The sequence below is a fragment of the Vigna unguiculata genome, chromosome 11 (genome assembly GCF_037176805.1).
Source record: "Vigna unguiculata cultivar grain cowpea cultivar isolate G323 ecotype 2 chromosome 11, ASM3717680v1, whole genome shotgun sequence".
Taxonomy (NCBI): Eukaryota; Viridiplantae; Streptophyta; class Magnoliopsida; order Fabales; family Fabaceae; genus Vigna; species Vigna unguiculata.
The window spans coordinates 43,862,991-43,935,079 of NC_140802.1; the positions used below are offsets into that span (position 1 = coordinate 43,862,991).

Here is a 72,089-nt window from a genome sequence, read left to right on the forward strand (position 1 = left end):
TCTGCAAGATCAGAAGTCAATTATAATATTATTTTTTAAGAATTTGTATTTTTAAGAGTACATAATGGAATTGCTTCCTTAATTGATGAAGCATTTCTCATAAAAAGTCATATTTTTTCATAAAGAGTCACATCTCTTCATGAATATGAACGATTTTTTTCATCTCTTATAAATAAGATAAAAAAATGCATTTTCAGCAACAATGAAATCTATGAACTTGTGTCTTACCATTACACCATACACAAATTCAACAATCACATCCATTCTAGCTTGATGCTTCAACAGGAATGGACGCAAGTGACTAGAATACAATTGTCTTGCACCCTGTTCAACAAGTTTTATACGTTTTGTTAATTTTATTATGTTTGATAGCGAAGAAATTTATTCGAAAACAAGTAAAAAAGGAGTAAAAGAACAGAATCAAAGAAACTTCCCTTCAAAATTTAAAATAACAATACAAGAACAAAGCAACCAAGTTAAGGTTATTAAGACAGAAAATTCAGAAAGCATAGCAGGAAGAGAATAAGTTGAGCAGTTTGGTTAAACTTCTTACATTGAGAGTGGGAAGTTGTAGCCAAAGAAGAAATGCAAACTTTGCATGGTAATAGAATGGAATCCTAATTAAATATGGCAAACAATCCTTGTTAGATCATAATACCTCAAGTAAAACGTGAAAGCAAACAAACAAATCATAACTGAAATCTTTATTGTTATTGGTAAAGTCCTTCACAAGGTCATAAATTGCAGGAAACTGGGATCACAAGACAAATAAATACAATAGGGACATAACTTTGTTATCGATGGAAATCGGAAATAGACAGAGGTAAGTTTCCGTGAAAAAAATAGTTAAAAACCAGAAGAGTAAATTGAAAACAACAAAACCTATGGAAAACTTGTTCATACCAGGAAAATATTTTTTCGGTAAACATTTCTGCAGCACTAAAAGATCCATAAGCTGAAAAACACGAGAGAGATTAGTGTTAGTGTTAATACATTCAGACAAGTCCATCAAAGTAAAACTTCTACAGTAGCACATCAAAATTAACAGGAGTTGTTACTCTTATCATACTAACTAGAGAACTCTTTCAAACGTTTTAATCCAAATCCATTACTAATCATCCAAAAATATGAACGATATATAACTTCATACTATGATACCAAAATTTGCATAAGTCTAACAAGGTGAAATAAAATAAAATTACAGCAGAACAGTCCTCTTGAGTCTTAATCCGTGATCTCGATACATGTATTCTACAGATCTTTAAAGCTGCAATGTAGCATGCATCACTAATAGTCTAATACCAATCAAATCAATATAGAATAATATAACAACAGAAAATGAATTGATCGATTTAACTATCTTCAACAAGGAAATGTAGGTTGAAGAATAATTAGAACCTGCCCAATACAATAGCCATCTCTGTTGCTGATATGGATCATTGTCCTCAATAGCTTTAAACGTGGAATACACGGGAAGCGCAAGCCCTATAGAACAGCTGCAACGAGTAACCCAATATCATTGAAGTTGGTGTTGAGTACGAAAAATATGATTTTTAGTGAAGTTTAGAAGAATTAAGAAAATATGATTGAAGGGAAACGATGCATACCATGCTGTGCGGAGAAAGAGGTTGGGAGCAACAGGGGAAAGGAACGGTCTCAAGCCAAGCTGCATCGATCTCAGAACAGAATCAGAAAAAGCTTGAATTGGTGTGATGGCGAAGAAACAGAGAATGACGAGTAACAATTCTCTGGTAAAGGTAAAGATAAAGATAAAAGTAAAGGCATGAAATGAAAGAGGGAAACTTTAGGCTAGGGATTTCAATAATCATAAGCAAAAGGTTTTTTAACACCAGAATACTTCATAATCTATTTTTTAAGAAATATTTTGATTATTAAAAAAAGTTAATTTATATATTTGTAAAAGAAAAATTAAAAGGTAAAATAATAGTGATAAAGTATATGTAAATAAATACTCACCCCAAGTTATTATTCTCTTCTTTGTTTAGTAGGGTTGTGGTAATTGATAGAAAAAATGGGGATAGATAATTTCATCCTTTATTTTAAAATTTTCAGTAGTTTTTTATAAGCTAAATTATTCAGAGCATCTTTTTATCATTTATATTCTTTTTTAGTTTATTATCCATTGATATTCATTTGATGTGACGAATCAAAGTTGACTTTCCAAATTATTATTAATTGAATCAACCTTGATTTTTTCATTCAATAATTGTGATTAAGTAATACTTTTTTCTTTAATAACGTACACCCCCATTACAGTAAATTGCACATCCTCTTCCTTTTTAACATAATGTTGAATAAGTCATTAATACATTAGAGATGTTTGGATAAATATATTAGCTTGCAAGATGTAATTGATGCCTTATATTGTAGAATATTATTATAATTTGTTAAGTAGCTTTTGTTAGTTATGTTATAGTTAATTTAGTTTTCTGTTATTAGTTGTATAAAACTTACAACCCTTTATATAGGGTTCTCCTCCTTTCTCTTGAATATACAATCACCTCAGAATATTACCATTCTATTTTTCTTCTTCTCTCTCAAGTCTTACATGGTATCTAGAGCTCATTGATCTTTTTTCATGGCTTCCGAAACTACATCCACTCAAACATCCCACCCTTCCCAATCACCCATGAATACTTTCACCTTCGTTCCTCATCTCTTCACAACTCCAGTCTCCCTCAAACTCACTGAAGATAATTTCCTGATATGGAAACAGCAAATTCTCGCCACCATCCAAGGCTTAGAATTCTTGCACTTTCTTGAAGGTGATAACATTCCATCCCAGTTTTCCATAGACCCCGATACTGCCACCGCAACCCTTAATCCCCACTTTCTACATCACCAACGTCAAGACCATCTTCTTGTAGCATGGCTACTAGCCTCTATGTCTCCCACAATGCTCAACCAAATGGTGGGCCTTACCACAGCTGCTCAGATTTGGAAGAAACTGAATACATACTACGCAAGTCATTCCAGAGCCAGAGTCAAGAAGCTCAAATTGCAACTCAAAACACCCAAACGTGAACGTGATGTTCCTGCATACCTTCTTGATATAAAGAAATCAGTAAATGCCCTTTCAGCTAATGGCTCGTCCATTACAGATGAAGATCACATTGAGGCTATATTGGATGGCCTCCCAGAAGAGTACGACCCATTTATCACTTTTGTTTTGTCCCGCATTGATCCCTACACCGTCGATGAGATTGAAGCGCTTCTCCTAGCCCAAGAAGAACGTCTGGAAAAACACAAACAACTGAATCCTGCTTTACAAACCAATGTTACTTCCTCTCAGATCAATGTCACCTCTTCTTCTTGGAATAATCCTTCGCAACGTGGTCGCTCAAATAATCGTGGTGGACGTTTTCGATCAAGATCTTCATCTCAAACGCGTGGTGGTCGATCTTTTCAAAACAATCAACCTCGTTCATCCAATTCAAGAAACGTTCAATGTCAAATCTGCTTAAAAATGGGTCACGGTGCCCCTGATTGCTGGTACAGGCTTACTCCAGATTATCAACCTCAACCACAAGTCCACAATGCTCAAGCCTCTCCACCTGTTTGCGAAAGTCTTGATCAGCTTTCCTCCGCTTCCACGGTCGCTGACTCACTATGGTATCCAGATAGCGGTGCCTCACACCATGTCACAAGTGATCCATCCATCTTTTCATCTCAAAACTCCTATACTAGTAATGCACGCATATTATTAGGCAATGGTTCAGGTTTGCCTATTTCTCACACTGGCTCTGCCATTATGTCCTCTGATAATCACCATGCACGATTTATTTTGAAAAACCTGTTACATGTCCCTAACATTACAAAGAATCTTATAAGTGTATCTCAATTTGCACGCGATAACAATGTGTTTTTCGAATTTTATCCTGACTTCTGTAATGTTAAACAACAGGACTCCAAAATGATTCTACTTCAAGGAAGAATTAAAGACGGGATATACGTCTTTCCTCCTCTTCAGTCAACTACCTCACGCACCATGCTACCCACCATGAATTCCACTATAAAAAGCTCTAATACTTTTGCTCTATGGCATACAAGAATGGGACATGCTTCCCACAATACTATCAAACATATTCTTCACTCTTGTAATCTGCATATTAACAATGTTTCTGAATTTTGCAATGCATGTGCAGTTTCTAAAATTCATCAACAACCCTTCCCCTCTTCCACCACTATCTATACTACTCCTCTTGAACTTGTTTTTGTAGACATATGGGGGCCTTCGCATGTTAATTCAATTTCGGGTGACAGATACTATATCTCTTTTCTTGATGCTTTCTCAAAATACACTTGGATTTATCTCTTACATTCTAAATCTCAAGCTTTTACAATGTTTTTAAGATTCAAAATCTTTATTGAAAATCAATTGAATCTAAAGATCAAAGCCATACAAAGTGACAATGCTAAAGAGTTTCAGGTTTTTGATAAGTTTCTTGCAGCTGCTGGCATCGTTCACCGTTATACATGTCCACACACTCATCAACAAAATGGCTCTATTGAGCGCAAACATCGACATGTTGTTGAAACTGGTCTTAGTTTACTTGCATATGCTGGTCTCCCTCTTAAATATTGAAATTATGCTTTTCTCAGTGCTACACACATTATCAATCATCTTCCAACACGTATTTTGAATAATAACACACCACATCATACTTTATTTCACACAAATTCTGATTACAACATGTTTCGCATATTTGGTTGTTTATGCTTTCCTTTACTTCGCCCTTTTCAAAACCACAAATTCAATTTCAAATCATCTGGTTGCCTATTTCTTGGTTATAGCTCTAATAGAAAAGGATACATATGTTTACATCCCTCAGGAAAAATCTACATCTCACGTAATGTTTTGTTTAATGAGCAAATGTTTCCTTATAAGACTACACCCAATCCCTTTGAACCTTTTGAGTGTTCGCAACCCGCTACCTCTCTACCACCTTCGCTAATTGTTCTTCCCTCAGAAAAATCTCTTACCCCTCCGCCTCACCCTGACCATTCCAACAACTCCTGTTTATCTTCCACTCCTTTTTCCTCTCCAAACACCATTACTGAGCCAAACACCATTACTGAGCCCAACACAAACACCTCCCTTGATACCTCTAATCCTTCTTCGGCCTCTGCACCTTTTCAAATAGATGACAGTAATGTTCCCTCACCTCCCCCACCTTCAAACATCCATCCAATGAAAACCCGTGCGAAATCTGGTATTTTCAAACCCAAAAGCTTTCAAACCATTGTCACCAATCCTGTGCCTACTTCTGTCAAAGCTGCTCTCACAGACTCCAATTGGTATCAAGCTATGAAAGTTGAATTTGATGCTTTATGTGCTAACCATACTTGGACTCTTGTTGATCCCCCACCCGGTTCACATGTTATTGGTTGTAAGTGGATTTTCAAAAATAAATATAATAAAGATGGCTCTCTGGAAAGACGCAAGGCACGTCTAGTGGCTCAAGGCTTTAATCAGGTTGAAGGTTTGGACTTCACTGAGACTTTCAGTCCTGTAGTCAAACCAACTACTATTCGTATTGTTCTTTCTTTGGCAGTTTCCGCAAAGTGGCCAATTCATCAACTTGATATCAACAATGCTTTCTTGCATGGTGATTTGCAAGAAATTGTATACACGAGTCAACCACCAGGATTTGCATCCAATACTTCGCAGGTCTGTCTTCTGCGTAAAGCTTTGTATGGCCTTAAACAGGCCCCACGTGCGTGGTATCATAAGCTCAACACAACACTTACTCAGATGGGTTTTTCATCCTCTATCAGTGATGCTTCATTATTTACACGCTTTCATAAAGATTCTATATTACTAATTTTAATCTATGTTGATGATATTTTGATCACAAGAAACAATGCCACACACATCAAATCTTTGATTTCAACTCTTCACAGTCAGTTTGCTTTGAAAGACCTTGGTTTGCTCAGTTTTTTCCTTGGCATTGAAGCACATTGGTCACCCACAGGGGCTCTTCATCTAACTCAAACAAAATATATTCAACAGATTCTAGATAAAGCAAAAATGCTTGACGCCAAACCACAACCGTCGCCAATGATTTCTTCTTTAAAACTTCTTGCTGATGCTTCAACAGCCTTCTCCGATCCCACTCTGTATAGACAAATCGTCGGAGCTCTTCAATATCTTACGTTCACCAGACCTGACATCACCTTCTCTGTTAATAAGGTGTGCCAGTTTATGCACAATCCACAACTACATCATTGACAAGCTGTGAAAAGAATTCTTCGATATATAGCAGGCACTCAGTCCCATGGCATTCGTTTCTCTCCATCCTCTTCAAAATCCTTACAGGCTTTCACTGACGCAGATTGGGGTTTTGACCCAGACGACCGTAAGTCAACATCAGGTTACTGTGTTTATTTCGGCAACAACATTGTCTCGTGGTCATCCAAGAAGCAAAAAGTGGTCTCTCGCAGCTCGACCGAAGCAGAATATCGAAGCCTTGCATCCGCAATGACCGATATCTCATGGATACAGTCCCTGTTACATGAACTTCATGTTGTTGTTCCCACTCCGATCATACACTGTGATAACCTTGGAGCTGTTCTCCTCACAGCCAATCCAATAATGCACTCACGAACAAAGCACTTTGAATTAGATCTTCATTTCATACTTGATAAAGTGAAACACAAACAAGTCTTTGTTCGTCATATCCCAGCGCGGTTCCAAATTGCTGACGCTTTTACTAAACCCATTTCTGGATCTGCTTTTCATGACTTTCGTCAGAAACTCACAGTGGTTACTGTCTATCCACCATGAGTTTCCGGGGGGATGTTAAGTAGCTTTTGTTAGTTCTGTTATAGTTAGTTTAGTTTTCTGTTATTAGTTGTATAAAACTTACAACCCTTTATATAGGGTTCTTCTCCTTTCTCTTGAATATACAATCACCTCAGAATATTACCATTCTATTTTTCTTCTTCTCTCTCAAGTCTTACATAATTGAAGATTTATTAAAGTTAATTTATTTTTCTTATACGCGTCTTGTCCAAGTCTTGTAGGGAATTAAAAGAGATTTTATGTGATTTATGAGTTGATAAAAATATATTTTGTTCTACATTAATAGCTATATAATGGACTTAAACTCTATAATATTTTGTATTTAATTATTCATATTCTTCTTATATTCTTAAAGTAGAATATTATAAGGTTTGATTGAAATTTTTTGTTTTAGAAAATGCGAGTATATTTAAATCAAAGACATGAGAAATTGGTTTCTATGTGTTGTAAAAAAACATAGTAATATTATTTAATTGTCATTAAATAATTGTTGTGATTTTTTTTTTCTTGATATACTATGCGCTTGTAACTTGATTTGATATTTCACGTCATAAAATATTAATTGCTAAAATTACAATATTATTTACAAGTGTCGTCAAATGTCACGAAGAAATTTTGATGAAAGGTTTAATTTGGACTTGTAACAAACTCACAAGACAAATATTTGCTAAATGTTTCACTAATCAAATTAATTTGTTCAATAACAATAACTACTCTCTTTCCTTAATCCTAATCTTTGTGATATTTAGCTTTTTCTTAAATAATTATTACTATGATATAACGAAAGAGAGAGAAATACTTAAACCAATATGCAATTTAGGGTAAACATCTTAGTCTCAAAGGTCTTTGGTATTTGATGGCATGTTTAGTATAAGTAATTCATAAAATCAATGTTATTGACCCTAAAAAACATAAACAAAAACCTTAAATTGTCTTCTTACATTTAACAGCGTGCTTCATGGATTGAATCTTGCAATAATTCAGATACATATGCCAAACAGTTATTTATTATTCAAGATTTATTCTTTTCAACAAAACAAAGAAATGTATCCTAAAATAAACTTTATGAATAATGTATTTGTACGTGTCTGTTTCACAGGGATGTGATTGTGAAACGATAACCAACTAATATTTAACACTTCTGCAGAGAAACATCGATTTTTAATGAGTGCGTATAAATTAATCACTGTTTTTATGGAAAAATTGACCAAAATAGAAAGATTAAAGTGAAGTTTTTATAACATGAACCAAAAGGAATTGTAATAACATAAAAGATAAAAATATTGTATTGAAGATCTGGTGTGTCACCACGTGGCTGCGATAACAAATTAGAAAATAAGTTTATCATAAACGAAATACATAATCTTATTTCACTTTATATAAATATTATTTTGTCGCATTACTTTTTCAATTTTGTTATGATTTATTTTTAATATGTTTTTTTTATAGAATTCGCACTTTAATAATTTTAATTTTAATTGTTCAAAATTTTAAAAGTAGTTTTGTTAAAAATGTTACAAGCTGGCTGCTCGTGATTATATAATCATACCATGAGTTTTAACATTTCCACTATATAGTTAATAAGACATAATAATATTCAATCATTATACCAACTTATATTGAATGTATAATTATTATATTTAGAAAATAAAAAATTCTAAACTTAAATAAATTGATATAGAATGATTTAATTTAATTAAAGGTCGTAAAAATATAATTATGTTAATACTTTTAGGGAGAGTTGGATCACAAGTAACGACTCAAACAATTATATTTGTGGTTTAAGTTTAATATAATTTATACGATTCTATTTTTTATACATGATGATGGTTATGTGTCACTATAAAACCCACTAGAGCTCTTCCATAATTTACTATCAACTATCACACATTTATGAATGACAATATTGATCAAGTTCTATTCCAAAATAAATATTATATTTATTCTTATTTGATAGGTTTATATATAGAGAGGAAAATTTGTTGAGAGACTGAGAGGAAAATTTATCCACATAAGAGATTATTATTATTTTTAACTCAAAAACTCAAAACAATAAACTTATTTGACCTTATATATTGCTAAGCTTTTTTTATTCTACATAATATGTAACATAGACTTACGCTTATATTTTTCTTATATTCTTACATTTAAAGATATAATATTTTTGTCTCATTTCTATGTTTTCGTGAAAAGATATATTCATCCATACAAACATATAAATTATTTTTACTTTTTTAAATATTAATTAAATAATTATTTTGAAAAAAATAAAAATCACATCATAAAAAAATGGTATAATCAACTATTCAATATAAAAAATGCACATTTTTCAATATTAAATATCAATATAAATTTATAATTTTATAAATACAAAAATATATCACATAACATTTGGATAACCGTAAAATAATCATAGAAAAGTATGTATAAAAATAAGTTACCAACCTAACAATAAGTATAAAAAAAATATGGAATCAGATATTTTTCATGTTTGTTTAAAAAAACAGTACAAAGGAATATTTAAACATGACAATAATATTTATTTTGATTATTAAATTTTGATAATTCTTTTAATAATACGGTCTCTTAAATGGTTTTAGAATATTAAAAATAAGAAAATAAAAAAAGTAAAAAATTATTTAAAAAATACTACATAAAATTGAAAAAATCATTTTCCTTAAGCACAATTATTTGAAGAATTTAATTTTCTTAGCCGCCACCCGCTTCTGGCCGGCTTTGGTTTATATAAGCACAATACCCTTCATCGTTTCCCTAATCTCTTAACATAATTATCAACAATATCGCCCAAAAAACCATTTTAACACGCTTCTCTGTCCCACATTGCTTAAGTGAAGACGATGAGTGAATCAAAGGTAGTAGAAAGTGAAGAACCTCATCAAACTCCAAAGAAGTTCAAACTCAACAACTATGCTTTGGCCTGTGCTATCTTGGCCTCCACCACTTCGATCTTGCTTGGCTATGGTCAGTCACATCCATTTCTATTTCAACACAATATAATACTCAATCATTACACAAATTTATACACTCTGATGTTATAGATATCGGTGTGATGAGTGGAGCAGCCATATACATAAAAAGAGACATGAAAGTGTCGGATGTGAAAATCGAGATCCTCGTCGGAATCTTCAACCTCTACTCTTTAATCGGCTCCTGCCTCGCCGGAAGAACCTCCGACTGGATAGGTCGTCGCTACACTATTGTTCTCGCCGGCGCAATTTTCTTCGTCGGAGCCATTCTCATGGGCTTCTCTCCCAACTACGCCTTTCTCATGTTCGGCCGTTTCGTCGCCGGCGTCGGCATGGGCTACGCTCTCATGGTTGCTCCCGTTTACACAGCCGAACTTGCCCCACCCTCTTCTCGTGGCTTCCTCACTTCCTTCACTGATGTTTGTTTGTTCGTTTGTTGCTTTATATATATTTTTTTCTTCAGCAAAGAAATTGCGTATGCATGTGAAGTGAAACACGCTAATCCAATCCATGCAAAATGCAGGTGTTTATCAATGTGGGGATATTGCTCGGGTACATATCCAACTACGCATTTTCAAAGATGAGACTGGAGTTAGGTTGGCGAATGATGCTTGGAATCGGCGCAATTCCTTCGATGGTTTTAACGGTGGGGGTGTTGGCGATGCCTGAGTCTCCACGGTGGCTTGTGATGAGGGGTCGTTTGGGAGAGGCGAAAAAAGTGCTTAACAAAACCTCCGACAGGAAGGAAGAAGCTGGACAGAGACTAGCCGACATCAAAGAAGCCGCGGGAATCCCGGAGAACGAAGACAACGAGGTGGTCGAGGTGAGCAAGAGAAACACAGGTGAGGGTGTGTGGAAAGAGTTGTTCTTTTCTTCAGCACCTGCAATACGTCACATGTTAATGGCTACCCTAGGGATTCACTTCTTCCAACAAGCGTCGGGCGTAGACGCCGTCGTTTTGTACAGCCCCACGATCTTCGAGAAGGCTGGGATCACCAGTGACACGTATAAGCTTCTTGCGACAGTGGGTGTCGGATTTGTGAAGACCATGTTCATCTTGGTTGCTACCTTCATGCTGGACCGTGTCGGACGGCGGCCATTGCTGCTGTCTAGTTTCGGAGGCATGCTGCTCTCGCTTCTCACACTTGCTATCTCTCTCACTGTGATTCATCATTCACACAGAAAGCTGATATGGGTCATTGGATTGAGCATAACCATGGTGTTATCCTATGTTGCCTTCTTCTCCATTGGTGCGGGACCCGTGACCTGGGTCTACAGCTCTGAAATATTTCCGTTGCGGTTGCGGGCACAGGGTATGGCCGTCGGAGTTGTGGTGAACAGAACCACAAGCGGGGTTCTCTCGATCACTTTCTTGTCTTTATCTAAAGCGATTACCATTGGTGGGGCTTTCTATCTTTATTCTGGTATTGCTGCATGTGGTTGGGTCTTCATTTACACCGTACTTCCCGAAACACGAGGTAAAACGCTTGAAGAAATGCACATGTGTTTTGGTAAATTTTGGGTCAAATCCAGCACTACCAAAACAGAAGAAAATTTGATGGGTGCAGGAAGAAAGAGCCGAAGATAGATGAGAAGATGATGAAGAACCAAAGTCTGTTATGGAATACAGATATGCGAACTAAGCTTAAACAAATTTTTTCTTTCTGCACTTCCGTGATCGCTACCCGATCCTATGGAAATGACTAAAATACCCTATTGGTTGTAACACGCAACCCTGCTATGCTATCAAGTACACTTATTTTTCATCTTCGTTCGTTGACTTAAAAAGCTTATTTTAAAATATATTTTATGTGTTTCAAAAAGTTTATTTCAGAAATCTTATTTTGAAAATCATATTTTAGAACGCATTTGATATATTTTGAAAAGTTTATTTTGGAAACGTGTTCTAAAACTCTCGTTCCACAAGTATCATATAAGTTTTAAAAGGACTTCTTTCAGAATTTATATTTTAGAAAACTTGATCTATAATGCAATTCATATGTTCCAAGAAACTTTTTCTAGAAAATTTGTTTTAGAAATCCTAATCTAAAAAAGTTTTTCTGAAAACTCTAAAATACTTGTTTAACAAAGGTAACCGGTAGTAACTTTTCTAAAATGATTATTTTATTAATGATGGAGATGTGGGATGAAAAAAGCGCAATCCAAAGAAATATTAAACCTCCAGCTGTGGATCATTCCAAAACGGGCTTGTGAGGATTGGTTAATGATTGGAGATACAGTTTCTTTCTGCACCTCCATAAGTTAATTCTTGCACCCCTTAGGTAATAGACTTTTCATTTTACCCCTTTTTGAATTGTGTAATTAAAAAAATATTTTCAGATTATGCAATCTAAAAAATTTTCAAATTATGAAAAATGATTTTTTTTTTTGGATTGTTTAATTCGAAAGTTAGAAATGATTTCCAAATTATAAAATTTGAAACTAATTTTTTCCTAAAAAATGGCTTTTAAATTATAAAACCCAAAAGTCATTTGGCTTCTAAATCACATAATTTGAAAGTCATTTTTAACTTTCAGATTATTTAATTTAAAATCTTTCTAAAAAAATTTGGCTTCCAGATTACTTAAAGTTTTTTTTTTTAAATTATACAATTCAAAATCAGAACAAAAATTTACTTCATCAAAAAAATTATTCGTTATCATAATTACATAAATATGATTTTCTTTCTAGAATATACACGTTATCGTAAAAAAAAGGACAAACTTTATAAATTAATCTTCTACATGACATTAAAAAGATTTTAAAAAAATGAAAGAATTAAAAATTGTCCTTAATTAATGTCTTCGACATTTTTCTACGATTATGAAAGGTTTGTTTGGTTCTTCGTTAGTGGGCGATTTATCAAATATCACTCAGAAAGATTATGACAAGATGGAAAAGCAAAAACAAATGATATCCACAACTTTAAAATTGCTAACAGTGCAAAGCCACAACCTTCTTCATGTAAATCATGATTACGTTAATATAATGATAAATCTTATTAACTGAAATGAGGTGTATAAAATTAAATATTAACGAATGATAGGATAATAAATAATATAATTTATGATAAATTCGATAAAACTAATTTTATTTTATTTTCAATTACATATATTTAAGACCACTCCTTCCTTCTTTTCCAACATCTTCACTATGATGTCCAATGCTTTTTCTGCCACATTTTTTTTCCACAGGGAAAAGCAAACATGAACATAGGTTTAACCGTACGAAACAAAAGGCGAAGAAAGCCACACCACAAGATCAATAGAAGTTGGACTCAAATTGATTACTCACATCACTGTTACGTGAATTGGACTATTGGGCCTTTGGTCCCCCAAACAAATAGAGGATCCAAGTGTTTGCTTTTTATATTTTCTTTCTCCGGTTCAATAACGACAACGTAAATAGATGTAACTTATTTTATCGATCAATTTTATAAGGTTAAGTGAGATTTAAAGTTTATTTTTTAAAGTCTATCATAATAAAATTTGTTGTTTGTTTGATTTATTAAGTTATTTATTAAAATTTATTATTTGTTGAGTTTATTGTGTCACTTATTCATTAATGTCTAATCTTACGTCAATTACTGATAAAATAAGTTAAACTTAGTAAGATTAAGTTACTTAAATATACTTTTTTTTAACATAAATAAAAAATAAATTTCTCATTACATATTTAAAAAAGACAAATTATTTGGTAATCATGTCACGTTATTGTTGTTGAGAATAGTAAACAGAGGAAAGGTACTGTTGTATCAGCATGTCCCTACCAAAGTTTTGGAACTTAGTTTGGGTTTCCAATGGCGATAACACCTATATGGTTGATGGTGATATATTAATAAACCCAATTCAGAAAAAAAAAAAAAAGTTAATCTTCACATGCGCATGCCTCAGCATGAGTTCTTAAGGTATTGAAGATCGACAAGTGTGTTGTGGAACAACCATACAGATTTTTGAGGAACTTGTTCATTTTCGATCGTTCTTCTTATTTATAATCACTTTCTTGACTCTAATCAATTAATTAAACAACTTATTATTTTAATTGTTTAAGCCTCTTCCAATTTTGTGGTGCCACTCGTGTTGGAATCTTCAATTTTGCCAGATATTTCAAAGCATTCAATGTGTTGACTATAGTATTTGAAAGATTAAGATCGATGATTAAAATGCATAAACCAAATTCAACTTTTATAAAATTTAATTAAATGCTAAAAGTGTTTTATCCTACGTACCCATTTGGAACAATTAAACTAATCAGATCGAAATGAATAAAATAAACTACTTTAACCTTCTTCTAAACGGCTTTAAGGATGTGAATTATTTAAATTATTATTATCACTTAACGTTTCATCTCAGAACATGTTTTTTAATATGATAAACAATTTAGTTAATTATCTTTTGAATAATTCAGTTTTTTTATACATTCCGTATCAATTTTTTTAACTTGAAGTATCTAAAATAAGCAAGTTGACGTGACTGTTTTTAAGTTTTGTTGTCCCTATCGTGGCATTGATGTTATGCATTGTTTCGCTGAAAGAAGAAAACAACGAGATATACTAGTTGAGATCTTGATTCTTGTGACAAATTTTATGTTATTTATTAGTACAAGCTGGTCATAATTAATTACTAGCTTAAGTTAAGTGACTCGTTTTAGACTAGCTTTGAAGTAGCCGTTGTTAATTTAGTTAGTTTATTCAATTATTCTTCATTTTCTTAATCATTGCTGTTAATTTATACTACAGCACAGTTACTGAAGAAATTAAAAACATTAATGGTCAAAGGTTAGGTCAGTGATGAGCTCTTATTTTATACAAACTAACACTAAAAAGTAGTAAACACATTAACTAGTTTCTTGAGTAATACGCGTGGCTTTGTTACTATTCTTTACCATGTGATGAAAATTAAATTAAAGCGATAACAATGTCTAAGAAGATGATATTTTATATGGAATGTATCAAAATTTGAATACTCTGATCTAAAAGATAACCTTGATTTTAATAATAGATGTTTTATTTTTCTTGTATGTTCGGATCCGATCTAAGTTTGTTTGACAATTATTATTAGTGTTCCGATACATCCAATAAGTATCACATTGTTTAGGAGTCAAAGTCAAACACAATATATATACTTTTATCTTTCTTTACCCTTTGAAGCGTTTTGTTAGGACAAAATCATGACCGAATTTCACACTGTTTCAAAATAAACAATACTTCAGAAACGCGATTATTGTTCAAAATGATAAATGTCTTTAAAAAAAAAACCTCAAAATTAAAAAATTAAAGGCAAGCCAAGTTTTGGTCACGTCCCATTAAAAATAATTCCAATCAAGAATATTGTACATGTATATCATTAGTTATAAATTTGCTTTGAACCTATAATAATGCATGTGAGTGAGTGTGTATATTTATCTCTAGAATTGTCAAAAAATACGTACAATAATACATCTACTAATTGCTGGTTGATGGGTCGGTTTCAATGAACAATCAATGAGAGGGGACCCTATGTTGCTTAAATGTCACTTTTTTACAAATTTCAAAACATGTGCAGATCATGTTGACTAATTAATATCCACCTTTTCATTAATTAACACAAATTTTTTAGCATTATAGATGGAATTTGGAATTTTTTTTCAAATTTTTTTAATTATATTTTATTATTTTAAGTATTTTCAATTTTAGTCACTTATTCGGAAAACGAGTCAGTACTTATTTCTCTTGATAATGACCTGTGAGAGTAAAATAGTATATGATGTTTACTATTTGTGTATATGTTGTTTTTGGTGGTGACTATCTAAACCTAAAGTTAGATTGTTCCTATGGTTGATCACTTAACACGACAGTAAAAATAATGTTCGTCATATGTTAATGTTTTTGTTTTTGTTTTTCTTTCTAAATATAGATTTTAAAATCGGTCAAAGTAGGGTATTTCACGTAAACTCTGGAACTTGTTGAATGTGTGTCACATACAACCTGCAAATATTATTAATGAATTTACTAAAAAAAACAAGTTGTTTGTGCTCAACTTGTTCTTTGTCGTGATTTGTTCATGTTGCAGTGATGTTCCGTTGAGTCACTGACATTGAAGACAATAGCATGATATGTGTTTTATTGGATTTTCCAACTTTTATCATAAAAATGTCACTTTTATAAAAACTCACGTAGCACGTGGATTGACAGTAAAAACAAATTAGCAAATATAACTAAATTCGAAATAATCTTAAAAGTTATTTTGAGTCCAATTTTTTTAATATATTTTAAAATTAGTGATCATCATAGTATTTTGAAGATATACTATAGAAATAACTCTAAATGTTGAATTATGGATTGGAATAGATTTTTAAGGTTTTTGTTTTTACTGATCATGATTTATATCCAATTATCATTGATTTCTGTCTTTAATTTATAAATTCAATTATTCATTCCATAAGTAGCAGCAGGAATAATATTTTTTTAATAGTCTAGGTTAACTCATTAATTAGCATTTATATGAGGAAATCTTTACCAAATTATAAGTGTGATTATTGGGATCCATCATATTATGTCATTATCTCCATTGATTATCATTTATCTGTGGATGGATATATTTACTTAACAAGTGACATCATTAGAATTTTCATATTAATTGATTACCTTAGAGATTCTCTATTTCCTTTATTAGTAGACGCCTTAAGTCATCACAGGTGTATGCATAGGAATGGACTAAAAAGTCTACAACCACACTATCATAACCTATTTTAAAATTATTAACATATAATATATTCGTTCATCATGTACCTAATTAAATTTAAGACTTAATTCCAAACTAAAAATGTAAAATTCAAGAATATTTTAAACAAATAAATCATATATATAATTTCTTTAATAAAAACTGTAATCTTTTATATAATTTTTGTAGCAAAAATTATAAATATAATTTCTATGACACAAATAAACATTTTCATAGATAAATATCATAAACTTTCTTATATAGTTTTTCTAATAAAATTTTTAAATCTTTTAATATAATTTGTTTAGACAAAATTGTTATAAAATCTTTACTATTGAGTTGAGATCACAACTCTCAAAACAATTTCTTTTTTTATCATATTTTTATTTTCATATTACTTTACACGAGACCTTAAAAAATATCCATTCAATAAAATGTTAAGGAGATCTGAATTCAATTATATAAAACATTAATATCATCTTTAATTCAAAATCTTAATGTAATGAGCTTATCAGTTTTTATTATTATATAATATTTTACTTTTTTATTTTTAATCAATATAAAATTTATAAAATTTAAACTGACACTTGAATTTCTAATATTAATTTCATAGGATAGCGATCTATGCTTTCATGTTGTCAATTTTAATAATTAGTTTCCACATTTCTTCTTGTCTGCATATATGATTATTCTCTCCGCTCCAAAAGCACTGAAAATAGTCTACAAAATTTTGGATTTAAGGTCTGACACTAGTTCAAAGTTCTTCATGATGATGCCTTCAATAACCTCCACACTTTCTCTCTCTGCTTCTCGAAAGACCATTGTGTGACATGCAAACTCAAACATTTGGCTTCACTTTGTTTTTTCTACACTTCATAATCCTTATGAAACCAATATCTGTATTCACGATTTTTCCTCTGCAAACAGAATGTGTACAATTTCTGAAACGGGGCATGGTAACAATGTATCATCCATGATGACTTCTGAACAACCATACCTCGTCTAGGGTTGACATCATTGTCTAGGGTTGACATTATTGATGTTTGGTACGATTCGATTCATGCATCAAATACAACCCATTACATTGTTTTCTTTAATTACGTTTTTGGATCATTGAGTTCTAGAGTGAAAATCAACGAAATTTGGACCTAATTTTTTTTTAAAAGAAATGATAATTTAGTTATTTTTGTAAATTTTTTAAAATAATTATAAACCATTTTAATTAACAACTTCAGTTATAATAAAAAAAAATTAGTTTGTATCAAAAAATTTAACAAAAATATCAAATTGCATTAATTTTTCACAAATCAAGATGAAATAGTATCGATTTTCACAAATCAATACCAAATTAAATGGAATAAAGAATTGAACAACATTTTTTGACCAAAAAACACGATAAACAAAATGAGTAATTAATTTTTTTTTAGTTACACTCTCCGGGAGAATAATAGAGCTGTCAAAATGTGTAATCTGGTTCGACCTACCACGGGTTGATCACTTAGTGAGCCAACCCAACCCAGTTCACTAATTAGCAAGTCAAAAAAATTCTAACCCGACCCGGCCCACCGCGGGTTGGTGGGTTAAACGGGTTGTCCCACGGGCTCACTTAATAAAAAAATACAATTTTTTTTATTTTTTTTAGTCAAAACTAGATTATAATTCTAATTAAAATCTAAATAAACTTTTATACAATCCAAATACAAACAAAAATCACAAAAATACAAATTATCTATGTGTTGATTAAAAAAAATAACCTAACATGACCTAAATGCAAAATCCAACTTAACAAAAAAAATACTTGTGTGACTCTTTATTTGCGGGTTGGTGAGCCAAACCGGCTCGCCACAAATTCAATTCAGATGAGCCGGATTCTAGGTGAGCCGGATTCTAGGTGAGCCGGGTCAAAAATTAACCTGTATTGAAATTTGTAAAAAATTTCAATCCAACTCGATCCATTCCGTGATGAGCCAGGTTGACTCGCGAATTTTAATCCATTTTGATAGCTTAGCGAATAGTTCACTCCACCATTCCAACATAAAGCTGAAGAGTAGACCAACCTGGATCCACGATAAGGATTCTGAAAACAACGACAATTCATAACTAAATGCATTATGAGAGATGCTCATTGCTAGCCACCGCGGGAACCTTGCAACCCATGTTACACATTTCTGGGAAAACCTTTCTGTTTTCACCCCAAACTTCATTTTCATCTCAAATTATTCACTAACCTATGTGTCACGCTGTTCTCTTTCTCCATGCTCTTTCTATTTTTAAATCATTTCGGAATAAGAAATACACAAATGAAAGGAACTTGCTAAGGATTTGTGTCATTGTTGATGGACCAGCCATATCCAAAACCTTTTTAATTGCATCTTCTGTACATGCGTGCGTGTCTGTTTTGTCAGCATAGGTAACACCACACAGCAGAAATAGAAAATCATCAATCAACACCAACATAAGGTTTTGCAGCCTTGTGCCAGAAAAAACCTGATTATATATGTAGTTTTATTAAGAAATAGGTTTTAAGTTTACGATTTATATATTTTAAATTAGTATTGTTTTTAAATGATATGATATATATATATATATACCTAGAAAATGACGTGGGACTTCACATAGGTTTGGAACACCAACTTAGTTTAATGATTTTTCTCTCCGTCATCTGTGAAGAAAAAGTTGCACGTTCAGCTGGAATCATTGAGTTGGTACAATTAGTGCTCATCGTTAAAAAATTAAGCAATTTTATACTTTCAATTCAAGGAGAGAAAAATACTGATAACCACTCCTTATTGAAGTTGGTGCCCGTATAATATAATGGATGATCTGTTTGACAGATTAAAATATGCTATGATAATATTTCAATATATATATATATATATATATATATATATATATATATATATATGAATTTAGATTTAGTTTAACTTTACAAAATCGTGTTTATTTTTGTTTTTAACTGTGTTTGATTCACCCATTAACACAAAAACATTCGATTTTGCATGTCTGACAAGATGGTCGATCTTGAAGTAATTAAAGATAATGATTGTTAAGCTTATTTATTTTAAAAGGAAAAAAATGGAAAGCATAAAATATTGCCAAGGTGAAGAAAACGCACAGTGTGGAAAAATCAAGTTTTGGAAGTCTTACTTTTTATAAGCATTGCAATACAGACATAATTGCAGTGCAGTTCATCGTTTTACAACTTTTCTTTTTTCCTATAAATGTGGTCTTGGATGTATTCACATGCGATAGCGACTACGATGAAAATTTAAAACTTTGAAAAGACCACACAAGAAAATATATGCGTACCACACATGGCTGAAATGTTCAGTGTTTTACTTTAAAAAATTATACTTTTTGACACTTTTTCAAACAAACAAAAAATGGAGAATTCATTTTAGTAATATAATAACATATATTAGTATTTTTAAGTTTAAAATTAAATTGAGAAATAAGTTTAGTATGTACCATAAAAGGAACCACAGTGTTAGGTATTCAAGTATGAGTCTAAGTCCTACGTTGATTAAAAATAAGAAAGTAGAACACTATATAAAAATAAAAGATTCATAAATTTATTGTGTTAAAGTTTTGTGTTGAGAATGATGTCAATGTCTTATGTGGTTAAATTCAGATTCATTGATATTGTATCTTTTCAATAAAACTTTTTTTATAGACTTAACAAGTGATATCAGAATCAAGTTCGTGTGGTTACCAACTTAAACCAGACTCTGTACCGAAAGTCTTGATACTCGAAAGATCCGACACAAAGCAAATTAAAGTTATTGATTAAAAGGACAATTGCACCACAGTTACATGTTCATTTATCAACATAATCTTATGGAGATATAAAGCTAACACATTTTTAACTTACATAATTACAAAGTATATACCCATCCTCACGAGTCACCTTGAAAGGAATAAAGAGAAAACTGGTATTTAAAAATTAAACTGTCATTACCATTAACTTTCCTATTTCTTACATTCTTCGTTGTTTTTCGTCATTTTAATAGTAAAAAGTTCGTATTTGATTTTACACCTATAGTTATTTTATTTATATATGAAAAGCACATCAATTGTTACATTTTATATGTATTCATTATTAGACAATTTTGACTAAATGAATAGGCTATGCTTAGACGAAAGAGATATTTGAGACGTGTAATAGAGTACAAGTTAAAGAGGAGAAAAAAAAAATAGCAATAATTAGTAATATCATAATGGGAATATATTAACCATTCGTGGAACATAAACTAGGATGAGTCAAAGAATCTATCGTCATTGTTTAATACGTATAAAATTCATATTAGTTTGGCTTTGAATATTTGAGCTGTTGATTTGTCTAAAGTATTAGGAATTAATTAGGAATCTATGTACAGTGTGATGTTTGGCGGCTTAAGATTTTATGATAAGTAATTCATGTTAGTTCGTAAAAACGTATGAATGTTGACAAAAATAAAAACCTCTATTGTATTGTGTGTATGCAACATAAACATATGGTTCAGGCTTCAAAGGATTGCACCATACTTATAATATAATTAATGAAGAAAAAACCAAAACATTACAAAAACCATGTTGGTTTTTTAGCTTGTTTAAGATTGTCTACCTTTTAGTTTATCGAATTATTTAATGTTTTAACCTCAACTGTATTGAAATAGTATAGTATATCATACATTTGAGATTCCAGATATTGGTCTAGTTAAAAAAAAAAAAAAACATTTCTGTAAAATTTTCTTAAAGTATAAAATTATTAAATGTATTGGATCATTTAGTATGATGTAATTGATTATATTTCTTTGAAATAAGTGTCTATCATCATTTTATAATTATCTAGGTTTTATCTTATTATAATTATAAAAGACACATATCACATGTTATTACATTATTACAAGAAAATATTTCATTAATAATCAATTTTAGTGATTCAAAGTTGTTAGTCACTAATCAATTTAGATACCAATTTATAAATAAAAAACTATTGATTATTAAAATAGTCACTATTATGAATAAAAAAATATAATTGGTTTCTAAAATTTAGCTACTAAAGAAAATTACTCACTAAACATTAACTACCAAGATTTTTGTTAACAAAAGAATTGGTTTCTAAATTAGTCTCTAATTAATTAGTGATAAATTTAACAACCAATTAGATTAGTAACCAATATTTTTTATTTTTATAAATTAATATCTAAATTGGTCACTTTATACAATATAATTTACGAAATTAATTAAATTTATTATATATATATGTATATATATATATATATATATATATATATATATATATATATATATATATATATATATATGCATAAAGCTTCGTTAAAACATCACGAGGGAAAGAAAAATATTTAACCTTGCATTAACCTCAACTCCTAAAAAAATGTGAGATTATTAAGATCATCAAAACATTATTTAAACAATATTTAAAGTAAAAAACTTATTTTTAGCAAATATATCTATATTATAATTCAGTAGCATCTCAATTAAACTATATTATTTTTGTATGTTATATTATTTTTTTTATTCTTATTATTCTTCTTCTTCAATTATTTGTAATATTTATTGTTTGAATTATCCAAGAACAGCTAAAATCCTGAAAAGATGTCTAACATTCTTTTATTATTCAACAACATATTTATTGATTGTTCTTCCTTCCCGCTGTGTTGGCATTGATACGTGTCTGGTTGGTTGGTAAATGATAACCAGTTAATGATTAACATGTTGTGCCTATAAATATTAACAAGGGCACACTTGCTATGTAACATTAATGTTCACAAAAATCATATAATAGTGTAAAGTTTGTTAGATAGTTTTGTTTCTTAGGTATAATTAGTTATTGTTTCGAAGATATTTTCAGTATAAATATTGTAAATCTACATTGTCAATAATATAACTACAAATATCCAGAGAAAATTTGTCTAACACTGATAAAATCAATTTACAGTATATATCTTATAAAATTATTAATTTAGATTTAAAATTTATTTTTTAATTATAATATTATTTATTAAACTTATCGTTCTATTTGATATTAAATCATTAAGAAATATTGAATTAAATATAAAATTAATTTTTAACATAGTTTACGAAAAATCTTAATATTTTTTTCTATTTATTTATAGGTTACTTCCTAAACCAAAAAGTAGTTTGATCCCGACCCACAATTTTATTAAAATGGGTATTGAGGTGGCCGTGGAGATAAAGATAAGGGTAAATAATATATAAATGTGGACCATTATATAATTGTTAAAAGATATGCATGCTCAAAGACCAAGGAAACCTATTATTCTTCAACTTATACAAATCTGAGATCACTTTGGACCTTCTTTCAAATGTTTTGACTTGAGTGACTTACCATGTGATCCATGACATCAAATTATTCCGGATCATTTTGCAAATTTCAATCATCACTTTTAGGATAATGTTGACAAAATAAATTAAAATCTAATTATAAATGTATCTTTATTGCGAATTTTCAATGTTTTTTTATTTATTTAAATGTTATGATGCTGTTTCAATGATAAGACGCTCATTACTGGAGTTAAAAGCAGTCAAATTTGTACAAATTCATAAAGTTCATGTTTGTAATATTGAATAAAAAACAATTATTTATTGATAAGTATAAGTTGGTAATGGTATTATTATTATTATACTTTATTTTTTCTGTTGACTAATAATTCACTATTTTGAAAACTTCTATTATGCTTGGGACATACCATACTTGGAAGGTATGTAAAAAACAATAAGTAATACTATTTTTTCTATAATTTATATATCAAGATTTTTTCAATTTAAGAAAGAATTGGAAGTTTTCTTCATGTCTTAAAGCCGTAAAAATGTATTTTATATATTAAAATTATAACTTATTATTTCAGTTATATAAAACTAATTTTTATCTTTTATATACCCAAATTAAAATAGAATTAGAGAAATGAATAATCAAACAAAGTGCGTCTTTTGTGTACACAAGAAAGAAAGAAAAAAAAGAAAAGAACAATAATTGAAGTTTTAAGTGGAGCGCCGTAACCAAAGCAAGTTGCAATTTGTTGTTGTTTGATACTTCACAAGTAGACTTTCGAAGTCTTCGGTGGGGCCCATCTTATATACGAATCTCACCGTCATTGTTGACCCATAGAAGTCATAATACCAGTAAATTAACAGATTTATTATTTCTTTTATTACTTTTCTAATGTTATTTTACAATATTTAGATATTTTTAATAACTAATTCCTTCAAAAGAATTACAGATTTAAAAATTAGTTAAGTAAATTATTTTAAATACTAACTATAGAAAAAGATAACCTATTTTTGATCTGTCCATTCTTTACACAATCTTATAATATGAACTTTTAAAATTAAAATGTAGTTATATCATACACTTTTAAATATATTAAACTTTATATGGATTTTAAAAATATAAAGAATTAGTTTTCAATGAAATGAAATATTATGATAATTTTTAGTTTGATTCATAGTTTTAGAAATAATTTAAAATAATCAATAGAATAAATATAAATAACAAATCACACGTTAGCCAAAATAAATTTATTAAAATAAGATGTGTCAAATAAACAACTCAAATATTATTATACAACGCATTAAAATGTCAAAAAAAAATTATCAAAATTTAGTTAAAAATAAATAAATTTATTTTTAAAATTAAATATTAAATTGAGTCAAAATATAAAAAATATTCATTCTAATTTTTATTAAAAATTAAGAAATTAAAAACATATATAACTCAAACAGTACCATGAGTAACATTATCATCACAAATTTGATGAAAAAATTATATTAATTTATCTTTTTTAGGAAAAAAATTGGATTAAACAAAATTTAGAAAATAAATCATCATAATGCGATATATTTAAATATTCTAATTAAAGGGTATTCCTGATCAGTTTTTAACAAGACATAAGTAAAATGATGTAAATTTCCATACCTTTTATTTCATTTAATGTCTTTAAATTTTAATTAATAAATTAACTTGAATTGATCGTTGTAGAAATTGATAAAAAATAATTAATTAAAACTCAAATAAAAAAGTTATGCAAGGTGAAAACTTTATTATTTAATGCCCATTCCATTTATATTTAAATGCATGCCGATTGCTATCAAAATTGTTTACCAATTGAAAAGAAATTGTTCCAACGAAAAGGGTTGACTCATGAAACAATGAATTTGTTATCTTATATGAATAGTTACTTTTTATTTATAATTATCTTATCTTATCTTATCCCTTTAGGATTCACATAAGACTAGTTTTAATACGAGTCAGCATTTTCCTAATTTTTGTCATTTTTCTTTATTTTCTTGATTTTTGACATTATTGCTTTGATTTGATTTTTCCTAAGTGGGTAAGTTTTGATATAATTTTTGTCACCATTAGTGAATCTCGATATAGGAGGTGAGTGATTATAGTATATCCTAATTTCGTGCATGATACCAGATCTTAAAATCACATAAATAGGTTACATTATAAATAGATTACATTATAGATACGAAAACTCAATTTGGTAAATATCCTAGTATTAGGAAATTATAAGAAGCATGTATTGAAATAATATATAAGCACCCAAAAAGGCCCGAATAAAATAAGCAATGTATCCAAGTGGCAAAACAAAAAAATTTAATGTTTAAAAGAGAGAAAAATACCTATAATGTGAAAGAGAGTAATTGTTTTTTTAACAAACGGTTAAATTTTTTTTGTTACAAATTGTTTTTGATATTTGTGATTTTGACAATTATTTTAACCACTAAAAAATTTATTTTGACGACTAAAAACTAACACAAAAATCATATTTTTTTAGTGTATTTACAATAAAAAAACATTTAATATGTGAATACTAATTCATTTATATAATATACTTTTAAGATAAATGGTTGAATTATTCCCAAAAGAATAAATTCTTGTTTATGATGTTTATTCAAACAAATATTTTACATAAATAATAAATATGTCTTAAGATGGATAATATATTGTCAATAATTAAAAATATGCATATTTCAATGCAAATAATTATTGGTTTTACAATGTGAATAAGTTAGACCGAAACTTCAAAACATAGGTCAAATTATAACTATCCTTTAAAAATATTAATTAATATAACTTACTCAATTAAGGCCTTTCAATATAATGCCATGATAAAAGTCAATTTTTTAACACATAATTATTATATAAATAAATATTATTTAATTATAAGTTAGGAATAAATTTGTTTGTTTAGACGATAATATTATAAATGCATACGAATATCAATATTTATATTTTTATTGAAAAAAATAATAATAATGAAAATTCTAAGTCAAAACAAAGTTTAAGATGTTAAAACTAAATGATTTATGAGTAAACATTTTAGAAAATATTACTTAAAAGTTAACTCATTTGTTAAGTAATTCTTTAGTACCATGATATATGTCTTTGATCTCGGAATGTATGTATCAAAGAATGACTTATCAAAATATAGATACACATTTATTATAATTAAAATAAATACAGACGCGATAGCCCATATGTACGTATTTTTTAAATATGTATGATATTATATTAGTAGGTGATAATATTGTAATAATGTTATTAAGTTAATATATAAAATAAAATTATATTTATTAAAAATAAAGTGAAATATATAAGAAAAAATGAGAGAATAACAGTTGATAAATAAAGAAAAAAAGAATAAGCAGAGATAGATAATTTTATAAAAAAATTTATAAAAATTATTGATATTTTAATAAATAATTATAATTTAAAGGGTAAATTTGATATTTTGAAATATAGACAAAAAAAAAGAATCATCTTTATCTTTATATATTGTTATAAATGTTCACATCTCATTGACAAAAGACCTAATTTATTTTTTCAACTATACCATACTCTTTAATATTTTCAAATATAACATAACTTGATATTTTCAAACATAAATATTTTAAAAAATAACATAACTTCACCACCACTAAGATATGTCATGTTTATCTTACAAATATTTTATATACATAATTTAAACAAACTATATAAATAAATTTGGAAAAGTGTCACATTAATAATAAAGGATACATATAATTCTCTTTTATCCAAATTTATCAAATTAAAAAATATACTTGCTTTTAAGTATTATTATTTATATCTTTCTCTTAATAACATAAGAATCGGAGACTTTAAATAAATAATTATATTTGAATGACTACGTGAAAACAAATAAAATAACAAAAATACAAATGAATGAAAAAGAGACGGCATATATCATGTTATTAATAAATAATAAAAATGTAAAAGAATAAAATGACTTAAATGAATAAAGAGACAAATACGAAATAAACTCAATATAGATTAAAGGATAAGACAGTATCTAATTGAGCAAAGATTAAATGGTGTCAACGTGTAATTAAAAATAATTTATATAGCATAACTATAAATTAATAAAGAGATTCATACAAAGCTAAATAAACTAAATATTAAATGATATGAATATAAATGAATAGAGAATACTAAATATAAATAAATTAAATAACATAAATATAAATTAATAAATAAGACCAGTAAATAATTAAGGATATATCAAATGATATATTCATAATTAATAAATATGTTAAACAATTATAAACTAATTAAGTAAGACAAGAATGAATCAATATATTACTATAATATATTAAATAATAGAAAAAAAGGAGAAAGTAAAACAATATTTAATTTAAAATAAGTATAAAGTTAATGAAATACACAGTTATGATTGTATACATTAGATGAAAGGATATTTTTTTTATCTTTTCTAATCTTATCTTATCTCTAATATTTAAGATAAGATTAGATTTTTTTTTAAAGATTCTTTTATTTAATTTATATATATATATAATATACTATTTTTATTATTTTTAATAGTTATCTTTTATTTATGTTTTTAGTTGTTTTTTTTAATTTGTTTTTTCTCCTTCCTTATTATATTATTATTATTATTAATTTACTTAATCGTAAAACTATTTTATTATTTCTTTTATGTTCTAACTTTTAAATAAAATACGAAATAATTTTAAAATATAAATTTAATCATAAGAATTCAAATGCAATATTTTATAATTTGTAAAGACAAAATAAATATTATAATTACCTACAAATATAATTTTATAATTCTAATTAATAATTATTAAATTAAAAACCATAAAAAATTAAAATAGTATCAAAATAGAACTAATATTTTTTAAATATAAGTTATTTTCTAATTAAAAAATGTAATAAATAACTACAATGAAAATCAGTTTTCAATGATTGCTAAAATGTATTCAGTAGTACACACTAAAAAATGGATAATATTTATAATTATATATAAAGAAATTAATTTAATGTTTTTTCTTTTTCTTTTTTTAATTTTATCTTCTTAATTACTATTTTATAAATTTAAATAATTATTCATAATAAAAAAGTTATTTCTAATTTTATTATTTTAATTGCTATTTTTTTAATTTGAATAATTACTTGTTATAAAAAAAATTATTTACTTTTTATTACTTTAATAACTATTAATATTATTTACAACATTTTTTATTTTAATAATTACAATTTATTTTACCTATAATTATATTTATAAATATTACTATTTTTTATTTTGTCAACTTTTTTATTATTTTTAAAATTTAAATAATTTATAAATATTTAAAAATTAAGTACAAGTGGATATGTTTATTGTGTTAATAAAACACGCTATTATAATTTGAACTTTGTCGAGACAGTAGATTGGGGTTTATAAAGGTAGGTTTTAGTAAAATGAGTTATATTAATGAACATTTTAAACGATAGTGGTAATTGAAATAAGTTCTAATGTCTCAGTGTAACTGATTCGTCTAACCAAAGAGGTGTTCGTGAAGTTTAAGGAATATAGTGATAAAAAGGAGTAACTTTTACAACATATAGTAATCTAAAGAGAAATATAATATTTGTTGATTTCATTTTCTTTTGATTGTCGTAGCAAAGAAATACTATTGAAGTGGAACATTCAAATTTTTTCTGCTTTTACTTCCATAGTTACTTCCCCTCGTACTCATAACTTACGAAGACATAATAATAATATTTTGACAATTAAATTTTAATAATTTTTTAATAATATAAATTAAAATATTTTAAATAATTTTAAAAGATAAAAAAAAGAAACCATCTAAAAAATGTTATATTGTAAAAAAAGTTATCAAAATTTAACTTTTAAAAAATAATTTTCCTGAAAACAACTTCTTTTACTGTTTCACCACTTCACATGATGCAATATATAATACATAAACTAAGATTTAAGAGAAAAACTAGTGGTGACTGAGGCTTACAGAGCTTATCCGTGTACACTTATGGAGCTTACATAAATCATTTTCAGAAAGGAAATAAATACAATATCATAAATATTTTCAGAAAGGAAATAAATAAAATATACGGCACAGTGGCAACGATTTGTTTGTTAATTAGATCAAGAAAAATGATTATTTACAGAATAAATTTAAACAATTTTTTCTGATAATTTGAGATAATATTTTTAAATATTTTTAATATTTTTATCATTTTATATTTTAAAATTATTTAAAAATGTCATCTCAATTTATAAAAAAAATTCAAAATATCATTTTTTTTTTTATGTCAAAAGAGAGATTTGAGGATTCAACTTCCCAGCATGTGCGACTCTTTAGTCTACCATGACGAATGCATCTCCATGCCAATTTCTTCTATTTAAGCACACTCTCACAACCTTACACTCCACTGCTTAGTTTCTCTCTTCACTTATCCTCCTCATGCTTCCATCTAAATCATCCAAAAATTAAATACATGCTACCAATTTAGCACGCTTTTCTCTATATAATCTCTCTCTCTTCCTCTCAGATTTTCCCTCTTCAACCGAGTCAACAACATGACTGAGGGAAAGGGAATTGAAGCTGGGAAAACTGTGGGGGATTTCAATCCTTCCAAGAAGCCCAAAAGAAACAAGTATGCTTTTGGTTGCGCTATTTTAGCCTCCATGACATCCATTTTACTTGGCTATGGTGAGTCTTATTTTCTCTATTATCAAACACATCTGAAACATCAAATTGTTAACTGTATCGGAGAAATTAATATAGTTTGTTCGGAGGGAAACCGGGTGTAACGTGTGCCGACACTATAATTGTACTGTAAAACTTATCCAGTTAAGTGGGAAAAGTGAAAAAGGAAGAAGACTTTTGCTGAGAAAACAAATACAGTTTGGTGGGAGAGATTTTGCGAGATTCTTTAACAAAAGGGAATCTCCCAATACAAAAAAATTGGAAATTTGTAAATGCTGTAGTTACGATGAATGACTATGCTGTTATTGTTACAGATATCGGAGTGATGAGTGGTGCAGCCATATACATAAAGAGGGACCTAAAGATAACGGACGTGCAAATCGAGATACTCATGGGAATCATCAACCTCTACTCTCTCATTGGCTCATGCTTGGCCGGCAGAACCTCCGACTGGATAGGGCGGCGATACACCATTGTATTCGCCGGCACCATCTTCTTCGCCGGAGCAATTCTGATGGGCTTCTCCCCCAATTATGCCTTTTTAATGTTCGGCCGTTTCGTGGCCGGCATCGGCATCGGGTACGCCCTCATGATCGCCCCTGTCTACACCGCCGAAGTTTCTCCGGCCTCCACCCGTGGCTTCCTCACTTCCTTTCCCGAGGTCGGTCACCTTTATTTGCTGAATCAAAATCTGTTTTTTTTTTTTAATTTTTTATATTTATTTACTGAAACGTGATTTTGCAGGTTTTTATCAATGGAGGGATATTGCTCGGATACATATCCAACTTTGCATTTTCAAAGTTGTCATTGAAGTTGGGATGGCGAATGATGCTTGGAATCGGTGTGGTTCCCTCGATACTCCTGACATTGGGAGTGTTGGCGATGCCGGAATCTCCACGGTGGCTGGTGATGAGGGGGCGTTTGGGAGAGGCAACGAAAGTGCTGAACAAAACCTCCGACAGCAAGGAAGAAGCTCAACTGAGGCTGGCCGAGATCAAACAAGCCGCAGGGATCCCAGAGAGTTGCAACGACGACGTCGTTGAGGTGACGAAAAAAAGCTCCGGCGAGGGCGTGTGGAAAGAGTTGTTCCTCCATCCAACGCCGGCGATTCGTCACATCGTAATTGCGGCGCTGGGGATTCACTTCTTCCAACAAGCGTCGGGTGTGGACGCCGTCGTTTTATACAGCCCCACAATCTTCGAGAAGGCCGGGATTCACGACGACACCCAAAAGCTTCTTGCGACGGTGGCCGTTGGATTCGTGAAGACGATGTTCATCTTGGTGGCTACTTTCATGTTGGACCGGGTGGGTCGGCGTCCCCTGTTATTGTCTAGTGTGGGGGGCATGGTGCTCTCGCTTGTGACTCTTGCAATCAGCCTTACGATCATTGATCAGTCGAAGAGTAAACAGATGTGGGCCATTGGATTGAGTATAACGATGGTGTTAACCTACGTGGCGACGTTTTCCATCGGTTCGGGACCCATCACGTGGGTGTACAGCTCCGAGATCTTTCCGTTGAGGTTGCGGGCGCAGGGTGCGGCTGCGGGTGTGGTGGTGAACCGAACCACAAGTGGGGTTATTTCAATGACTTTCTTGTCCCTCACTAAAGCCATCACCATTGGTGGGGCTTTCTTCCTCTATTTTGCCATTGCTGCAATTGGGTGGATATTCTTCTACACTGTGCTTCCTGAGACACGGGGAAAAACCCTTGAAGACATGGAAGGTTCTTTCGGCACTTTCAGAGCCAAATCCAACACCACCACCAACGATGGAAATGCCAAGGTGCCACAGGTTCAGATGGGGACCAATCTCCAGGCTTAAACGGCATCGTGTAATAATCTAGTGCTTGTGCTTTATTTTCTTTTAGAGTAGTTTTTGAAATCAAAATGGGATTCCAAAGAGACCCTGTGTATGAAAGAAATACAATAACTTTGAATGGATCAAAAAGGTTGTTCAAAATAGTTGAGGCGCTCTGCTTTCAACTATTTTTCAAAATCTTATAAGATATCAGTTAGAGATTATTTAATAATGATATTTTAAGAGATTTTATGACTAACAATATCATTTTTTATACAAATAAACTCATGCATTAAATGGTAGAAAAGAGAAGAAGAAATGAGAATATAGAAGGTAATGTTTCAATGTGAGAAGTAGGGACAATAAAAATGTTAAAAAGAAAGAAAAGAAATACTAATTTAGAAGAAAAAAAGAAAGGAAAGAAAATGACACTTAAATTTTGTACAAAGACGTTTTTATCCTTGTGCAAATATTTTGTCGTATGATTGGAAATATAAAGTATTATGTCAACATATATTAGATTATATATTGTTTACTAGTTATTTATTTGGATATATTGTTATTCAATACCCTTTTCCGCCCAAAATTTATAATGAGGGAATAAATGTAGGTTATCGTCTATTTTTCCCCATACAGTTCTCCCTATACTTGATTCTCCTTCTCTTTATTCCTCGTACTGAAAAAAATAAAATAAAAGAGCAGAATTTAAAAAATGCAATTTGAAAAAAATATCGTGTTTTGTTAAGTAGAAAAGACTCCTATAATCATAAGATTTTTTTTTATGAACCATGTTAAACCGATACGTTTAGTTCTTTTTCATCATAATCAATCTCATTCTGAATTTATGATAAAGTTATACACGTATTTACATCTCTCTTTTTTTATGTATTTATTTATCTGTCTAAAATTTAATTATATTCAATTACCATGGTTCACTGATAATGAAATTATTTAAACAATTAAAATACCCCTTTTATAATACAATTTTGAAGTAATATATTAGTGAGACTTTTAAAAAATATATCTTATTCATCTTTATTTATCTATCTCGAGACTTCTAACTCAATGTGAATCTAGCCAATTACTATAAGAGTGCGTTATTTGTCATATTTAAATATTTAGTTATTTTGATCTCAATTCAAAACTTAATTGTGATATATATATATATATATATATATATATATATATATATATATATATATATATATATATATATATATATATATATATATATATATATATATATATATATATATTGTAAAGAAGTCTAAGAGAAAGAGGCGATTGTATCTTGAAATTAATGTAATTAGTTAAATTACATAACATGAATATTAAAAAGTAAATGGACTCTGTCCCTCCACAATATAATTAATCTCTTCTTCGTTTTCTTATGCAAAAGGAGCCCAAGAAGGTGGGCCTAAGGAAACCCTACAACAGGGCCCACCAATGGATGGGAAAGTAATTGTATTGTTTCATCAAGTTCTTTCTACTTCTTCTAAAAATACCTTTTCCATCCAAAATGTAGAACCAACGAATTAAGGTGGGTTAGAACCATGTCGTAATCACTTAAAATTTTGGTTTTTAGTTATTGAGGGTCACATCTTCTTCCTAAGCTCTCTTGTATCTAGCTTGACTTTGGACTCTTAAGTGGTATTGGGTTGGAAATGTTGGGCCTAACCCAATATAATTATGAACGATCACTTTATAACTTATTTGTCAAACCATTCCTAATTCAAAACTAATGGTTAGAGATCATATATCTTGGTCAACATTCATACTTTATATATATATATATATATATATATATATATATATATATATATATATATATATTTATTTATTTATTTATTTATTTGTGTTTTAATTCAATGTAAAACTTGTTTTTTTGTGTCACATCAAAGTCTGACATAGAATAATTTAGCTTCTTCTTCTTTTTTTTTTCTTTTTTTTTTTTTACATATGATGCATTATGTTGGTCTTTTATGAGTTTAAACGAAACGTAAAAATGACTCTTTTTAGACTAATAATTGATTTGGTTTGTTTCAATTTTTTTTATGATTAAACTAAAGGTATATTTTTTTAAATCAGAATAAAATAACAATACGACATCTCTTATCATAACATTCGACCGATTAAAATCTTAAAATATAATTAAAAATAAAATAACAATATCCACACAGTACATAAAAGAAAACAAAAACAAGTGGCACACAAAGTGACAACTATTTGTTTAGGTAAAGAGAGAGTGTTGGGGATTTTACTCCCACCATGTGACACTCTTTCTGTTTATGGTGAGGGATGCATTTGCATGGCAATATGGTCTATTTAAGCACCTCCTTCAACCTTTCTTTTCACATAGCAACTCCTTAATTTTTCTCTCTTCACCTCATGTTACCCAAAAAATAAACACATGTTACCAATTTAACACGCTTTTCTCTCATCTCCCTCCTCTCCTCTCACATTTTCCCTTCAACCAAGTCAACAACATGGCAGAGGAGGGAAAGGGAGTTGAAACTCATAAAGCACTTGATGATTTCGATCCTCCCAAGAAGCCCAAAACAAACTTCTATGCTTTTGGCTGCGCTATATTGGCCTCCACTACATGCATTTTACTTGGTTATGGTCAGTCTTCTTATCTATATCCATGTTATTTCTTAACGCTGTAACATGTGCAGAGACCAGAATTGTCCTGTAACACTTATAATATCCAGTTGAGTATGAAAAGGGAAAAGGGGAAGAAGACTTCGTGAGAAAACAAATAGAAAAAATAAAAGAATGTTTGCAAGATTCTTTATTTAGAGAAAGGGAATCTCCTGATATAACCAAATTATAAATGTGTAAATTGTGGTGTATGTGTAGTTACGATGAATGTTGTTATTGTTACAGATATTGGGGTGATGACCGGTGCAGCCATATACATAAAGAAGGACCTAAAGGTGTCGGATGTGAAAATAGAGATACTCTTGGGAATCATCAACCTCTACTCTCTCATAGGCTCATGCTTGGCCGGCAGAACCTCCGACTGGATAGGCCGCCGATACACCATTGTCTTCGCCGGCACCATCTTCTTCGCCGGAGCAATTCTCATGGGTTTCTCCCCCAACTATGCGTTTCTCATGTTCGGCCGTTTCGTCGCCGGAATCGGCATCGGCTACGCCCTCATGATCGGCCCCGTCTACTCCGCCGAGGTCTCCCCAGCCTCCTATCGTGGCTTCCTCACTTCCTTCACCGATGTAATCATTTTTTTTTTCCTGAATATAATTCAATCAAACTTTGATTTCGTTATGTATGTATGTTCATTTGTTTATTTACAAAAACATGATTTTGCAGGCTTTTATTAATGGAGGGATATTACTCGGATACATATCAAACTTCGCATTTTCAAAGATGACATTGAAGTTGGGATGGCGAATGATGCTCGGGGTGGGTGCAATTCCTTCGGCACTCATAACACTGGGAGTGTTGGCGATGCCGGAATCTCCACGGTGGCTGGTGATGAACGGGCGTTTGGGAGAGGCAGCGAAAGTGCTTAACAAAACCTCCGACAGCAAGGAAGAAGCTCAACTGAGGCTGGCCGAGATCAAACAAGCCGCAGGGATCCCAGAGAGCTGCAACGACGACGTCGTTCAGGTAACCAAACAAAGCACGGGCAAGGACGTGTGGAAAGAGCTGTTCCTTTATCCAACGCCGGCGGTTCGTCACATCGTGATTGCAGCGCTCGGGATTTACTGCTTCCAACAAGCGTCGGGCGTAGACGCCATCGTTTTATACAGTCCGAGAATCTTCCAGAATGCTGGGATGACCGATGACACACACACGCTTCTTGCAACCGTGGCCGTTGGATTCGTGAAGACCTTGTTCATCGTACTTTCTTCTTTGGTGTTGGACCGCGTGGGTCGTCGTCCCATGTTGTTGTCTAGTGTTGCGGGCATGATGGTGTCGCTTCTCACTCTGGGAATAGGCTTTACCATCATTGAGCGGTCTGAGAGTAAACCGATGTGGGGCATTGGATTGAGCATAGCGATGGTGTTAGCCTTCGTGGCCACGTTTTCCATCGGTGCTGGACCCATCACGTGGGTTTACAGCGCTGAGGTTTTTCCGTTGCGGTTGCGGGCGCAGGGTGTGGCCGCCGGTGTGGTGGTGAATAGAGTGAGTAGTGGGGTTGTGACAATGACGTTTTTGTCCCTCACGAAAGCCATTACTTTTGGTGGAACTTTCTTCCTCTACTCTGGTGTTGCAGTGATTGGGTGGTTGTTCTTCTACTTTGCGCTTCCCGAGACACGTGGTAAAACGCTTGAAGAAATGGAAGGGTCTTTCGGTCATTTCGGAGGTAAATCTAACTCCAAAAACAAGGGAGTAGAAAATGGAAATGGCAGAGTGCCACAGGTTCAGCTGGGGACCAATCTCAGCACTTAATGACAATTACGACGTCGTGTTATGATCTAGTGATTGTGTGTGTGTGTGTGTTTTTTTTCTTTTTAGAGTATAGTTTTTAAATAAAAAATTAGATTCCAAAGTGACTTGTGTATGAAATACAATAACTTTTATAAATAACAAAAGGTTGAAAAGCAATTGAGGTTTTCTCTCTTACACCTAATTTCATGATCTTGTTTGAGATATTAGTTTCTCAGTTATATACAGTTATTTTCATGATTATTTTTTGTATATTTTAAGAATTTTATGGCTAACAATATTATGTTTTGATAAAAACTCCGCCATAAAATGACAGCAAGTGAGAAAGCGATGAAAAACACAACTTTGTAAGACAACTACCTGACACATTTGCTTGAATATGAGAAGAAAAGGAAGAAAAGTTATATGACAGGAAAAAGCGGGAAAAGAAAAAAAACTATTTTAAGGAAATGACACTTAAATTTGACATTAAGACAATTTTATATTTATACTAATATTTTGTCGTATTATGGAAATATAATATATCTTGTTGAATGACATTGGATATGTATTTTTTTAATTATCTATTTGGATTGAACAAAAAAAACCCAATATTTCAACAACTTTCAAAACTTTTTTTCCATTACTTGAATGATCAATGCAAAAGTCTCTCAAGTCTTAATTAGGTGAACTTTTTTCTGCTTTTAAGAATACCCATTTTTTTCTCCACAAAATTTATAATCGAGGAATAAAGGGGTTGGATAATTTATTTAAGGAATATGCTTTTCCTATACTTGTTTCTCTTCTTTTTTCGTCATATTAAAAAGAGGAATAAGACTTTGAAAAAGAACCTCGTTTGTGTGAAGTTTAAATCGTAAAGAAACTCGTAAAAAATTCTAAATTAAAATTAATCTCTTCATTTTTGTACAAGGCATCCCTCAGAAAAGAAAAAAAAAAGGAAGAAAAATTATGCATGAGCTACTGGTTTAGGCACGTTTGACTGAGTGTAATAATGGATGTACGTAAAGGAGCGTATTGAAAAGGAAAACCCTACTAGAGGGTCCACCATGGATAGTGAAAGTGAGGTACGTAACGCCACTAGCTCCAACAACATCCAAGAGATAACTCTATTATTTTTCTTACAATTTGTTTTTCTTCTTTTCTATTTATTGTGTTTGAAAATCCTTGTTTATCTTCACAAAAAATGTGGTCGATCTTTCTCCTGTGCAAAGTTAGGTTACAATAACCTCACGTTTCCTTTTCGTTTTATGTAACTTTTTCTTTCATTATGAAGTCAGTCTCATAAAACGATTCATGGGGTCTTCTGTGACATATACCAGAGGTCCTTTTTCAATTGAAAACGTTTACTTATACCATTTTATGAACCCTACTTTTGAATCGCATTTTTAAAAGGATGGTAAATATAAGGTGAAACATGAACAATAATTTATCACCTCAAAGAAAAAAAAAGTTTTCATAGTTTAGTTTCTAGGTTTCTCATACGAATTTGCCGACACAAACTAAAAGGACTTGAAACTCGTGCGCAATCATGGCCAACTGTGAGTGAAGACGAAAATAGCTGGAAAATACATAGAAACAAAAAAACTAGACAGTGTTTTCATGTGTTCGTTCCTTGTAAACCATTACATAGATCCTACTTTGTCTGTGAGTGCCTTAACAGTAAAAAGATCCACTACTGCGACAAAAGATGCTGAAGTTGTAGCTGTAGGGTGCACCGATTCCTTAATAATTTGCAAGCACTATGAGAAGCATAGCATGTGAAAGTTTGTCTTCAGAACCAGATGCACTCGCGATACTGTATCTATCTTCTCAGAGGAGACATAATTCCTATGGTACTGGATTCCATAGATCAATAAGTTTATTTTGAAAATAATAAATACGATAGATGATAAATATGTGATTTATAAATATTAAAAAATATATAATAATCCTTAAAAAATATTATAAATATAAGATTGTTATTGTGTAAATCCAAATTAAAACTATATTGTTAAAGTTGTTAATATAAAAAATATAAATTTTTGTCGTCATAAAAGTGCTACTACAGGAAAACACTTAAATAATGATTAATTTTAATAACAAAAAATATGTTAGAGATCTATTTCCTAATTAGAGACCAATTATTTTGGTAGTCAAAACCTTGATAGCTAATGTTTAGTGAACAATTTTGAAACTAATTATTTTGGTAATCAAAACTTTGGTAACTAATGTTAGTGACCAATTTAGAAATAAATTTATAATAAAAACTATTTTAATTATCAATTTAGAGACCAATTATATTTTGTTGAGACTATTTTAGTTGTCAGATATTTTTAATTTTTAGATTGGTACCTAAATTGATCAATATATATTGACTAATTATTTGTTGTCACTAAAATTGATCATTATTAAAATATTTTCTTGTAATATACTACGACTTATAAATTAGATACTTCAATGATAAGTATCAATAAGGTATCCTCAAGTATCAGACATGAATATGTGTCAGATACAAATACGTAATCCAAATTAAAGTATCGGTGCATCATAGCATAATTTTAATACTAGAAAATGGATTTAAATTTATCTTAATTTATTAAAATTAAAATATAAAGGTAGTTGTGTTATTTATATATGGATATACTCTAATTTAGATTTAGATTTTAGTTTTAGTATATAGTGTATGTTTCTTATGACCAACCCTGCTGCCATATCAACATATGCATATGGTATACTCAATAACAAGTTTAACGTAATTGACCTACAAATATACATATAAACCAAGTTTAACGTGGGATATTAAATTTAAAATTATGAATATGACTTTTTCAGTTGTGGAATGTAAATGCAGATTTGTGAACACCAAATACAAAAGATGGTCTAAATTTGAAAAAGTGAAGTGTTTTGTAGTATACCTAATGAATGTGAAAGCCGTGAAAATTCCTAAAAAGGACAAAGCTTGAAAACTTGTATATTATTATGCTCCACATGCAGGTAGTGCATTATTGTCTAGGGCATGGGAAGAAGTGGACCACTTTTCTATCAACACTTATTGCATCAATTGGACTCTCTTCACAATAATCAGAAACAGACCCTAACTTCCTGTCACAATGTAACTTGCTTTCTGCATTTAATGCTCCTGCAGTAATGATTCCAATATATATAGAGAGAGATTTTGACTTTTTAAGTTTAAATAATATTGATTGAATGAGTGGTTGTATTTGAAATATTATCTATTTTTAGATAAGTATGTTTTTTTATAATAAAATTTAAGTACAGGTAATGGAAGTGTGTCTATAAATAGATGAAATAAAAATGTCTTCAAAACATTCTTATATTTTATCAGATTTTCATAATTTTACATATAGGAAGTTTTTTTTTTTCTAAATATATTTTTTTTTGTTAACTTTCAATAAATTTTAGAATTAGTCTATTTCGAAACTTTGGACCAATTTAGTCTTTTATCTTTCTAAATACATGAATTTAGTTTTTTTAATCAATTTTTGTTAAATTTATTTGACATTTTAAACACGTTTAATAATAATATTTGTCTTAACATTAAAGTAAAAATGTGTCAAACAGTATAAATAACTCAAATACAATCTTGAAATGCGGACAAAATATCAAATAAACCTAACAAAATCTTCACGTATTTCGAAAGATAAAGGACTAAGTTAATTTAAAATTTTGAAATAGACTAATTGCAAAATTCACTGAAAGTTAAGGGACCAAAAACATATTTAATTTTTTTTTTTTAATTTAAGAAACTTATAGTTATATCATTACAGTTAACAATAATTTTAGTGATAAAAAATTGTTAGTCATTATGATAATTAACAATTTTTTATAATTAAAATTAATTTTGTTTATGAGAATTTTGTAGTGTATCTTTTCAATATTGATGTAACTTTTGCCTTTCTGGCAGTTTGAAAATCATGAATTAAACACGAATAGTGGATCTATAATTGTTGAAGCAAATATACTCCACATGACATTGTAATTTGTAAATATAATTGTCCTACACCACACCATCTCCAGAAAGTCGTTATATGACATTATCAAGTTAATAGGGTGATCCCCACATAAATAGATTCTTAACTTTTTCATAGTCACAAATTGGAACAAAAACAATGTTAAAAATTAAAGTCTAACTAGAAATCCCTATATTATATACGAATTAATAATAAATACAAAAAAGGAAAGTATTTTTTTTCTTGATTTTTTATATAAATATATTCATGATCAATGATATGAAATCTTTTGGCCATGTCTCATGAAAGAACTGGTTTAATTATATTAATTCGTGCAAGATACAAAAGAGTCTTCCATAAATACATAAATAGTGGTAGGTGCGTTGGTTGGCCCAAAAATGAAAAAGAAAATGAAAGAAACTTGAGTATGAACATTCATACACACGTTGACGATACGATAGAAAAATTAAAACACACACTTATCACATAATTATTATGGATTATAATTGGGTGGCAGAATGTGACAGAGACGGTTTTGGTTGTCCCAATTGTGGTTTATTACGTTCATATAGCTAATTACTACATAATAATATACAAGCTGATAAAAAATAATATAATAATAAGGTTTTTTAAAGATACTAATTAATTGTAGTACAACAAGACAAAACCTTGAATAATAACTTATACTTATGTTGATTCATAAGAGAAATAAAGTTTCTACATTTTATTTGATTTTTTTATCAAACAAAAGATAAATTAATTAAAGATAAAGAGAGGATTTGAGTGTTTTCTAACTCTTTTATAAAGTAATGTCATGCATGCGTACATATTTTTCTGTAGTATCAATATTTGTAAAAAATGTTCAGAGACACGTATTTGAAAGATAATCTGGATACAAATTTTATTTGATTCTTGATGCAAAGTAAACATGTTATATATTAGTTAAATTATAATTACAAACTTCAAATGCAATTAAAAACATTAACTATTGTAGCAGATAAAGTAAAATGCTATTTTACTCTTAATCTATGCATTTCCATTCAGATTTATCAAAGTTTATTCAAATTTAAATTTTCTTTCTACAAATTCTTATTTAAAAATCTTAACAAAAAACTTGCAAACACCGAAAAATACCAATAATTATCAAAACTGCACGTCTTGCTCATTGTGATGAACAACACAACATTTTACATTAGCTAGCTTCAACTAGATAAAATACATTCATTGTGAATTTAACACTACACCAAGTCGATGTTTCCATTCCCGTTGAGTTGTGCAGCTCTTCCAAGAACATAAACATTAACAAGGAGGTTTTTTCTGCCTAACACATTATTGTACATAAAACAAGGCACAAAAACCTAAACACAAGGAGAAAGTCCGCATACGGAACATGATCATCTCTACTGAGATTGACGTTTATTGCAGAAGCTAGCGAAGTTCCTTCACATGGTGGCTTGTGAAGGTTGGGGAATCCACAATAGATGTTTTACGAGGAAGAAATGGCACACTGGATCCTGCCCAGCTTTAATTCCAAGTTGCCTAAATATAATGTGGTTTGGATCCCAATCTGATGTGTCCAAATGACAGATTCCAAGAGCTTCAACTTTGTTTTCTCCATTCTCACTACCCAACAAGACCTTGAACGCCTTGCTCTCTGTGTCTACAGAGTGACAGTAGTAAATGGCATAAGGGTAAGGTAGGGGATGACAAGCCACCCATTTGGGAGCATTGATATCTTCTGATACTTCCAAAACGGTGAACTTTTGGAGAGGGACACCAGAGAGTGTGGGAATGGTGGTTGTGAGAAGATCGAGCTTGGTCTCTGAACCAATGGTGGTGCTAACGAATTCCAGCATGGACTCTAGAGAGGTGGCACAAATCTTGGTCTCTCCTCTCATGGGTTCTGCTTCACATTGTTCAAGTGTTCCTCTCATGGCAACGGCTTCAGGAGAATCTTCTGGGATCGAGAAGAGTTGAAGAACACTGGGAAGTTGTGAGGTTGAGAAAGGAATAGAATCAGCTTCCTTTCTGGGGAGAAAGTCAGAAACCTCTCTATTGGGAAATTGTAGTGTCATCACATTCCCAACATGAAGATCATTCAAAGCGAAAAATCCTACCTTGAAAGCCTCTGTATGATCCACTCTGGAAGACACTTTCATGTCAATTTTAGGATCGGTTCCACCATATTGTATTATGTAAGGTTTATTGGTATCATCATAGGATGACGGTTTTGGAACATTCTTGGCACCATAGACACTGATGTAAGGATGATCGACTTCATTGAGTTGATGAGCATGAGTGTAACTTGCTGCGTAAGGCTGAGTGAGCTTTTAACGGTGATGGTTGTGGTTTGTAGCAGAATATATGTAATTTGATTCAACAAATTTTGAAGTGATTTTGTAGTTTGTAAGGTAAGGTGAATCGTTAGACACAACTGTGTCTTTGTCTTCATCCGCCTTTTCATTTTGGAGTTCTGTTGTGTAAGGCTGAGTGAGCTTTTGGTTGTGATGATTTTGATTTTTAGCAGAATATATATAATTTGGTTCAACAGATTTTGAAGTGGTTTCATAGCCTGTAAGGTAAGGTGAATTGGTAGACACTACTATGACTTTGTCTTCATCCACTTTCTCATTTTGCAGCTCTGTTGTGTAAGGTTGAGTGAGCTTTTGATGGTGATGGTTGTGGTTTTTAGCAGAATATATGTAATTTGGTTCAACAGATTTTGAAGTGGTTTTGTAGCTTATAAGGTAAGGTGAATTGTTAGACACCACTGCGGCTTTGTCTTCATCCACCTTCTCATCTTGCAATTCTGCTGTGTGAGGTTGAGTGAACTTTTGATGGTGATGGTTGTGGTTTTTAGCAGAATATATGTAATTTGGTTCAACAGATTTTGAAGTGGTTTTGTAGCTTGTAAGGTAAGGTGAATTGTTAGACATCACTGTGGCTTTGTCTTCATCCACCTTCTCATCTTGTAGCTCTGCTGTGTAAGACTGAGTGAGCTTTTGATGGTGATGATTGTGGTTTTTAGCAAAATATATGTAATTTGGTTCAACAGATTTTGAAGTGGTTTCATAGCCTGTAAGGTAAGGTGAATTGGTAGACACTACTGTGGCTTTGTCTTCATCCACTTTCTCATCTTGCAGTTCTATGTTGTAAGGCTGAGTGAGCTTTTGATGGTGATGGTTGTGGTTTTTAGTAGAATATATGTAATTTGGTTCAACAAATTTTGAAGTGGTTTTGTAGCTTGTAAGGAAAGGTGAATTGTTAGACACCACTGCGGCTTTGTCTTCATCCACCTTCTCATCTTGCAACTCTGCTTTGTAAGGCTGAGTGAGCTTTTGATGGTGACGGTTTTGGTTTTTAGCAGAATATATGTAATTTGGTTCAACAGATTTTGAAGTGGTTTTGTAGCTTGTAAGGTAAGATGAATTGTTAGACACTATTGTGGATTTGTCTTCATCCACCTTCTCATCTTGTAGCTCTGCTATGTAAGGCTGGGTGAGCTTTTGATGGCGATAGTTGTGGTTTTTAACAGAATATATGTAATTTGATTCAACAAATTTTGAAGTGGTTTTGTAGCCTGTAAGGTAAGGTGAATTGTTAGACACTATTGTGACTTTGTATTCATCCACCTTCTCATCTTGCAGCTCTACTTTTATGTCTCTTGCTTCAATGTTCTTCCCATTTTACAGTAAAATTCATGTTAACCAAAATGAAATAAGCGATAACTTTTATATATATATATATATATATATATATATATATATATATATATATATATGGTTAAATATATTTTTTGTTTCTAATTTTTCTGTAAAAATTGGAATTAGTTCCTTTTTAAAATCTTGGTGTAATTAAGTCTCCAAACTTTAGAATGTGTAAGTTTTTTTAATCAGATTTTATTAAGTTTATTTAACGTTCAAACACGTTTTGTTATATTTTCTTAACTTATATTGAAGTGAAAATGTGTCAAATAATATAAAAAACTCAAATATTATTATGAAACATGTTTGAAACATTTAATATATATATATATATATATATATATATATATATATATATATATATATATATATATATATATATATATATAAAGAAAAAGCTCTTAAAATGAGTGGTTTCTTCGTTCCAATTCTATGAGATAAGTTCAAAGAATTTAACAATTGAGTTTGAACTATATTTTAAAATAAGTAATAATTTTTATTTAACTTAATAATATGTTAGATCACATATTTACAGGTTTTTTTAAATTAAAAAATGAAAAATACCTAATATGATTATATTAACATGTATAATGAAAATAAATAAATATTTCTAGAAATAGATAATAATTCACACTATTATAAAATTAAAAATGATTTTTTTTTTACGGAAACATAAGAATTTAGAACAAAAACTAATATAAAAAAAATAAACACGTCACTTCTGTCTTAATCTATATGAATATAAAATCCAACGAGACAATTTACACAAACTTTATTGTTATTTAGATCACATTTTCTTATGTCTAATCTAATCTACGTCATAATGCATCGTGCAACATGAAAATTAGCCATTTAATCTTTTGTCATTTAAATGTGTTTGTTTTTTTCAAATTAGAAAGTCATAGTAAAATAAGAATGAATAGATCATATTAAACCCGACCCCTTTAAGATTTCAATACTAACAAATATAACCTTCAAAAAGAAAATAAATAGATATGGATGAGTGAGCTAGTGAGAGAATATCAGGAAAAAGAAAACAAATATGCTGAACATATTTTCTAAATAGTTAAATGGTTATAAAACTTAAACCAAACTTATATATAATTAATATAATTGAATTACCATAATTAGTAACGGAAGGAAAAGAGAAAGAAAGTGAAGGCCACGAGTAGCGGACATGTTTCTTTACCAAGATGAGAGTACACTGAGATCAGAACTAACCAACCTTTTTATAGATGCTAAACATCAGGTTTTATCCATTAATTATTTAATTAATTAATGCACCACGTGGGTTATGCGGGTTATGGAGTAATAATATTATCCAATTCCCCGGACCAACACTTGAAAAACGAACATATAAATATAAAATATAATTATTTAAGCAATTATTATATATATATATATATATATATATATATATATATATATATATATATATATATATATATATATATATCACCTTGATAAAATGAAGTGAACTTATAAATATAAATAAAAACAATCCTCCTTTAATACACTTGTCATAAGTTGAATTTAAATTCACTTTTTCAAATAGATATTAAGTTTATCTTAATTTTATAGTATCATGTACTAGTATTGAATCGTTGTTAAAATATTTATTAATATCTAAGTTTACACGAGATATATACACGTCTTAATTTATTATTAAAATTTTATATTAATTAGAGATAAAGTCAATTTATATTATATAAAATGAGTGTAAACTTTATTTTATATTTTATAAGTTGATTGTATATTAAGTTGAGTTTAAATTTTTTTTAATACTTATCCTTATAAATTAATTTTATAATTAATTCATTTTTTAATAATAATCTTTAATTTTATTGTCTTAATTACAAATATTATTTAAGAAATTTCATCACTTAAATGGTTTTCCTTATTTACGTAAACAAATATCGGTTAGTTTTCTGAAGTTTTATGTGAGAAAAACAATATTTTGAATATTCACATGAAAAAGTTAATGGTATAGATAGAAAGTACATTAAGGAGAAAATTTCATCCAGCATAGTATTATTGTCCTTTTCTTTTTGTGATATTTTCAATTAAATATTATTAAAATGTCTCGCTTCTCTCGCGTAGCTAAATAAGTTGTTTCTTCAATCATTTAAAGCAGTCATTATCTAATAGTTGAAATTTTCAAATTTACTTTTTTTTCTCTGTTTACAGTAAATGTACAGTTACGTTAAAAGGCATCTTGATTTAATAGTGAGAGAAAGTGATGTATCGCTTCATCAGTTAAAAAACGTTCGTCATTGGAGAGAAAAACTCCGCTACAATCGAGCCATGCTTGTACTTTGTCAACTCTAACAAATATATTTTATAATTTCTTTTGAGATAAGTTTAAGTGCACGCATAAAACAAATTATTTTTACTCACAAAACATTGCTAATAGCAACTAATTATAGGTAATATCTTATGTACAGTATGACCTAACGATATTTCTAGCTAGATCTTTGCTCAGGCGGTTCAAGACTGTCTGTTACATGTGAATAATCTTGTGAGGGTTGATGTGACAATTTCTTTCGAGTGATTTTTAAGAGCTCACGATCCGAGTGGCCATAGCCGTTCGTCATAATGAAACTTTGTCGCCATAACATAATTATGGGCGGTTGCATCAAAGCTAAATCTGTAAATTAACAAATCAGTAATCAAGTTTAAAAAGCAATTGGGTCGTGATTAAGAAAACTCTAATCACAAACCCATGTTAAACACTGTAAATAGGAATCCGATTTAAGTTGGTAAACATTTTTACTTCGCATTTATTACAACATTAATTATATTCATCCTAACGGACTTTAACTTACTTAAACATTATAGCCTTATTGACAGGTACCCCCGATCGTCTGGACAACCGATCGGGAGAGAAAGGAAGGAGATAGAACGTGAAGAAATTGCAACTACAAGTGAACTAGGACAAATTAAGTATTTTTAGATAAGTGTTAGGACCTTATACCCGAAATACCCGTCTTCAACACCAAAATCTAAAGTAGATAAGGCCCATCTAACGAAATAAAAAAAAAATTAAACATCAAATAAGCCTAACAAAATTTGATTAAAAGAACTAAATTCACGTATTTTGAAAATTGAAAGACTAAATTCATCCAAAATTTTAAAATAAACTAATTCTAACATTTAATGAAAGTTAACGAAGAAAAAATATATTTAACCCTACAAAAAATAAAAATAGAAATTTTCCTTCACATGTGCACAAGTAAACTGGAACATCAATAAGTTCTTTATCCATAACTACTAAATAAAAAAAGGACAATGATACTTTAACCTACTTTTTTTTATCCATTTTTAACTCATAACTTCAATCACCATTAGATCATCACATCACATCACTAAAAAGAATCAAAATAAATGATCTAATGATGATTAAAGTAGTAGGTTAAAAGTGAATAAAAAAAGTGGATTAAAATATCATTTTCTATAAAACAAAATGCAGGCAGGGAAACTATGTGCATGTCCGTGAGAGTACCCAAAGTTAACAAAAATAATCTGAAGTTGCAGAAACTAAGTGTATACATAGGTCACTGCACGTCTTGCTCATTGTGAATAAGAACACAACAACATTTTAAGTTCGCTAGCCTCAACTAGATAAAATACATTCATTGTGAATTTAACATTGCACCAAGTCAATGTTTCCATTCCACTGTAGTTGTGCAGCTCTTTCAAGAAACATAAACATTAACAAGGAGGTTTTTTCTGCCTAACACATTATTGTACATAAAACAAGGCACAAAAACCTAAACACAAGGACGAAACGCAGAGGGAACATGATCATCTCTACTGAGATTGATGTTTATTGCGGAAGCTAGCGAAGTTACTTCAGATGGTGGCTTGTGAAGGTTGGGGAATCCACAGTAGATGTTTTATGGGGAAGAAATGGCACACTGGATCTTGCCCAGCTTTGATTCCAAGCTGCCTAAATATAATGTGGTTTGGATCCCAATCTGATGTGTCCAAATGACAGATTCCAAGAGCTTCAACTTTGTTTTCTCCATTCTCACTACCCAATGAGACCTTGAACACCTTGCTCCCTGTGTCTATGGAGTGACAGTAGTAAATGGCATAAGGGTAAGGTAGGGGATGACAAGCCACCCATTTGGGAGCATTGATATCTTCTGATACTTCCAAAATGGTGAACTTTTGTAGAGCAGCTCCTGCGGTTGTGGGGAGCGTGGTTGTGAGAATATCGCACTTGGTCTCTGAACCAATGGTGGTGCTAACGAATTCCAGCATGGACTCTAGAGAGGTGGCACAGATCTTGGTCTCTCCTGTGATGGGTTCTCCTTCACATTGTTCAAGTGTTCCTCTCATGGCAACGGCTTCGGGAGAATCTTCTGGGATCGAGAAGAGTTGAAGAACACTGGGAAGTTGTGAGGTTGAGAAAGGAATAGAATCAGCTTCCTTTCTGGGAAGAAACTGAGAAACCTCTCCAATGGGAAATTGCAGTGTCATCACATTCCCAACATGAAGATCAGTCAAAGCGAAAAATCCTACCTTGAAAGCCTCTGAATGATCCACGCTGGAAGACTTTTTCATATCAGTTTTGGAATCACCATATTGTGTTATGTAAGTTTTAGAGGTACCATCATAGGATGAGTGCTGCGGAACTTTCTTGGCACCATAGACAGTAATTTGAGGATGATCGGCTTCATTGGCATGAATGTTTCTATCATATTGTGTAATGTAAGGCACAGTAGAATCAACATGGGGTGATTGCTTTGGAACTTTCTTATAGGCAGTAATGTAAGGATGATTGGCTTCATTGGTTGCACCATATTGTGTTATGTAAGGTTTAGTGGTATCATCATTGGAATGAGTGATGCCGCTATAACTAGTTATATAAGGTACAGAGGCATCATCGCTATTGTGTGACTCTTTGGGAGTTTTGTCGGCACCATATGCAGTAATGTAAGGGTGATTGAGTTGATGAGCATGACTGTAACTTGTTGTGTAAGGCTGAGTGAGTTTTTGTTGGTGATGGTTTTGATTTTTAGCAGAATCTATGTAATTTGGTTCAACAGATTTTGAAATGGTTCTGTAGCCTACAAGGTAAGGTGAATTGTTAGATACCATTGTGGTTTTGTCTTCATCTACCTTCTCATCTTGCAGTTCTATCTTCATATCTCTTGCTTCAATGTTCTTCCCATTCTACAATAAAATTCAGTCAACCAAAATTAAATAAGCGATAACTTATATATATATATATAGAGAGAGAGAGAGAATCCTCTCAAAATGGATGTTCATTTCTATTTTACCAAATAAGTTCAAAGAATTTAACAATTGAGTTTGAACTATATTTTAAAGTAAAGAATAATGATATTAACAACTAAATCTTGACAATTTTCTTTTACAATTTGAGTTGACATATTTTAAGTGAGTTTGAAATATAGAAAAATGAGAAAATGAAAAGTCACTCAAAAAATGACACCCTAAATTGTAAGGAAAAGTTTTCAAAATTTAATTGTTATAGTATAATTTTTCTATTTTAGAACGAGTAATAACTTTTATTTAACTTGTGTTAGATCACCGATTTACATGTATTTTCTTAATTAAAAAATAAAAAAATACTCAATATGATTATATTAACATGTATAATGAAAATAAATAAATATTTATAGAAATATATAATAATTCACACTATTATAAAATTAAAAAGGAATTTTTCTTTAGGGAAATATAAGAATTTAGAACAAAAACTAATATAAAAAAATAAACACGTCACTTCAGTCTTAATCTATATGAATATAAAATCAAACGAGACAACTTAAACAAACATTTATTTTTATTTAGGTCACATTTTCTTATGTCTAATGTAATCTACATCATAATTCATCGTGCCACACGGGAAAGATACTTATATGATGGTTATACATATCAACGGAAGGAAAACAAAGATAGTCTTAATTAGGTTGTGTAAATTGTGTCTTAAAACAACATATGCTAAATGTATCAGTAAAAAAAATTGCATTATTTTTAAAATATAAACACTAACTATTTCTAAGATATTATCACAAAATCTCAAATATTGCATTAAAAAAAAAACTTGGATATAGTATACATAAGATCATCAATAACCATATTCATAAAAAAAAATTGTCAATTTTAATAAATTAGCCATTTAATCTTTTGTCATTTAACTACGTTTATTTTTTTTCAAATTAGAAATTCATAGTAAAATAAGAATGAATAGATCATATTAAACCCGACCCCAACAATAGACTTACTACTACATTAATATTTCAATACTAACAAATGTAACCTTCAAAAGAAAATAAATAGATATGGATGAGTGATCTAGTGAGAGAGTGTCAGGAAAAAAAAAACACAAATATTCGAAATAGTGTAGAACATTTTTTTTTTCAGATAATGATATTTTAAACTATATTTTTTATCCATTTTTAATCTACCACTCTCATCATATTTAAATCATCACATCACATCATATGATTACAAAAAATTAAAATAAATAATTTAAGAACGACGAGAATGATGAATTAAAAATAAATAAAAAAATATGGATTAAAATATTATTATCCTTTTCTAAACGGTGGAGAAGTAGATCTATTTCTTATAATGAAATATAAAATTTGAACCAAAGTTGCAAGCTTAGGAACAAATATAAATTGAATTACCATAATTAGTAACAGAAGGAAAAGAGAAAGAAAGCGAAGGGCATGAGTAGAAGACATGTTTTTGCTATATAGCATGAAAGATAGTCTCTTTACTAAGATGAGAGTGCACTGAGATCAGAACTAACCAACCTTTTTATAGCTGCTAAACACCGGGTTTTATCCATTAATTAATGCATGTGGGTTATATAATAATAATAATAATAATAATAATATTACCCAATCCCCCAATACTTGAAAAACGAACATATAAATATACAATATAATTATTTAAACAATTATTAAAGATATACATCACCTTGATAAAGATAAAATGAAGTCAACTTATAAATATAAATAAAAACAATCCTCATTCAATACATTACTCTTCTGAGAATAAGTTAAATTTAAATTCGTAGATATTATAAGTTTATATTCATAAAATTAGTTTATTTTATTGTGTCAACTACTAATATTGACATTGAGATGTTTTCGAAATATTTATTAATATCTAATTTTATACAAGACATATACTTAGTTGGAAGTTTTGTATCAATTAAAGATAAAGCATTCTACATTATATAAAATGGATGCAAACTGTATTTCATATCAATTTAAAGTTTATTTTTAAATACTTATTATTATAAATTAATTTTATAAAAGTGATTTAAATTAATTTATATTTTGATAAATATCTTTGATTTTATTGTTTTAATTAAAAATATTATTTAATAAATTTGATCATTTAAATGGTTTCTCCTTATTTACGTAAAAGAAATATCGCTTAGTTTGCTGAAGTTATATGTGAGAAGAAACAATGTTTTTAGTATTAACATGAAAAAGTTAATGGTATAAACTACAGTGAAGTTAAATATCAATAAAACTCATCTAAGAAAGAAAATAATAACTTCTCATATTACGTACTTTAATAGATTCTTTATTAATTTTAGATATACAATTTTTAACTCATATTTAAATATTTTTTTAATATATTATATTATTGTGTCTTTTATATATATATATATATATATATATATATATATATATATATATATATATATATATTATTCCTGTCAATAATACATTAAGGAGAAAATTTCATCCAATATTTTCCTTTTGTGATACTTTTGTGTCTCGCTTCTTTCGTGTAGGTAAATAAGTTGTTTCTTCAATCATTTAAAGCAATCATTATCTCCTATGTAATAGTTGACATTTTCAATTTTAATTTTTTTTCTCTGTTTATTGACACAATATTTTTAATAATTTTAATAATGAATGAGTAAAATAGCCTTATTTTCCTTATTAAGATGATACATTACAAATTTGAGATCAAATTAATTTTGAAATATTTCATAAATTTAGACATTTTAAATTGAATTTTTATTAAAAACATTATTATATAAATGTTCAAAATACATTTCAAAATTTAGACCTTTATTTTTATTTTTATTTTGTCTTCTACTTATTGTTAAAATCTTCTTCCATCTCTTGTCTCTTCTATCTTGTTATTGATAGGTAACTTATTTTTCCTGTTTTAGAATATAAATTGATTGATAAGTTAAAAAAAATCAGAAAATAAAAATACAGATCGAGATGAAAATAAAAAATACTTTAAATATTTAGTATAATAAGTTTTCTTTGTAGAAATATGACTAAAAATATTTAAATTTATAAGATAATAAAAAATTAAATTAAAAATTAATTTACAGTAGATGTACAGTTACGTTAAAAGGCATCTTCATTTAATAGTGAGAGAAAGTGATGTACGGCTTCATCAATTAAAAAACGTTCGTCATTGGAGAGAAAAACTCCTCTACAATCGGGCTTTGTCAACTCTAAGAAAGATTTTTTATAATTTGTTTTGAGATAAGTTTAAGTGCACGCATAGAACAAATTATTTTTACTCACAAAATATTGCAAATAGTAATTAATTATAGGTAATACCCGTCTTCAGCACCACAAACTAAAGTAGATAAGGCCCATCTAACAAAATAAAAAAGTAGAAAGTTTGCTTCACATGTGGACAAGTGCACGTGATAAGCTTGTGTAGTTTACCTCCATTATTGTGGTTTTAATAGTTTTATATAAAATATTAGTTTATCCATTCTTCTACATAATTGTGATTACAATTATTGTTTTTTAACTAATAGTTATATATTTTGAACTCATATAAAGCACTTGATCTAACAATTTTTTCAAAGTTGATCAAAAACATCAAATAAAAATATAAGGTTATTCATATTTTAATATATTTTAAAAAATATGTAATTCAATATATATATATATATATATATATATATATATATATATATATATATATACACGTGAAATAGAAGTTTGGTGTAAGATATAGATGGAGTTAGAAAGAAGATATGGAGTTAATTAAAAAACTTGAAACAGTTATTGTTGTCAGTGTGAGTGTGTGTATTTATTATAATGGCACAAGATGAAATAGTACTTAAAATAATTATATTAAAAGAGATGATAAATATTTTTTGTTTGGTTCACGAGAGAGGGAAGAAGGATCCATTCTATCTTTATCTAAAGGTAAAGGAAACTCAAAATTATAAAGAAAAAGAGAAATGATAACTATTTAATAGTGGTTTTTATATGTTTATAAACAGGATGAAATAGTTGTTCAAATTAAAATATCCTCAATGAAAATATTAACACTTTATATATGTTTTTGTTTAAATTAAAATATGACTAGTGATTAGATAACACCACTCTTAATTAGTAGCTTTTGTTTTAGCCTAAGGTTTAATGCTCACAAATCCATGTTAAGTAAATTTTCAAGTACCTATGACATAGTAAAGATGGAAAGGTATCGCAGAATCTAAAGAAACTTATTTATGTTTATGACAAAATTAACAAAGATATAATAGTCATTTGATGATTCAGAAGCTCTTTAATACTATATTGAATACCCCAAAATGGGAAAAAAAGGAAACATGAGAGAGATTAAGTAACGAAATGAAAGGAACTACATAATTGTAAACACTGTGATCAAACCATTCCATGGAAGTAATTTTCAATAATAGCAACTACGGGGGGAACTGAGAAAAAAAATATAATTCTCAACATTTGCAAATTATCATTAATTAATGAAATTCTACAATATCAATTTGACAGAAATTCACATTTTCAACCACTTTAAGATATATATCCTGCAAATAATTTGAATTCAATACTCTGTTTCCAGGACACCATCAATAAGACCAAACTCCAAAGCCTGCACAGAGAAAAGGCAATAACAAAAACCATCCAGTAAGATATAAAAATTGAGGAAACAAAGAAAATTAAACACATTATTAATCTCCTCATAGAAAATAAGCAAAAAGACTATTTAGATAACAGGAACCAAAAGTGTTTTGAGATGCATTAATTTTATAGATTAATTAAGTCAATCACGCGGTATAAAATAACCAGACAATACAAATTTTAACTGAAACATTTACTTAATTTTCTTTTCCTCTAAATTTTATTTCATATTAGAAATACAACAATTTTTGGTTTCTGTGAGAACTTGTCCAATTCAATGAACTCTTATGTCACTGCTATAGCAGGAAAACAGTTCACATTACCTCAGAAACAGACAGAAAACGGTCCCTCTCTGTGTACTGCTGCACCTTCTCTAATGGCTGCCCCGTAAAAGCACTATACATCTTGTCAATTTTCTGAAATCCAAATAGAATGAGTGAATTGAGCATAGCATTCCAAGAACTGTCAAATAAAGCTATGACAAGGAGAAAGAAGCCACGGTAACTTGGGCACGTCATGAAGAAAATATGTTAATTGAAGATTTTAGTGTCACGCAGAAAAATGGAATTCTAAGATCAGAGTAGCATTAAAGTTGTCCACAAATTGTTAGAATGGTGCAAATCAGAGGGAGAAAGACTAACATGGCGAGATTGAACAGCTTCATTCACTTGGCGTCTGACATCCTCAACATGACCCTGTAGTGAGATTAAGAACAATCAGAATAACAATATCTACTGTGTATTGACCAAAAAAAGTTTACATAATGCTCAAAAATAGATCCTAGATGCCATCAATCAAATTTCATTTGTAAATGCTGTGATAATTCAAATTTCGAATTTCAGAATGCATTAAAATTAACGTGGAAGATGACTTCAAAGTTCAAACATGACATTCAGATTGGAAGATATCAGGCTTCCAATATAACTTTTTGATGATCCATTGCAACTTGTCAAATAAAGTAATGGTCTACTTAACAGACATATTCGAACATCAGCTCCAATCTCAAGTCAGGAAACTCTGGTCCACTAGTTTCATAAAAAATTGTAACTAGTAAGAAGGAAGGGGAACATGATGTGGTTTTGACCACTTTCCTCATATACTATATGGTGCAAAGATCAATTTTTGTTCATACCTCAACATTACTATTATTATTAAGATATAACTTATCACTTCATTTTTATTACTTTCTTCCTGCATTTAATTAGTATGGTAGATTATTCTGTTTTATGAATTCTTGGTTTCTGTAGCAAAATTTCAGAGGTTTCATTCTTACCCCACATCCACTCTGTGGTTGATGTATCATAATGCGAGCATTTGGCATTGCATAGCGCATTCCCTTCTCTCCTCCAGCAAGGAGAAGTGCTCCTTGGCTTGCAGCTACTCCAAAACACACGGTACCAACCTTGGGCTTTATCTGAAAGATGGAGTCACCAAATTCTTTCAGGTAGAAACATTGACATCTAATACGGAATCAAAGTAACTACAATAGGAGGGAAAATGTAACTGGACTCAAAACGAGTGCTTGTGTGTTTGTATTAAAACTTTGATCTTACCCAAGACATGCAATCATAAATTGCCAATACTGAATACGTGCTTCCACCAGGGCAATTTATATATACCTGTCACACAATGAGCACGATATAAATCCCTTTTCACAACTGAAAGAAGAAAAGTAACAAGTCAAGGCATAACAAACCAGTATATCTGATTTTTCATCAATAGTAGCAAGAGTCACAAGCTGTGATATAACTCTCTGAGCCACTTGTGAATTGACTGGCTGCCCTATGAATATTATACGATTCCTGAACAAAACAGATTGCAGATCAAGAGGTCCTCCAGGAGTCATCACTGCTGGTGTTATTGATGGATTCCCCTTCTTGGCCTCAATTGCACCATAACTACAAGTAAACTGGAACATCAATGAGTTCTTTATCCATTCACTACTAAAAACAAAAATGCAGGCAGGCAAACTAAGTGCATGTCCGTGAGAGAATACAAAAAGTTAACAAAAATAATCGGAAGTTTAGCTACAATGAAACTTGCAGAAACTAAGTGTATACATAGGTCATGATGATTATTGCCATGCCACTGTTTATTAACAGATGCGTTACAGCTTTATTAGTATTTCAAAATGCACTCCTTCATAACCTAATTCACCTCTACACAGTTCACTTCCCTTTTCCAGTTAGTAATCATAGATAAATCAGGCCTTGAACAAAGAATGATGGTCAACAATAGGTATTCACATGCATCCTATCAAACAACCACATAATACACGAAGCGCCTGAAAAAGGAAGTGAACAAAACTTTACCTTGTGCTTGCACCATGGATATTTTTCTCATCAAATTTTAAAGGAAAGCCCCCGCTTTTACTTGATAACCCTACACAAAATAAAATATACATACGATAACATATTTTTGTGTATCCATGTTCATAACTCGTAGCTAAATACGCAAACGAAAAAACTGCATGTTTGTTTATAGGATTTAGTTCATAGAGTTTCAAGTTATTAGTGAACCATAAGGAAACAATTGTTCAGAAACCTGGGCAGCAAGTAAAAATCCTAGTCATACAACGAGCAGTAACTGTTATTGCTAATTTGTGGAATTGCGGTCAAATTAAACTCTTGATTAAAAATCTTAAATTACGGAAGGGAGTTAATTATCATAAAACTAGTTCAATTTCACACGAATCGAAATATTATTGCTTTAAAAATAGGGTTAGCAGACGCAAAGAGAAAGTAATACACCCAAAACGAAGTTAAACTATCAAAGCATAAAAAATCCACCAAGTCTCGAATTGCAGTCCAAAAGCAAAAGTTGTCAATTTAGAAAGTTACCAACTTCTGATGAATTGCCATATGGGCTTGGAAAAGAAGAAGCTACCGAACAAGGGTTTCTGGTGAAATGGGAGTTCAAATTTCAGGTTATGAAAAATAATTGGAAAAAAAAGAAGAAGAGAGAAAGCAGAATTGGGTAATGTGAATATGAACCTGTGAGAAAATACAACGTGGGAGGGAGTTCTGGAGCGAGAAGCTATAGCGAAGCTGGCGCTAGCGGGCACTGACAAAGCTTGAGGAACCATTGCTGAAACTCCGAAAAAAGATGGAACAGAGATACTAAGCTTCAGTTCGTCCCCACCTAGATTGATGGTTTTGTTCCTCCAAGCCCATTGGATCTCGGTCATTTTTGGGCCATTTATGTTATGGCCCGTTTTGTTGTTTAACATAGTCCAAAGAATTAAAAAAAAACACTTGATTTATTTTTTATTTTTATCAATTCTCTAAAAAAACTCAATTAAGTTTTCATTTCTTTTAATTTCCTTCATAACAAAAATAAGTTTTGAATTTAGAAATTTCTAGTTGATAAAGTTTTCAAAAATGTAAATTTATTTTACATACAAGTTTTCGCATTTAAATTAGTATTTTTAATTTGTTATCTCATTTTGAATTGACCTGTCAAATTAACAGGGCGAGCTAAAATATCAGTTTGTTTTTTTTTAAATTAAAAATTAATCTAAAAGTTAATTTTTATTATATTATTTGAAATATATAAATATACATCAAGTTATAAATTTAAATTATTAATATTTACAAATTAAATTTTAAATAATAAATTTAATATTTAAAAATAATAATTTTAATTTCAATTTATTTCATTAAAAATTAAAAAAGTACTAATAGATTAGTCTATCAATCAGTTATTTGATGGCACTGACTAAGATTTCCAACTTTTTTTATGTACAATGAACCTCGCTAAAATAGATCAAAATAACTCGTTTTACCACACTGAAATGATGTTTGAGTTTTAAAATATTAAACAAATAAATAAAATCAGAATATATTTTGAAAGAGAAAATGGAACTTGATGGATAAATAAACAATAATGTATAATCAATTGATTTTTTTATAAAAAAAAATGTTTTTATATTCGAATTATCTGAAACGAAAATAGGAATAGAAAAAGTTACGAAATTATGAGGGATAAAAGAGCGTTTTGGAACCAAGAATAATAACAACCAGGTGATTAAAAAGTGCAATTCACTTACGTTTTAAGTTTTTTTTTTTTTATTTGAACACTAACTTTGTGTATGATTTTTTAAATATATAAAATAAAATTATATTTATTAAAAATAAAATAAAATATATTAAAAAAATAAGAGAATAATAATTAATAAATAAAAATATAGAGATAAACGATTTTATAAAAAATTTGTAAAAATAACGGTTAATTTTTAAAAATTTAATAAATAATTATATTTTAAAAGATAAAATTTAAAATTTAAAATATAAACACAAAAGAGATAATTCTCGAAAAATTAAAATTTTAAAATATAGATAAAAAAAAATTCTTTATATCTTTATATATTATTATAGATAAACAGTTAAAAATATCTAAATTATGGTATTAAGAATCTCCTTTCTTCCATTCTTCCTGCAAACACTTAGTTTTAATATTTTTATCAGATATATATTAAATTATAATCTTTCTAATCTTTATTTTTAACTGATAATCTTGATAGATCATTTACTAGGTCGCTGTGTGTTTAATAAAATTGTGTTATAAATTATTTCTGAATGTAATAAAATTTGAAATTTAGCTAACGTATTAATTTCACTTTCAGAAATGGAATTTTAATTTTGGTACGAACAGCCTCAATAATACTAAGTACTATATACATAACACATTCCCACAGCGATAATTCAAATCTTTTTGTCCCTTTCCTTATTTTCTATATTGTTTCGATATATTTAATAAGTTTCACGTTGTTTAGAAATTGAGGTAAAACAAAGTTTAAAATCTCTTATCTTTTTTTATCTTTCGAAGAGTTTTTTAAACACAAAACTATGACAGAATTCAAACACTCCAAAACGAACAATATTTTAGACTTGTGATCATGGTTTCTTAAACGGTGTGAGACTTGTTGGATATACCACAACATTTTATATGATTTCCTTGTTTTTCATTTTCTCGGGGTTATGGATATGTACGATATTTATAAGTAAATTGAAAATGTAGATGCTTTTCTTTATATTCTTTGTAGCTATCATTATACAGCAGCAGTGGCTTGTGCAATGTACTAATCCTGCACAAAAAGGCAAAAGAAAAGAGTTGAAAAATGATGTTAGAGAAAGCTATAGCTGGCAATCGTTCTCAGATGAACAGGGTAATAATGAAAAAAGAAATGGAGGAAGAAGAAAAAAGGAGCCACATTTAGTTTTGACCTATTAAAGTGAATAGTGGGAATAGTGGGAACAGATCATAGATCACTTTTCTTGATTCATATACTTTCCTCAATGTTTGACTAATATGATGTGTTTGTTGATCAGATCATTTGACTCTTTGTGCGTCCCATGTAGTGGCAAACTCAAATTGTTGCCAAAAACTGTTGAATCTGCAGCAACTGTCATGCACCTCAAGCCTTAGCTCATCCCACACACAAACCACTCAAATCAAACCTTTATTTATATAATTTCTTTCTCTTCAATATCTCACATAATTATTACAGCTATCATTAAATTGGAACATATGAAGTAACTGTAATTTTTTTTTATTAGGTTTGTTTTATGAAGTTAAATAGATAGTGTAGGCAAGTTTTTTTTTTTTTTTCTCTCACACACAATACTCTCTTACATTAGGGAGAAAATAAATACGGTGTAATTGCTCCACTTTTAATCCCTAGTAACATTTACAATTTGGATTTTCAGGCCGGATTTTTGTGTGTTGTTCCTCTATTGTACCTTCATAATACACTGATTATTAATAATTTTAATGTTTTAAAATATATTAAAAAAATATTTAAAATACCAACAGAGTGTACTTTTAATGCTCAGCAGAAGATATTCATACCTATCTTTTTGTTCTTGAAGGAAAAAGGATTTGGTAATGAATTCGAGAAAGGGAGTTTGAAACTTCAACCCTAATTCAATTTCACAAAATTAATGAGTAAGGTGATATTTTCATTCATTTATATACTGTAAATTATTTTTATTTTTATATGAGGCAAGACTTTCAACATATATGATACCAATACAAGACATATACATTTCAATCATAAAACTAGACATTAATAAATAATTCAATGACTATAGAATAATAGACAAAAAAAAACATAACTTTAATTAGGCTACCAAAAAATAATGAATAACCATCAATAATAATAAATAATTATATAAAATGACGAGTAGAATATATCACCTAATTATAATAAAATAAATAACCATCAATTATAATAATAATATTTCAATAATCGGTATTGTTAATATATGGAATGTAGGCGTACATATCTAAAGCATGATCCTACCATATTTTTAACTAACCAAGAGAAAATTAAACAATTAATGATGTAAACTATTTCTTTACAAATTTAAGCCAATTTATGCACACTTTTAAATAAGATTGTTTGACTTTTTATTTTTTATAAATTTATATAGGGTTCATGCGGAAGTTAAGAAACAAAAATATTTATCTCAACTGAAAATCTTAGCAAGCTTGTAGCTTTATCCAAATTAATTATGAGTAAGATTTCATAAACTAATATGAGCCAATGAGGACTCTAGTTCTCTTCTCCAACTCGCATTCCATTCTTGTTCTGTGCCATTTATATAGATACGTATCCGTCCATAGATATTCCTTTGCTCTGAAAATTTAACATTATTATATCAAAATCACACGACAACTTCCCAATCTAGGGTTTATACCCTAACCAAGTATTCTCTAATCCTCCCAAATAATATTGCTAAACTTTGCTTAACCAATAATATGGAAAAGCACTTGCCAAATGGGTTGCTTCTAAACTTATAATTATCTCTCCCCTTGTATATATATTTTGTAATGAGTTGAAAAATGAACATTGTTTAATTAGAGTGACGTACGCAACTTTTGGTGCCATAATAACTTACAAGATTTATTTCTAAATTGAAGAGATAGTCAATGGCAATTTAATTTTGGGTGATGAAATAGCCTCAGATTTTTGAAAGCAAAAAAAAATTAAAAATAGAATGCAGTGTGTGTTCAACCACATAATAGCACATTATTGAATTAAGAATTTGAAGCAATTGAAACTCCATTGGGAAAATTATATGTTATAGAGACAAGTAGCTATTCTGATGCAGAAACTAAGTTGACTTTAGCATACAGATAGATCACAACGCATCCATCACAGGACACAGAAAAACACAAGCCAATCTTCACAAAAATAGTGCTTAATTACATGCCACGCATCAACCTATAGCAAACAAAATAAAGTTTTTAATTATTCCATTTTTTTATAGGCATCATAATCATTTTTTTTTTAAGTGATGCACATTCAAGTTGACTTTGAAGAAAATGCCAACGGAGCATTTATCTGGGCTTTTGTCGTCTTCTCAACTTTATCTCATAACGGCTTCTCTCAATGAATCTCTTGGAAAAACCCTATTTCAAATAGTCTGATATATTTAACAAAATTATTGTATACAAACGTGCTTTCATTTAAAGTCTTGTATTAACAAAGAGTGACATAGTTGAAAGTAAAACGTCGACTAGAGATAAGACAATTTCATAATATATAAGTAAGGTGCAAATCTCATCTTACAAGTCGATTTTGTGGAATTTAGTTATGCTTAAAGTCCATTTCTAACATAGTATAGAGTCAAGTTAGAGCCTATCCTAGCGAACTTTTTTAAACATTATGTGTCGGTTTTGTAAGATTGAATTACACTTAAAGCCACTTCTAATATATATATATATATATATATATATATATATATATATAATGTGTATAATTAGATTATGTTAATTAGTTACGAACTTTACTCTTGATACGTTTGAAATATGTATGGAAATTTTCGTGTATGACTGATATTATATAAAACTGAAGCTAGAATAAAACAAAAAATTCAACAGAATTTTGTCTTTCTTGAAATGATTTGATAAATCTTCTAACAGTCTTGAATATGACCATCTTTCGTGTTGTTCGAAATACAGAAAATAAGGTTATAATAATTATACTGATTTGAACTTTTGAACGACAAGTTTCTTCTTAAATGTTTTTCTTCATTTTGTATATCTATGGTGGTTACGAAATTTCCTACATACCTTTTTGTTGTAGAAAAGAAGAATATATAAGCTACTTGGGGCAACACTATGCCAATTAAAAACTAATAAACCAATATTCAGATGCGTTTTTGGTATGTAAGCATGATTAGTAAACCCTTTACACCCCTTACTCCTCAAAATATGTACAATTTTGATATTTGAGGCTTGGTTCATCGAATGCACAAGAACTTGTTCTAGTTTTACCTAGTTTTATGTTAACTCAATGCAATACTTGGATGAAACTTCTGATTAGACCAATACCAAGAACATGAAAACAACAACTTTTTGCTGCAAAATTTACTGATAAAATATCAGCGTCTGAATTATATAAACGTGTCAAAATTAGGATTTTTAAATGACTAACTTTATACACAGGTCACAGTCATGATTATTAATTCCAAAGTCAATCCAATATTTGAAACACAGCATTTGCATATAAGACAGAATTTGTGTACAAAATGGTTGTGATGATGTTGCTTACTTTGCATGTTTATTCTAATGTTCAAACAAAGCCTTTGCAATTGTGCAGCTGAAGGAAAGAAGAGAATTTTTTTACAAAATATTTTAAGTAATTATGCTATTGATATGAAATATTTTGTTCCGGTATACCCAATCAGTTCCACATCACTTAGGAGTCGAGATCAAACGAAGTTTAAATACTCTTACCTCCCTCCATGCGTTTTTTAAGAACAAAACTGTGACAGAGCTCAAACACTCTAAAGTGGACAACATCTCAAAAACTCGGAGTTCATTCCTAATGATAACTGTCAAACGAATCTGGGTCGGAATCGGAACATATTTCTTATACGTAATTTAACTATATATTTATGTATATATATTTATATATATCTAGTGATATATACTTTTCCTACCAACCAACTCAATGAAGATCTCTCACATGTTTTACTTAAATGAAGTTGAAATGATTACTAGAAATATAATATAGCAATAGCGAAGAAGTGCCGTGACTTCTGCAAACATATGCTGTGGAGTAGAGAAGCACTGCCACCGACCCTATAAAGTTCTCTAATAATCACATCCAATTCCATTATAATCTGATACATAATATATAATTATCTTAATCTCTCACCATTTTTTTTTTAATTTTCTTCTAAACACACAAACTAAAGGAGACAACTTTCTGTTGTCCCATTTTGAATTCTGATATATACATTTTTGTTTCCTCACCTTGCATTAGTGGAGTATATATCATTACTTTGCAATAAAAAATTAGCGTAACTCAAATTTACTAAAGGTAGAAAGAAAACTGAGCAAGAACTATTGGAACTTAAATGCACGCACCTAAATGATGAATGTAGAAGTTGTTCTGAACCACTATTTTTTTTTTTCTTTTTCTTTTTGGGAAAGCATGGCCTTCTAATTACTCTTCCTATTTTTAAGTTTTTTCACAGACACAAATACATTTCTTTGAGGGTCACTTCTGGCCTATAAAAAGGATGTTCAGAGACTGAAAATCCTAGCCTTCACAAACTCAATGAGAACAACTTCGTATCTTTGCAAAAACATGAAGTCTCATTTAGCTTTTTTCGTAATATTCTCTCTTCTCCTGGTAAGGTTTTATGAAAGTTTATTATTCTGTGTTATCCGAAGCCTCTTTTATGTTGTTTAAGGATGATGTTTCTGTTTTCTTTCGACTGAAATAGGTTGTTAACCTCAGCTATGCAAGAAAAGACATGGGAGACTATTGGAAGAACATGATGAATGGCCAAGCTATGCCTGAAGCGATCAAAGACCTCCTCGCTCAAGATCCACAAGAATCAGATGCAGCGAAGGATCATTTTGTTCGGGACTTTGATATAAGACCTAATCTCATATTATATCACACACATGCTGTGTCCAGAGACCAGAAGCAGCATGCCATGGCCGAGAAAATAGAACAGCTTCAAGGAACAGGAACACATGGCTGAACAAACTACCATAAAGGGTTGAAGCTCAAATCATTTGCTCATGGTTAGAAGGAAGACACACGTATCTCTCTACATAGTATATGACCCATGAACATCATGGTCTTTAGTATATCTTGTAGAGTTATTCATGTTTCTAAAACCACTCTTTCTGTTGAACACTTGAACCCTTTTATTAATAGATGTCTCTTTATGGTTATAATCCTTTTCTTGCTGCATATATATCTGTGCCTGCAGAACTTCTATAATCAATACACATGATGCTTCTTTTGGCCTGTCATGATTACTCATCAGTATTCATATTTATAAAAAAAAATGTGTTAAGAAGTCTTCAGAAGATGTATAAATTGGTGAGAATGGTGTGTTTTGTTTTGATCATTAACTCTGATAATATTATTAATTTTTAGACCAAGATTTTATGAGAGGATGCAATTTAATCTTCCATGTGGATGAAGGAAAGATGATATATGTTTTCCTGTGAAATAATCCTCTCTCTTGGTTCCTTTCTCTCCTCAAACCAGTTAGCAATTTAGAAAAAATCATCAAAAGAAAAAAAAAACTTAATTTATTTCTCATGACATTGACAACTTCTTGTACTTCTCAAGCTGGTTTAGAATATATATCATTGCACTCATCTAAGAAAATGTTGATTTGTAAATAAATATACTATTAACTGTTGATGGTATTCCAAAACAAAGAAATTTGTATAATAATATAAGCAAAACGTGTTGTTCTTTTTATATTTTGGGGCCCATTGAATCGGTAGTACGGTTTGTGTACTTGCAGAAACGTAAAGCCAACAAGATACACAATTAGTTTCTGTTTTTTTCTTTTTTAAGGTTTATTTTGTCAGAACCCAGGGGTTGAATCAGTTTTTTTTTTCTTGGTCGAAACAGATAATTTTGTTTGGATCCAAGCCCGCTGGGCTTCCTTGTGTGATAGCCCATATTGATTTGGAGGATTCTTCAACCAGGGGCGCCTCTCCCTGCACTTCCAACAGTTTTTCCGTATCCCAAATTTTACTATTATACCTTTATTTAATGTTGAGGTGAGTAAGCACGTATTTACTGCGTCGCCAACTTTTTTGCACACCCAACTTCATATTCTGTTTCAGAAACTATGAAACAGCTTCCACATTCAATTTCAAAAAAACAAAATCTTTACGAAACGAATTTCGTAAACTGTTTCGCGAAAAAAGTTAAAATTTATGAGAAACGGAATACGAATTCCGTTTTGTAAAAAAGTGAAACGGATTCTGTAATCCGTTTCAAGAAAATTAAATTTTCTTGAAACGAATTACAGAATCCGTTTCACTTTTTTACGAAACGGATTTCGTTCCATTTTCCAAAAATGACTAATTTTTTGCCAAGGTTATAAGAAGTAAGACTTCCAAAACTCGATTTTTCCACACTCTGCGTTTTCTTCACCTTGGCAATATTTTATGCTTTCCATTTTTTTCCTTTTAAAATAGAAAGAGCTTGGAGAAAGAGAATAGCGTGACACATAGGTTAGTGAATAATATGAGATGAAAATGAAGTTTGGGGTGAAAACAGAAAGGTGATTGCCGCCTCTCTCTCTCCTCTCTCTCACCACATGCCAATCCACCGTCCTCCCATACGGATTCCAGAATCCGTTTAAGTGAAAATCAAAAAAAGAAACAGCTTTTGTATTCCGTTTCAGCCAAAAAAAAACGAAACAGTTTCTGTCTTCCGTTTCAGCCAAAAAAAAAAAGAACAAACGGCTTGTGTATTCCGTTTCAGCTTTTCGTGAAACGGATTTCACAATCCGTTTTGGTAAAGAAAAAAAAAATCAAAACAGAATGTGTGTTCCATTTCAAGCATGTTTCAAAGTGATTTGGAAAACCGTTTCGGTGCAATTTTAAAACGAAGACCGTTTATTAATTTTGATGAAACGGATATTGTAGTCTATTGCTAAAATCATTTAAAATATACAACCATTCCTAAAAAATTAAAATATAATAACATTACTTAACTGCAAATGGAGAAGATTTGGCCTCCGGAGTTGCGCGTCAGTGCTTTATTGGGGTGCGTTTTGGGGTGCAGAGGGTGAGGGTGCATGGTTTTGGGGGTGCAACGGTGAAAAACAAATAGTAACTATTAATTTTTACCATAGACAAACATAAAAATAAATTTGGTTTTGGGGATACAGGAGAAATCATTGGAGGTGTAGGGAGAAGCCCCCTCAACCAGAAAGCTCACTCTGTTGTTGTTCATGTTCCTTCACGCACTACTTAATGTATTTAGTAACATTTTTTTACTTACATTTTTAACAAATGTAACTATAGAAAATTTGTAGATATTACAGTAACAATTTTAATAATAAATGTTGCTATAGACAAAAAAATATATAACCTACTCTTTTTAGATTCTATATATATATATATATATATATATGTTGTTAAAAAAAAAATTCTTAGCTTGCATGTAATTTTTGACACTTCACGTCGAGCATGGAGTACGTTAGAATGTAATTTTTGGCAACTGAAAAAACATTGTTTGCACTTTTAATATATATGTTTTCATGAATATGCACTTTCTAACACAGTAATGTAGTAGCTCACTTTTCTATATCATAAGCGAAAATCTATCTAAAATTTTTTTGTTATTGCAGAGTCTTTTGTTCATGCTCATCATAAAATATCATATATTTTCTCATTAGTCCTCTCTCTTTTTTGCGTGCAGATTGAGAAGTTTAGGGACAGCCCGAGTCACAGCTTAAGTTCATAACTGAGGCCCGGCTACTACTAATTTATTGTTTTTTTTAATGTTTTGTTCAGTTTGATTTGTGGTATTATTTTAAGCTTTAACATGGTTTTTGATTAAGATTAGGCTATAAAATTAATGCGGGAGAAGGAATAAGTACTAACATTTTCGTCATTGTCACATTTTTTAATGTCTTTTTTGTTTCAAACCCTTTCCTCCTTAAACTTTGGAATTGCATAATGTAGAAGATATCAGATTTGATAATCCAAAACATAAGTATATATGAGAATTCTTTATCTATCACAGAGTAATCGTTATAATAAATTGTTGTCAATTATATCAGATTACAGTATCAAAATTTATACAACAATTATAAAATTGAAGGACAAATGAACAACCTCTATGATAGAAATAATTGACCATGAATATCTCATATTATCCCATATATATCACATATTTGGGAAATTTTCAATATTTTTTCCTTGGTCCATTTATCATATTATCAATCAATACAAGAAACTAAATACAAGATCATGGTGGCAGGTTTTCCAACAAACTAAGTATTATTTTTCATGTATCACAAGTCTCTCGTCAAAAACTTTTAACTATAATGAATAAACTATATTTTTATTTTGGGTCAAAAAATTTTTTTAAAATAAATAAATATGTGCACAACAAAATAAAAAAAATTAAATAAATTTTTTATTAAAATAAAAATAATAATGTGCTAATATGTTAAATCAAATTCTATTTGTGTTAAATAATTCTTAAAAATCTTTAATAACATGTCTTTGGTCGAAAGATCGATCGTCATCTATGTTAATGTGCTCAATAAACGAGGACTTATGCCTTTATACCTGTTACTCTGCTTCCCCTATATGTAATTAATTCATTTATCAGCAAAATAATTTATCCTCATATTTAAACTACATAAACTTACTAAAATACTAAAATCATCTCGCTTTAAAATTAGACAAATTAAAATGGACTAACCGAAAGTCCTCGCTTTAAATAATGCATTAATGACCCATAAACTTTCTTCTTTTCTTTATATTTACCCGAAGTTACTAGTATTTTATTTGATCTTATAATTACGAATATAATTATAAAAATATTCTAAAGACATCTAATAATTACGAATAATTTCTGTTTCTTTTTTTAATTTCTTACAAAATTTATATCATGTATCCCATTTGATATTTTCTGTCAGTCTTATCCTGTAATAATTATTAAATCTAAAATAGAAGGACTGAAATGAATATATGCAATTATTGAATCTGTACTCTGCTCTATAGCTGTAATCTTGTCTTTACTCGCTGGCTTTCACTCAATGCTTCCTCTTCCTTCTTTCACTCTCATCTCCATAATGCACATTTCACTCTCTTCTTACCTGAAAAAAAATAATAAAGTTTTCTAAACAAAGTAAGCAATTTTTAAAGTAAATTCTCATTAAGGCTTGAATGAATCATCATTGAAGCTGATTTCTCCTAAGAAATGAATCAAAGAAACCTAAAGATGCCGACACATTTTAGAAAGAGAGAAATGCATCAAACAATAATGCTAGAAATTAAAATTCAGAGAACTTCTCAAACACTTTGAACTCATCATATTTAAAATATATAGTTTATTTTAGTATTTGATGAATCTATCACGATTTTATTTTGAAAAATATATTAAGGAGGAGAGATATGAATAAATAGATTAAAGAAGAGAGATATTTTTACACTACATTTTTGTAATACCAAAATAGAATATAGTAAAGATAAAAAAAAAAGTGAATGTTGTGTTGATGATGATTATATCTTCCACTCTTTAACATTGCTTGCCCAAATGAGCATCTCATCCACACATTAAATTTGAGTAATGTGTAAGTGTAGATGGAATACTCATTTGAGCAAGAAACATTAAATAGGGTTATGACTTGTGTGTTCCTTGAGAAGCACATAGTTATGGTGCAAGAAGGTGCAACATTGGATTGGTATTTATTTGAAAATGAGAAAGATGATGTATCAGTTAAAGTGGTTGAGCTTTGACAGTTGGCTAAAGATTTTGAGATATACAATTCATAGAATGGCAGCTGAGCTGAAGACACATTCAATCCAACAAACAAAGCTAATGCCACTACATCTTCAACCATTGCTTAAACACATAATAACCTTTTTAATCACCAAACTATTGGAAAATATTCAAGTTGCTTTCATTGATACTAAGTTAATTATTTAAATTTACTTTAACGGAGAATAACTTCTAAACTTTCAAGTATTGACTCAACACAAATGAAAATTTAGTAAAAGTATTTAGATATGATTTTAAAGATGATAACTTGAAATCAAGCGCAAACTTACTTTTATGAAGCATTTTATTCTTTGCTTTTATTAAATTATAGTTTTTTTTTCACGTTGGAAATTGCGCGTTAATTAGAGATTTGGATAATTATTATATATAAATGAAATACAATAAAATTGAATTAAACTTAAAATTTGATATTCTAATATTTTAAGCTCCAAATCTTTATATTATAATTAAGAAATAATATTTACAAAAATTTTCTTTCTGCAACTGAGGAACATTCAGACTGAGAAGGGTTGATGTAGGCACGTGACAGCTACCAGATGAGTTTTTTTTTTTACAGGTTACAATTTTTTTTTGTGCGTGTACAGCGTGTCCTATATCTACCCACTTCTACTATGTCACCTTTTTCGATTTTTTATTTATTTATTTATTGCATCCGCGTAATAAAGACATTTTTTATATGCTTTTTTTTAAAATGAATAGATAAAACTTGTATGGATTGGAATAAATTGCAAGTATTAAACTCATTTTCATATATTTTAATGTAATTTTCACATCAATATTTCAAATATTTTTCATAATGTTTTTTTAAGTTTTATAGAATATACCGATAAGTAGAGATGGCAAATAAACCCGTGCCCGTGGGTATCACCCGAACCCGTCCCCGTTTTGACGGGGAATCCCCGCTTTGACTGGGTATGGGTATGGGTATGGGTAATACCCGAAATTTTCAACTGGGGATGGGGATATATATATACCCGCCCAAATACCCGTCCCCGCTTAAATTACTAAACTATTTATAATTTATTAAATAATCTAAAAAATATATATAAATAAATAATATATTTACACATAAAATATAATATAATATAATATAATATAATATAGTATATATACATATAAATAAAATATACTTTTATATATATATATATATATATATATATATATATATATTTACACATATACATGTAATATAATATAATATAATATAATATAATATAATATAATATAATATACATATAATATATATACATAATAATATAATATAATATATATAATATATACGTATAAAACAAATTAATCATTTAACTAGTGAGATCTTTTATAAACAAATTTATAACATGACAAATTTATAAAAATTTAAAAGAAATATATATATATATATATATATATATATATATATATATATATATATAAAAGCATAAAATATCTACACATATACATATAATATATATACATAATAATATAATATATATTATTATATTTATATTATTATATAATATAATATAATATATACTTAAAATAAATATATATCTATAAAATATATATATATATATATATATATATATATATATATATATATATATATATAAACATAAGATATCCACACATATAATATATATACATAGTAATAATAATATAATATATAATATAATATAATATATATAAATAATTATATATATATATAAACATAAGATATCCACACATATAATATATATATATACATAGTAATATAATATATAATATATATATATATATATATATATATATATATATATATATAACATATTTCTCATTCTCTTTGTTTTTTGTTATACACTTTGTTTACTCTCTCAATTGTCTGGTTTGTTTTTCAAGATTTAATTTTGAAGGTAATTTTTCTTCTTCTTATTACATAATTTTTACTCTCTGTACATGGTTATGTTCAAATAGGTGTTCCTCAATTTCATTCTATGAAATAATTTTTAGGTTACACATTTGATTATCTTTATTTATTTATTTATTTTCATGAAAATGTTTGACTCTTATTTTGTAGCTCTTCTTTTTGTTACTTTGGTTATACACTTTTTTACTCTCTTTTAATTGTTTGGCTTGTTCTTTAAGGTTTAAGCAGATCTTCAAGGTACTTTTCCTTTTATCATAATCTTAATTATACATTTTTTTTTCCGTTATGTTATGTTCAAATGGATATTCTCAAATTTGGGTCACACATTTAATTATCTTTACTCCTTTATGATAATTTTATTTATTATTTATTTTTTGTTTCATAATAATGTTTAATTATTTACTATAGAGGCTTTGATGTGTACAAGAAGTTGGATATGGAACTCAAACCATCTAGGTAAGTTACTCAAATTTATTAATATTTTTTGTTAGTATTTTTTGTGAATTCTCATCTAATATTCTACATTTGGTGTTTGTAGGTGTTAAAAAATTAAAAGGAAAAGATGTTCTCATGAGTGAAAATGAATCTGATGAAGAAGGTACATTATATTCTAGTAATTAAAATTTTCAATTTCAATTATTATATCATATCTAATTTTTCATTTTTTTTCTATGTGTAGGTGGATCGAATGCAAATGAAACCACTGATCATTTGTAAAATTAATAAATATTTTGGTTATTATAAAATTTTAGTAATGTGTAATTTTTTAGCTTTTATATAATTATTTGAATTTTATTTAGTTGTTATTTGATACTTTAATTTGAGATTTATACTATTATAATATTTTTCTTAATATTTGACATCATGAAAATCAAAAAGAGTATGTTATTTTAATATTGAATATTTTGATAGTATCATGATTCCGTTGGTGTGATTTTTAAATTTTTTTTATAAAAAATATTTAATTGATATATGGAACAATAAAAAAATGGGTATGGGTATGGGTATAAGAAAATACCCGTTACCCGGTGGGGATGGGGATGGGTCAAAAGTTGTATACCCGTTGGGTTTGGGGATGGGGATGGGGATGAATTTTTATTATGGGGATGGGGATGGGATCATGATACCCGTACCCGCCCCGCCCCATTGCCATCCCTACCGATAAGTAGCATACTAGTGAGGAGAAAATTTATACGAGGATTAACATTTTTTTTTCTATTAAATAATGTAATTATATCCCAACAGAGGTTCGCTCAACCTCTTAGCCATTGCATTGGACCGAGCATGAGATGGGCTGCCAACGGTTGGATCCGAAGTGGAGTGACGCTAGGCCTAGGCCCATCTTAGTTTTTACGGCGCACGATGGTTGGAACGCGGTATGCCAGGGGATATAAGATCGGTCCAAGTTGATCCATATCCTTTCTCAAGATTGGTCCAAAGTTTATCCATATTCTTCATCAAAGTCATTTTAAGGTTAGTCCATATCTTTCCATTGGTCCAAGATTGGTCCATATCCTTCATCAAGATCAGTTCAAGGTTGGTCCATATCTTTCCTCATGGTCGGTTCAAGATCGATCTAAGGTCGGTCCATATCCTTATCCTTTCTTGAGGTTGGCCTTTTACCTACTTTAGGTCGGTCCAAACCCTGAAAGGTAACCTCGACCCGTAATAGATCTTTATCAGGTCAGAATCAAAATAATTATGTTGAGATTAGTTATTCCTTAGACGGTACAAAACCTAAAATAAAAAACAATAAAAATAATTTTTTGAAAAATATATTACATCAACTAAATTTTGACTTTTTTTTTTATATATAATAGTACTTTCTAAGTGGCTTCTTATTTTTTTATTTCTTTTTATATTTTAAAACCATCTAAAAAATGTCAATTCAGATTATAAAGAAAATTGTCAAAATTTTATTTTATATTTTATTTTTTTATAAGGAATTTGAATGCCTCAAATTATATATATATATATATATATATATATATATATATATATATATATATATATATATCATTCACTATTCGGTCTCAAAAAATTAAATTTTGGTAAAAATTTATTGCATCCAATTTGAAAGTCTGAAACTTTTTCTAACTACGGAAGAGCTTGTATTACT

The 72,089-nt window shown here is 29.6% G+C and overlaps 7 protein-coding genes and 1 pseudogene across 7 annotated transcripts in view; 4 read left to right on the top strand and 4 right to left on the bottom strand.

Moving 5' to 3' along the window:
• LOC114168939 (HVA22-like protein k) overlaps positions 1 to 1,818 on the bottom strand; it is a 2,425-nt gene extending 607 nt beyond the window's left edge. The window contains exons 1-6 of the mRNA XM_028053925.2: positions 1,608 to 1,818; positions 1,399 to 1,496; positions 904 to 955; positions 554 to 617; positions 229 to 324; position 1 (exon numbers count right to left, since the gene is read on the bottom strand). The exon at position 1 is cut by the window's left edge and continues 72 nt beyond it. Coding sequence (XP_027909726.1) covers position 1; positions 229 to 324; positions 554 to 617; positions 904 to 955; positions 1,399 to 1,496; positions 1,608 to 1,672 — 376 coding nt within the window. The 5' untranslated portion in view covers positions 1,673 to 1,818. The remainder of the gene's footprint in view (positions 2 to 228; positions 325 to 553; positions 618 to 903; positions 956 to 1,398; positions 1,497 to 1,607) is intronic.
• A 7,801-nt stretch (positions 1,819 to 9,619) lies between these two features.
• Positions 9,620 to 11,563, top strand: LOC114170071 (polyol transporter 5-like). Its single transcript, XM_028055552.2, has 3 exons — positions 9,620 to 9,808; positions 9,886 to 10,232; positions 10,337 to 11,563. The coding sequence occupies exons 1-3, from the start codon at positions 9,685 to 9,687 to the stop codon at positions 11,399 to 11,401; spliced, it is 1,536 nt and encodes a 511-aa protein (XP_027911353.1). The 5' UTR covers positions 9,620 to 9,684; the 3' UTR covers positions 11,402 to 11,563.
• A 17,662-nt stretch (positions 11,564 to 29,225) lies between these two features.
• LOC114169606 (polyol transporter 5-like) lies at positions 29,226 to 31,548 on the top strand. Its single transcript, XM_028054844.2, has 3 exons — positions 29,226 to 29,522; positions 29,834 to 30,180; positions 30,264 to 31,548. The coding sequence occupies exons 1-3, from the start codon at positions 29,390 to 29,392 to the stop codon at positions 31,338 to 31,340; spliced, it is 1,557 nt and encodes a 518-aa protein (XP_027910645.1). The 5' UTR covers positions 29,226 to 29,389; the 3' UTR covers positions 31,341 to 31,548.
• Positions 31,549 to 33,659: 2,111 nt separating this feature from the next.
• Positions 33,660 to 35,888, top strand: LOC114168664 (polyol transporter 5-like). Its single transcript, XM_028053564.2, has 3 exons — positions 33,660 to 33,938; positions 34,203 to 34,549; positions 34,647 to 35,888. Exons 1-3 carry the CDS (start codon positions 33,803 to 33,805, stop codon positions 35,730 to 35,732), a joined length of 1,569 nt encoding a protein of 522 aa, XP_027909365.2. The 5' UTR covers positions 33,660 to 33,802; the 3' UTR covers positions 35,733 to 35,888.
• Positions 35,889 to 40,712: 4,824 nt separating this feature from the next.
• LOC146881927 (uncharacterized) lies at positions 40,713 to 43,365 on the bottom strand (annotated as a pseudogene).
• Positions 43,366 to 46,891: 3,526 nt separating this feature from the next.
• Positions 46,892 to 50,149, bottom strand: LOC114169907 (uncharacterized). Its single transcript, XM_028055295.2, has 2 exons — positions 50,049 to 50,149; positions 46,892 to 48,564 (listed from the first exon to the last, which is right to left on the bottom strand). Exons 1-2 carry the CDS (start codon positions 50,121 to 50,123, stop codon positions 47,236 to 47,238), a joined length of 1,404 nt encoding a protein of 467 aa, XP_027911096.1. The 5' UTR covers positions 50,124 to 50,149; the 3' UTR covers positions 46,892 to 47,235.
• A 2,946-nt stretch (positions 50,150 to 53,095) lies between these two features.
• On the bottom strand, positions 53,096 to 56,437 carry CLPP6 (CLP protease proteolytic subunit 6). Its single transcript, XM_028053583.2, has 9 exons — positions 56,279 to 56,437; positions 56,126 to 56,184; positions 55,598 to 55,667; positions 54,982 to 55,183; positions 54,839 to 54,904; positions 54,559 to 54,699; positions 53,927 to 53,980; positions 53,609 to 53,701; positions 53,096 to 53,256 (listed from the first exon to the last, which is right to left on the bottom strand). Exons 1-9 carry the CDS (start codon positions 56,368 to 56,370, stop codon positions 53,209 to 53,211), a joined length of 825 nt encoding a protein of 274 aa, XP_027909384.1. The 5' UTR covers positions 56,371 to 56,437; the 3' UTR covers positions 53,096 to 53,208.
• Positions 56,438 to 62,739: 6,302 nt separating this feature from the next.
• On the top strand, positions 62,740 to 63,564 carry LOC114170032 (uncharacterized). The gene is made up of 2 exons (XM_028055498.2): positions 62,740 to 62,934; positions 63,029 to 63,564. The coding sequence occupies exons 1-2, from the start codon at positions 62,860 to 62,862 to the stop codon at positions 63,290 to 63,292; spliced, it is 339 nt and encodes a 112-aa protein (XP_027911299.1). The 5' UTR covers positions 62,740 to 62,859; the 3' UTR covers positions 63,293 to 63,564.
• The last annotated feature ends 8,525 nt before the right edge of the window (positions 63,565 to 72,089 follow it).

Bases quoted from the DNA above. Each gene is read 5' to 3' on its own strand.
- LOC114168664 (XM_028053564.2), top strand. From the start codon at position 33,803: ATGGCAGAGGAGGGAAAGGGAGTTGAAACTCATAAAGCACTTGATGAT. The intron at 33,939-34,202 runs GTCAGTCTTCTT...TTATTGTTACAG, and splicing joins ATGCATTTTACTTGGTTATG to ATATTGGGGTGATGACCGGT. The intron at 34,550-34,646 runs GTAATCATTTTT...ATGATTTTGCAG, and splicing joins TCCTCACTTCCTTCACCGAT to GCTTTTATTAATGGAGGGAT.
- LOC114169907 (XM_028055295.2), bottom strand. From the start codon at position 50,123: ATGCTATATAGCAAAAACATGTCTTCTACTCATGCCCTTCGCTTTCTT. The intron at 48,565-50,048 runs GTAATTCAATTT...ATTTTATTGTAG, and splicing joins TCCTTCTGTTACTAATTATG to AATGGGAAGAACATTGAAGC.
- LOC114170071 (XM_028055552.2), top strand. From the start codon at position 9,685: ATGAGTGAATCAAAGGTAGTAGAAAGTGAAGAACCTCATCAAACTCCA. The intron at 9,809-9,885 runs GTCAGTCACATC...CTGATGTTATAG, and splicing joins TTCGATCTTGCTTGGCTATG to ATATCGGTGTGATGAGTGGA. The intron at 10,233-10,336 runs GTTTGTTTGTTC...TGCAAAATGCAG, and splicing joins TCCTCACTTCCTTCACTGAT to GTGTTTATCAATGTGGGGAT.
- LOC114170032 (XM_028055498.2), top strand. From the start codon at position 62,860: ATGAGAACAACTTCGTATCTTTGCAAAAACATGAAGTCTCATTTAGCT. The intron at 62,935-63,028 runs GTAAGGTTTTAT...CGACTGAAATAG, and splicing joins TAATATTCTCTCTTCTCCTG to GTTGTTAACCTCAGCTATGC.
- LOC114169606 (XM_028054844.2), top strand. From the start codon at position 29,390: ATGACTGAGGGAAAGGGAATTGAAGCTGGGAAAACTGTGGGGGATTTC. The intron at 29,523-29,833 runs GTGAGTCTTATT...TTATTGTTACAG, and splicing joins ATCCATTTTACTTGGCTATG to ATATCGGAGTGATGAGTGGT. The intron at 30,181-30,263 runs GTCGGTCACCTT...GTGATTTTGCAG, and splicing joins TCCTCACTTCCTTTCCCGAG to GTTTTTATCAATGGAGGGAT.
- CLPP6 (XM_028053583.2), bottom strand. From the start codon at position 56,370: ATGGTTCCTCAAGCTTTGTCAGTGCCCGCTAGCGCCAGCTTCGCTATA. The intron at 53,981-54,558 runs GTAAGAATGAAA...ATCTCACTACAG, and splicing joins AACCACAGAGTGGATGTGGG to GGTCATGTTGAGGATGTCAG. The intron at 53,257-53,608 runs GTAATGTGAACT...TTCTCTGTGCAG, and splicing joins GTTTTCTGTCTGTTTCTGAG to GCTTTGGAGTTTGGTCTTAT.